The sequence below is a fragment of the Esox lucius genome, chromosome 8 (assembly GCF_011004845.1).
Source record: "Esox lucius isolate fEsoLuc1 chromosome 8, fEsoLuc1.pri, whole genome shotgun sequence".
In the NCBI taxonomy this organism is placed as follows: Eukaryota; Metazoa; Chordata; class Actinopteri; order Esociformes; family Esocidae; genus Esox; species Esox lucius.
The window spans coordinates 7,995,858-8,067,946 of record NC_047576.1 but is presented as its reverse complement, the minus strand read 5'-3'; the positions used below and the strand labels follow the sequence as shown (position 1 = coordinate 8,067,946).

At 44.3% G+C, this 72,089-nt stretch overlaps 2 protein-coding genes across 8 annotated transcripts in view; both read left to right on the top strand.

The window, feature by feature from the left end:
- The window catches only part of diras1a (DIRAS family, GTP-binding RAS-like 1a), a 13,257-nt gene extending 7,078 nt beyond the window's left edge, over positions 1 to 6,179 (top strand). For 4 of the 5 annotated variants that reach the window (XM_029121415.2, XM_029121413.2, XM_010871334.5 and 1 more), the window contains exons 2-3: positions 4,052 to 4,666; positions 5,218 to 6,179. In XM_029121415.2, the coding sequence (XP_028977248.1) occupies positions 4,090 to 4,666; positions 5,218 to 5,282 (642 nt within the window). In that variant the 5' untranslated portion in view covers positions 4,052 to 4,089 and the 3' untranslated portion in view covers positions 5,283 to 6,179. Of the gene's footprint in view, positions 1 to 4,051; positions 4,688 to 5,217 lie in introns of those variants that run through there. The other variant, XM_029121416.2, reaches the window with a different exon arrangement.
- Positions 6,180 to 12,738: 6,559 nt separating this feature from the next.
- On the top strand, positions 12,739 to 68,432 carry LOC105011359 (guanine nucleotide-binding protein G(I)/G(S)/G(O) subunit gamma-7). Of its 3 annotated transcripts, none has more exons than XM_034293625.1 (4): positions 12,739 to 12,769; positions 46,367 to 46,394; positions 63,723 to 63,827; positions 63,967 to 68,432. In XM_034293625.1, the coding sequence occupies exons 3-4, from the start codon at positions 63,750 to 63,752 to the stop codon at positions 64,090 to 64,092; spliced, it is 204 nt and encodes a 67-aa protein (XP_034149516.1). In that variant the 5' UTR covers positions 12,739 to 12,769; positions 46,367 to 46,394; positions 63,723 to 63,749; the 3' UTR covers positions 64,093 to 68,432. The 3 variants fall into 3 exon arrangements, with proteins under 3 accessions (XP_034149516.1, XP_010869633.1, XP_010869634.1); XM_010871331.4 differs by lacking the exon at positions 12,739 to 12,769 and adding an exon at positions 45,462 to 45,822; XM_010871332.5 differs by lacking the exons at positions 12,739 to 12,769; positions 46,367 to 46,394 and adding an exon at positions 63,353 to 63,432.
- The last annotated feature ends 3,657 nt before the right edge of the window (positions 68,433 to 72,089 follow it).

Genomic DNA, 72,089 nt, shown 5'->3' with positions numbered 1-72,089 from the left:
TTACATATTGCTCATATCCTTAAATTTTTTTTTTGCACAAACAATAATTGGGGCAAAGAACATCGCTCGATACTGACTGGTTCAACCCAGCCTTTATTATACTTGTTTTAGTAAGTCAACAGAATTTAACAGAATTTACCAGAGAGACTTAGTTTAGCGAAAAGACATCAGTGAATAACCAAATAACAACATTTCTACCATGTAGTTTCATGATTTGTGGTAGACAGGCTAGGACCCAGTTGGGGTTAATTCAACAAGGTTAAGCTTCCAGCTTTGAAGACGTACTAAAGGTGCCTACACACCACCGCGATGGCGGTGAAGGTCTCATATAGACTTTCAAGTGCTTGCGGTTTGCCGCCCATCGCCCTATTCCAATTGAAAGTCTACGAGACCCCTGTGCAGGCACCTTAACGTTCCCAACCTGGAACACAATGATTCAAAACCATACCGCCTTACAAACAGCAAAACGAAACTGAACTAAATAGTGGGTCTGGTTGTGCAATGAATAACAGGTGTGTTAGACAAGACCGAGGTGTGTTCAAGACAGTGTTACCAAATTGGTGCGTTACCAAATTGGTGCGTTCAGAGGAGGGGGAAACCGGAATTCCCAGCCAGGAAGGAAGCCAGGTAGGAAGGAGAGTTGGAAAGCAGAGGGGGGAGCAATGCCACTGAGGGAGTCATTACACACAGTGCGAAACTAATAAATAGCTTAAAATAATTGTATTATATACTACAGCTCACAAGACTACAGTTTAGCAGCGCTAGGCGGCTATTGTCAGAATGTTTGGTCTGGGGGCTATTATCATGACAATTATTTTTTTTCTACATTATAACTATTTTAAAATAACATACATTTTACACCTGGATTTACATTTAGCCATGATCACGAAGTGCCTCTTATTCTTTTTGTTGGGATACTTGGAAACAGTTTTCCTAAATGATTACGTTTTTGTTGCTGATTTGCAGGTGATTTGTCAGTATGGGGGAGTTGGCCCATCCATACTATGAAACTGTACACGTGACTGGAAAGATCTGCGTGTTTATGTATTCATGCATCTTTCATTATAGCCCAGTAGGTTTGGCCCAGAAAGGCATTGGAGAGATGAGTAACTACAGTGTGGCATCTGTCTCCGTACCAGGGACGTCAAAACACTCAGGCTTCACGACCCGGACCAATTGAAAACAAGCATGTGACGTGATGGCGAGGAACTCGTTGGCTCTGGCGTGCATTTCGAATCACCCCATCCCATCGGCATTGGTGTCAGCTCGCGAAAGACGCTCCGGGGCTTACCAAAAAAAAAACATCCAGTGCCGGAGTCTGGTGATGCCCATGCTCTCTCTACTCACACGTGAATGAATGACAGATGGTGTGTGATACAGAACTGTTTGCTGGACAGGACCAGGACATACTGGCATGCATTGGTGGCCCGTCATAAAGCCCACCCCGGGAGGATACAGCAGGCGTCACAGAGCTCTGTGCTGTACACATCAAAGCACAACTTCCATCAGAGAGGAAGACAGAGCGAGCGAGCGAGAGAGATCAACACCTCTTCTATTGAGCACTGAGGGGTGACTGCCTTGCACCACAGACACACCCACTGGGCCTGCACGTTCTTCAAACGGCTCCCTGCGTGGATCCCCGCGGGGGCGTGGGGGAGGGGGAAGGGGGCGCTCCCTCCAGGGATGCCAGAAGGCCAGGGCTCCATCTGTCTGATCCGTGGAAGATGTTAGGCTGTCACACAAGGCTCGGATACCACCCTGCCGAGGTTAATATGTGCTTGATGATCTGGATTGCAGGGGCGGGCTGACCTGCCCCGAGGCACCAGGGCTACCTGTCTCGGATGGTCCGACGGACATTGGGAAACGTCCCCACTTCTGGTGCTTTATGGAAACACTCTGTTGATCTGAGCTGTCCCCTTTGCTTATAGCAGCCGTTGCATACACAATTACTTACTATAATTCAGAATATGGACAACTGTCCATCAGCCACTGGCTAATCACCAAATGTTTTATTTAAAAAAACAACTGGATCAAAGTTAAGGCCAGTGGGCAACATCCCAGGTTAGTCTGCGTTTGAAAAACACCCCTGCCTGGAAGCGCTAAATAGCTCAGAACAACTTTGCAGGGTCAGAGACTCAAGTAACGATAAGTGTAATTTGCATGAAAGAATACCTGTTTCTTCTGATTTTCTCGGACCGAATGTCATCCATTAGTCTGCAGCCCAAACATCTGGCGAAAGGGCTGTCTCTTAAAGAGAAATGGGCGTTGTGATATTACTTAAACCAGCCCAGTCTATAAATCCTCACAAGACGAGCTCAGCAAAGAGGTACAGTAGGACACCTGTTAGGTAACCTCCTACTCTCCATTCACAAAGACGGCCCTGCGGATGTTGATTTGTGGCTCATTGACCCTGACCCGCTCCCCAGAGGACTCCTCCATTATCCAAATCCCAATCCTGTAACTGTCTCTATATTCAATCACTCTCCTGCAGTTGCCCCCGTTCAAGGAACTCCAATCGATTAGCCATTACTGTAGTCATTAACGGTCCGAGAGGAAATCTTGGAATTAATAAAAAAAAAAAAAAAAATTGTCTAGTAGTCTCTTGTGTTTCTGGATGTCAATTACAGGCGGGTGGAGATATATGCTGTTAGCAAGCCCAGGATGACCCTGGTCCCTTTGGGTTTAAGGGCGTGCCAATCACTTTTAAAAATGCCCCAGCAACCATCCAGAGGCCCACGGATCAAGTCCTGTCTAACTGTCCAGAAGATAGAGACTTTCGTCTGATCCTCTTGTACTCCTTTTTTAATGTAGATGGTATTTAGAAGGCTTTTGACAATAGACTAGAATGACTATCATACAGCACATTTACGATTTTAAGGGATAACTTTTGGTTTATCTGAAAGTGGTGCTTTGAGAGTTTTCAGTGATATATCCAGTGAGCAAGATTATTTGCGCTACTCATTTTCATGTCCTTTTAACTACCAAAAAATACAGATTTTCAACAATGTTGCATTTCCTGATGTCCCTATGTTTGAGCAAATCCCACAACCAAATCCTTCAAATGGTCATTCTGACACTGGATCCAGGCTGTTCCTTCTATAAGTCTTTCAATCATCTGTCACCCCCCCCCCCCCCATCCTTCATCCCCAATTCTATTCCATCCTGTTTCTCCACCACTTCCACAAAAGAATGATGGCCCATGCTCAACCACAGCAAGATGGATGACTCACTCATAGAGTCTGGCTGTAGTGCTAGTGGCAGACACAAAATCTCTCTCTCTTTTACACAAACTGTATCACTATCACACAAACACACGTACATACACACACATCTACAGTACTTAATACCCACACATCTATTATCCTAATGGGCGTGAAACTCGTGTCCACATACTTATATGCATGCAAGGATATCAGTGGTCAGAGAAGCTACAAAGAAGAGTTTTTTGGGGATCTTTACAAACTAATTTCTAAATTTCAAGTCCCTACAACACCAAATAATCTCAATTGGAGTTAGTAATAGAGAACAAAGAGATGGGGGACTAGGCTACACTAACAATGGGGAAACAGGCCACACAAACCACCATGTGCTTTGCCTTTGCTGTCCTCTGTGCTGTGCTTTCATAGATCTGTGAGCACAGGGATTGAGAACCTCTCCTGTGTCTGGTTCAGAATAATGATAACCTATGATGGCAAACCAGGCTTCAATAGAACCAGCACTGTTTGTCTCAGCTGAGGGTCACTCAAGTATTGTCCTTGCACACAAGATCTACTTCAACAAGGATGATATTTAGATACAATGACATTTTAAAGAAAAAGCTCTCTGTACGTTATGAAACCGCGTTTAATTGCTTGTACCTTGTTCGAGCAGGCAAAAGTGGTTGAAAGCACAGCATCTCAACAAGCCATGCCCACCAGGGTTAGCTTAGACAAAAAGGCCAGTCCCATTCAACGCAGCCGAGTAGCAGTCAGCATCTGTACTCATACCACTTCCGATCCAGTCATTTTAGGACCGTTCCTGACATTCTCTTCCTTCTTCTCCCCGAGCTTAGGAAACAGAAGGACCGATTGACACGGTTGGCTCCCCGACATGCCTGAGCAGAGCAACGACTACCGCGTGGTGGTGTTCGGAGCCGGCGGCGTGGGCAAGAGCTCCCTCGTCCTCCGCTTCGTCAAGGGCACCTTCCGGGACACCTACATCCCCACCGTGGAGGACACCTACCGCCAGGTGATCAGCTGCGACAAGAGCGTGTGCACCCTGCAGATCACCGACACCACGGGCAGCCACCAGTTCCCCGCCATGCAGCGCCTGTCCATCTCCAAGGGCCACGCCTTCGTCCTGGTCTACTCCATCACCAGCCGCCAGTCCCTGGAGGAGCTCAAGCCCATCTATCAACAGGTGCTGGCCATCAAGGGCAGCGTGGACAGCATCCCCGTCATGCTGGTGGGCAACAAGAGTGACGAGACCCAGCGCGAGGTGGAGACCAGGGAGGGCGAGGCTCAGGCCACCGTGTGGAAGTGTGCCTTCATGGAAACCTCGGCAAAGATGAACTACAACGTCAAGGAGCTCTTCCAGGAGCTGCTCACCCTGGAGAAGAAGAGGAACATGAGCCTGAGCATCGACGGCAAGCGCTCTGGGAAGCAGAAGCGCGCCGACAAGCTGAAAGGCAAGTGCAGCATCATGTAGGCGTGCGGGGGGGGGGGGGGTTGTCGAGGAAACACCCGGCCGGGGAGGACGAAGGACTTGAAGTCGGGGAGGGAGGGGCTGGACCCGGTTTTGTATTCTTGAAAGAGACTCACTTTTAAGAATGGAGGGAATGTGGGATGGGGGGAGGGATTTTGCCATCCCAAAAGGGGCCGATCCCCTTCCCTCACTTCACCCCAATGCCCCCCCCCCATCTCCACCTTCCCCACATCCATGCCTGCAACCAGGGATCACCCGCGGGGCTCCGTCGACCGATCCGTCTCATTGGTCTCAGTTTGGATGTTGAAGGACTGAGTGGAAAAGCCTGGAACACGGGAGGCTGTTCGCGTTCTGAGGGGAAATCAGGCCTTGGTGTAGCTCCACCGCCACAGTGTAAAAGAAAAACGACGGACAATATGGAGCTGTTACAATTCCTCTTGTCTTAAGTCCATGGCGTTACGACTGACGGCGACCTCCATACTCAGTGACCAATTCTATATTATTCACGCCATGTTTGCCCTCCTTCCTATATAGTGTATACAGTGGCTGCCTCCCTTCCGCTGACAGGAGGAGTGAGTCCTCCTGCCCATTACAACTAGAAGAGCAGCACGGCGGGTTTGAGAGGCGAGAGGGCATCACGTTTGAGGTGAAAGTAATGGAAACGGCTTCATCGGTGAAGGTAGATTTTCTATAAGCACAAGTTGGGACGTTTGCCTTCAGTCACACTGCGTCCAGCTGGTGAGTGGATGGGAGTTGAGGGGTACATATTGTTAGCAAAAAAGTTGCTGATTGAAAGCGGTGCATTATGTTTTACAGTACAGTTTAGGCCTGTCAAAGGCCAGCAATTAACAGTAGCATGTTACTGGGTAGCAAAAATATGGGAAAGATGGCTGCAAATGGACTCTGCATTTTGCTGTATATTTCAAAGGTCTTTCCTATTGGTTGACTTGTCACTGGTATAATTTCAACATCTAAGCGAGCATTTGCTGAACAAAGAGCAAAAGTAACATAAAGCAAAAGTAACAAGCACACAAAGCACGTTTAAAATGTTAATGTTTTTAATAAATTTATTTAACCTCTATAGCACAAATGTTTCAACTCTCATATCATTCTTTTAGGTGTCTATATCAAAGTTTATGACATTTTGTGCATACCTTTATTTTTTAACCGTCCACTGTCCATCCACTGTATAGTACATTTAAGATCTGTAAATGATATAATTTATGCTCCGAATACTTACTTAATGTCAAATAAATACTTACTGTCTTGCTGTGCCCCCGCTCATCAAAACAGTTCCAACCCCCAAATCACATGGTCTAGCTTTAGCAATATGACATTACAGCACTTTGAGGATTTGGGAGCATCGTGACATTTAATCTTTTGGTAAAACTCTACGATGTGCTCTGGTTGCATAGTCCCTATGAACAAATTCACTTGAGAGTATTTTGCAATTTTAATCTTGTGAAGGAACTGCAAAATAAAGAATACATAACATATCACTGGTCACATTGGTCATTTTATATACACACTGTTCCATGCAGGGCCTAAGTCGTGAGACATGGACTCAGGTGGATGAATGCTGTATCGCTATGAATAGGATCTTTGTATTTAGATTCATTATATATGTATTGAAAAAGGACTTGTTTTTGAGTCCTTCTGTATAGATGGTGATATTATTCTGTGAATACAATGACAGAAAATGTATCCAATTTGGACATACCAACCCCTAATTTAGGCCCATGTTTTTTCACATACTAATGCCTCACATGGATTGTATACTGTAGCTCTAGTCTTTTCCACAGCTGTGTATTCAGTCAGCTCCTGAGAGAAGAAAGCAATTCTCCGGGCCTGTATGTCCACTGTTCAATTCCAAACAGTGTTGGTAGGAGAGAGCTATGACCACATTGTAGATGCTGATCCACCCTGTCTGATCCATCCTGAGCCATCATGTCATGCATTATTGAAGCAGGGAGGAGGTCCTGTGCAGTTGTTGCATGGATGGATGGTGGCTATACTGTACAAACTGTATTTTCCATTGACTGGTTCCTGGTTGGAAGTGAGTGAGGTAGTATTGCTCGGACAGGTCATAGGCTAACAGCGTTGAATCACCGCAAAGAACAAACATGATCTTAATAAGAAGCACTCGTCTAAAAAAAAATCTCTTCCAGAAAAGGAATACACAGAGACCATGTACCCTAGCCAGGGGTGATATACTATAGGATAAAAGGGCTAGAGTGTCATTGTTTGACTGACAGATAGAGATGCAGTAATATCACGTCATCAGCAACACAACTGTCCCCATTGTCTTCTGACTGACAGGCGCAAGGGGCAAGAATTGTTCTGTTCCAATGTTTGATTTGCATTTCTTAAAGAGATTTGGGGAAGTAGACATATTTCAAAGGAAAAAAAAACATCTTGTTAAAGAAAGAGATATACAGTATTGCAAGGAAAGTGTAATCATGTAGTTTTTTTGGCAGATGCTATATACAGTGGGGAGAACTGTATATAGTATTTGATACACTGCCGATATAAAGCATGTAGAGGTCTGTGAGCTGTGCAAGGACATCAGGGATACAATTATAGACCTGCACAAGCCTGGGATGGGCTACAGGACAATAGGCAAGCAGCTTGGTGAGAAGGCAACAACTGTTGGTGCAATTATTAAAAAATGGAAGAAGTTCAAGATGACGGTCAATCTCCCTCGGTCTGGGGCTCCATGCAAGATCTCACCTCGAGGGACATCAATGATCATGAGGAAGGTAAGGGATCAGCCCAGAACTACACGTCAGGACCTGGTCAATGACCTGAAAAGAGCTGGGACTGCAGTCTCAAAGAAAACCATTAGTAACACACTACGCCGTCATGGATTAAAATCCTGCAACGCACGCAAGGTCCCTCTGCTCAAGCCAGTGCATGTCCAGGCCCGTCTGAAGTTTGCCAATGACCATCTAGATGATCCAGACGAGGAATGGGAGATGGTCATGTGGTCTGATGAGACAAAAATAGAGCTTTTTGGTCTTAACTCCAATCGCCGTGTTTGGAGGAAGAAGAAGGATGAGTACAACCCCAAGAACACCATCCCAACCGTGAAGCATGGAGGTGGAAACATCATTCTTTGGGGATACTTTTCTGCAAAGAGGACAGGGCGACTGCACCGTATTGAGGGGAGGATAGATGGGGCCATGTATCGCGAGATCTTGGCCAACAACCTCCTTCCCTCAGTAAGAGCATTGAAGATGGGTCGTGGCTGGGTCTTCCAGCATGACAACGACCTGAAACACACAGCCAGGGCAACTAAGGAGTGGCTCCGTAAGAAGCATCTCAAGGTCCTGGAGTGGCCAAGCCAGTCTCCAGACCTGAACCCAATAGAAAATCTTTCGAGGGAGCTGAAAGTCCGTATTGCCCAGCGACAGCCCCGAAACCTGAAGGATCTGGAGAAGATCTGTATGGAGGAGTGGGCCAAAATCCCTGCAGCAGTGTGTGTAAACCTGGTCAAGAACTACAGGAAACGTATGATCTCTGTAATTGCAAACAAAGGTTTCGGTACCAAATATTAAGTTCTGCTTTTCTGATGTATCAAATACTTATGTCATGCGATAAAATACAAATGAATTCCTTAAAAATCATACAATGTGATTTTCTGGGGTTTTGTTTTGGATTCCGTCACTCACAGTTGAAGAGTACCTATGATAAAAATGACAGACCTCTACATGCTTTGTAAGCGAGAGACACAGGTTATCAAATACTTGTTCTCCCCACTGTAGACACTCCACAATCAAACACAACTGGGTTGCAAAAGGAACGGAGGACCACGAAGGGTTCAGACCCAGTTATGAGAAGCTGACTCTGCTGTCAGCATACACGTGTAATATGTTTTGTTCTGTCCATGATCCCTGGAGAAGTTAAAGGGTGGTTCTACAAGATAATGCATGGACATGGTGTATTTAAAAAAAACTTCACCACATAGTTGCCATTAACCAGTTGAATATTCAGTTCCAAACTATTTAGATATTTACGCAATATTTTGAGCAAGTTTTGAGCCAGAGCAACAAGCTGTTTTGTGCAGCTGTTTTTATTAATTTGGCTAAAACCTTTTGACTCCATCCACTAATGCACCCTAATCTCAGAAGAGTTTATCTGAAGGTCTACAACGTGTGAAATCTCAGGGCCAGCTGTCAACACCTCTGGGCGGGTCAGTGGATGTTCTGTAAGGTTCTGTTCTTTTGCCGACCTTACTCCCTGTGTGTCTTAATAGGTTGTGCCTGTTTCTGTAGATGACCCCCCGGAACACTCTAGTATTCAGCTGAATACCTTGATATCCACCCCACAACACACATGCCTTATTTGACATCCTGCTTCATACCAAAACAACTACTCTCTTCGTTTGGAGTCAACCACATCCTTCTTGCCCCCCAAAAACATTAACGCCATGAATGTGTCAGAGTTAATGTTGGCGGTAACACTTTATTTTCAGTCCCAAAAGTGTGCCTGTAGATGCTCTACAGATTCTTAAAATAAAGTGTAACCATGTTGACACTTAATGTTGAGACGGGTGAAAAATTAAAGAAGAATTCTGAATAAATGAGTGGAAGAACATAAGGAATGCAGATGCTTCTATACAGGTGAAATGTATTGGGTCTCATTATTTGGTCTCTTTCAGGAGGACATTGTGAACGAGGAGTCACTGAATGGTTTGTTTGGTATGAAAACGATGTGAATCATATGCTATGGACTTCGCAGTCCCCATATATCAAACCGATTGAACATCTAGGATTTCAGACCAACAACGGGGGTTCATGCCTCCAGTAGAGACCCGAAGAATCTGTGCCAAAGCGCGATAAAGTTGTCCCGGTGGCTCAGGGTGACCCAAAACCTGACTGGGACACCTCATGTTGGTTTTTCCTTGAATTGGTCACCTGTCTGGAAATTGACCTCTGACTCTGAATTAATTCACATTCACTCTAAAGTTTTAATCAAGAAATTGTTCTGTAGACTCGGCTGTGAGGCATCCTTTACCCGGGGTGCCAGTCATACCCTTGTGAAAATGACCTTCCTGCCAATCCTGAACTATGGCGACATATTTTACAGGCTTGCCTCAATAACAGTGAGCTCTTCAATAAATGTAATTTAATTTGCCACACTGCCATCAGCTCTGTCACAGTTTATACATCGATTATCTGGATACTGTAACAGAGGGAGAGAGAAAGAGAGAGAGACGTTTTGTCCTCTCAAATGGGGCAGGCTGAATTGCCTCTAAAATAGTCTTTTCTTCTGTTTTGGAAACCTCTATAACATTTATATTGTTTTGGAGAGAACAATGTTAACTGGTCCTAGTAACAGTTTTCAGTTTCACTTTTTTTAACATCGTCCAGAAATACAGTGCGTACATCAATGTCAGGTTATAATGGACAAAGGAAATCCTACTGTAAATGTGGTTATCTCCGTTTTTGTCTTGATCTGATCAGACGGTTTTCAGGGCATGCTACAAAAATAGCGTTCTCACTCTGCAAGAGAGGCAATGAAAGAGGGAGAAGGCTAAAAAGGTATCTGAAAAACCATGCTGCCAAATGTCCTCATATCCCACTGGTACATTCGGGAGGTAAGGTCACCTTAGAAGAGAGGACTGACAATATTGAGCTACCTATATTCACAAAGCGTCCACCTAATCGCTAATGCTGCGTTCACAAACAATTCACTGCATGTTCAGGTTCCCTGTCATTCTGCCACTTCAGCACGACATATCAGGTAGATGCTATCCAACTACCACGTACAAAATCTAAAAATGAAATCTCGCCCCTCAAGGTCATTAATGGAATATTTCACTGTTTATGTAGCTGAGGGGTCGGCATAGGACTGTAATATGTAGGTCCATTAATATGGTATAAACACATGATGTGAACAAACTGTCTTGAAGCCTTCCCAAGTGCTGTGCACATTTCCTGCTAATAAATGACGTTCTGGAACCTTTGAGCTGTTTCTGTCTTATGAAATGTGACTAATTAATATAGTATCAACATTGTAAGTTAACATTCTGACATTGTCTGTCAGCCTCGTTCATTTATAAGGCATTTAGATCCACGACATTAATTAACAGGAACAGTGGTGATTAAGAAGCACACGCAAATGCCTACTGAGAACAACCACTGGTACCGCTTAAGATTACCACCCATGTCAGATGGCATGAATGCATTCGTCACAATGTTTGTACAAACAGCATCTCGATAAAAGTTATAGAATTTGCCATAGAACCCATGCCACAGATCTCGTGTCACGTGGCACGTCTTTGCGGCTATATCCACGCAGACAATTATGGAAATTGAAAATACCTAATCTAAATTTTAGAACAGTGTTGTACATCAACATATTATCTATTTATAAAGCAAATGATTTTGTGAAATGATAGCAGCTGGTCAGGTCATTATGGGAAAAGGAGCAGGAAAGTTCAAATGCCAGGGCCGATTTCTGGTCAATGTCCGCCCCTGGTGCACTTTGGCACTGGAATTAGCATAGCAGATGTATTATGTTCAAGACAGGGCTGCTGTTGCTGGCCTAGTCCAGCTCAAACCACTGTGTATCTTTGCATTGCAGTTTCTTTCATGTGGGAAGACATCTGGGAATTTCTGTATTTTGATCTCTCCAGCTTCCAAGAATCCATCGGGTATATTTCTCTGCTCAGCTTTATTTTTCCATTAGTCTGGTTGATGAGGCCCCATTTCCCCCCTAAGAACTATCAGGGCCCTTCATGGTAATTACAGCTAGACTTGCTCTGAGCACTAATTGTTGGTATAAATCACATCACTTAAGACAGAAGAGCTGTAATTACATCCAAAGCTTTTATGGCTACTTCAGCCATATAAAATGGATCAATTTCTTAGGGCCCTTAGTTTGTATTTGGTACCCCAAGCAGAACATTTTTATAATTCAATTTAAAGTATCTTAAAGTATCTAAATTTAAAAAGCTTTAATGTATATATTGTCAACTTGATTAGTATATAATTAGCATTTCACTATGTATGTATGTTGATTATACATGACGTTAAATATTTAATCCAGTTTAGATAATTTTTTGTATATTAAAAATAATTTTGCTTGGGACGACTGATTTCTAATCTAATTTCCTATGTTACCAGGTTTGTCATGTGAGAACACATTCTCATTTACAAAAATAACCTTGGGAATAGCTGCGTGGGAGGGGATGGGATGAAAGAGCTAATTGGAAGTTGAGGATGATTATGTAGCCAGGTAGGAATGGAAAATTGGCCATGAAACCTGGGTAAACACCCCTACTCTTATGATCAGTGCCATGTGATCTTTAGTGACCACGGAGACAGGACACCCATTGACGACGATTCCAAATGACAGCTTTCTATGCAGGTTAACGCCCCATTCGCTGCCCTAGGACGTCTTTAGACTAACAGGAAAACTAGCTCCTTCCAACACCACTTACTGCTGTATCTGGTCTGCCATCCAGGAACAGACCAGGACCAACCCTGCTTAATTCCAGAGGCAAGAAATTAGGTTGAGTCTATACCTGATGAAACAGTTGCCAGGTTTAGCCTATATCTAAAGCGTCTTGTTACAAAATACATTGGTGAAACACAAACAAAAATTTCTCTACGGTATTTTAAAATAATGTATTTTAAGTACTGTCAATTTATAATAAGATATGATGATATCATGGTGTGCCTTGAATTTTTTTTTAAATGACCGGATGCTGTCTTGTGATAATTAAGCACCACCTGGTGGACATGTTTTGCACGACTCAGGTAAGAATGCACTCTATCGGGTTGTTATAGTTACCTAGCCTACAGAGCATTGGACCCATACCCATTCAAGCGAACAAAAAATATTATATGCCACTGCAAAACTACCCATAAGGCATACAATAAGCAGATATCTACCGATGGGTTTGAAGTATCATTCACTTTTTTAAATAATTTGTGACTGAAAATATGGTGAACATGAAGTGTAAACATGATGTCTTATATACGCCACACGATGGTGCTGTTGTCATTGTGATTCTATTCTCTGGACACTCGTGCCACAGAACATCACTGTTCTGGCTGTTTGAACACGCCTGAGTCAGGTATGCCTCGATGATGTGGTGTTTGTCTGTCACTGAGCATGATTGTCTTGTTCGGTGTATCGTGAATTGCCTACTTATTATGTTGAATTGAATAAAAGATTTGAATAACTGACCCTAGGGTAGGACTGTAAATATTGGAATTCGTTGAATTGCATGGGGGTATCGAGGAGACTCTTGGGTAGTCTTTGACAGGGAGGCAGTGCATGGTGTATGTGACATGAGGAGGACATTATCTGGCCCACGTTCAGAGGAAATTCGATTATTTCTGTCCTGTTCCTGCACAGCACTGTATAAATGTCCTTTGTCTATGATTGGTAACACAGTTAGCCTGTGCACACAGCCTGAAGCCTCTTCATTTCATAACCTCTCCTGGTCCACGGCATTAGTCACATCTCTGTCTCCCTCTGCTGGACTTCCTCTCTGTCTTTCTCGCTCCCTGTGACTCCATCAGTATCGTATTGGCTTATTGATCTCTGTCAGGTGACTATCAACTTGAAGGATGCGTGTATGTCTTTTCAGTCAAGCCCAGAAGTATTCATACCTACAACAAATTCTGACCCATAGTGAATTTCTATTTGACCAGTAGGTTTCTCCTGGCTGGAAATTACATAAACAAGTGACAGAACACGGTAAGACATTGTGCTGGAGATACAAATGAATAACGGCATTATTTGCATCTGCCAGTATTTGTGTGTGCCAGTTAGCGCCTTGCATCACACCACACTAACAGGCTAGCGGGCCCCTCTCTGTCCCCACCCCGGGGCTGTTGAATAAAGGCTTCCAGCCGGGCCGGATGCAGACCACGGCATGTGGTGTCAGAGGCAGACCCAGTGGGCTCCGGAGGAGGTTCTCGAGCCCACCTGGGCTTAAGCACGCTGACTCAGACACAAACGTGCGTGCGCGCGCGCACGGATGTGTCAGCATAGCCTCTTCATTGTGCAGAAGGAGAATGCGATCTCATTGTGGATGTGGTAATGGTTGTTGATGAAGAGCTCCTGGGTGTGTGGTGATAGGTAGCTTCAGGGGGGTACAGTGACTAAGGATTATTCATAGGGGAACGTACGTGTGTGTGTGTGTGTGTGAGTTTTGTGTGTGAGTGTATGTGTATGTGTACTACACATGTGACTGACAGACATGTTCATGAAATAGTAACTCACTGCAAATCCGACAAAGTGAGGAGGTCTGGTTAGGGTCTGATTCGTTCGGGTTCGGGTCTGGTTCGGGTCTGGTTAGGGTCTGGTTCGGATCTGTTTCGGGTCTGGTTAGGGTCTGGTTCGGATCTGGTTCGGGTCTGGTTAGGGTCTGGTTCGGGTCTGGTTCGGGTCTGGTTCGGGTCTGGTTCGGGTATGGTTTGGGTCTGGTTAGGGTATGGTTTGGGTCTGGTTAGCGTTAGGGTCCGGGTTTTGTGGTGCCATTTATGTCTGTGTGTGAGGAAGGATTTCTGGGGTGGTACCGAACGCTTGCAAATACAGCCAATGGGTCGTGGTTCAGCAGGCAGCTAGTCGGGGCCTGGCCTTGCAAACAAAACAACCAACATGGTGGACATGCTGTTATATGTTTTTATCTCGGAGGCTACGCGCTGTTCCTGTCGGTTGCGTGAGGGCTCAAGGTTTGGACTGCAAATTGTTTTGTTTTTGTGAAAAAGCAGTACAGTAGGCAGTGAATTCAGGCCAGAGACAAGACGTCCCTCCCCTGAGACGTTCCTGGTTAGGCTTAGGGATGTTTACTGTAAAAGTTAAAGTAATCTGTTGGGCTTTAGTGGCCCGTTCATGGTGTGTCACAAGTACATTGAGACAATGATTGAAAATGCATTAAGAGAGAGGCTCAGAAAGTTTCAGGCCACTGGCAGATGTCTCCGTGGTCGTTTCTTTTGTTTTACTTGTACTTGTATGACATTAACTGACATCAATGTTATTCCAGTGTTGTATTGTTATGTGTTGAATGCTGTGCATTGCAGTATACTTTAATTATTGCAAAAAACCTTAGCATGGCCAAATTCATCACTCATAACCATTGCCATTCCACTTCGTCAACTGTACTGAAGTAATCAGTATGTGCATGCTTAAGATGTAAGATAAACAAGGAGTGAAAGACTCCAGGCTTAAGTGTCCTGTACCATCTACTCTCTCTACGTGCCTCCCGCCACTCAGACACTTCACAGAAGCAGATGAATGTTCTTTTACCTCCTTGTCATATTCACTAAATAAAACAGAAGAACAGAGATCCAGTCTGCACTGGGCGCCTTAGGGAAAGGCCAATTTGAGTGAATATGTTTTTTATATTTATATATTTTCTCTCAGAGGTTTTAGCTCATGAACTATGACTGTTGTTTCAGCACAGATGGGCACAGTGACATGGTGATTCAAGAAATCTTCACAGAGACCAGGCATAGACCTGACAGTCCTATCACAGGACAGAACAACAAGTGCCTGATCTTGCCTCTACAGAGATGCTCACTACCTACACAGAGAATAAAATACTCAATAAACTCAATCTGTCTGTCTCTGTCTGTCTGCCTGTCTGTCTGTCTGTCTGTCTGTCTATCTATGTCTTTTTATGTCTCAGTCTGTGTCTGCCTGCGTCTGTCTGTCTATGTCCCGGGACCGAAATCCCTGCAGTGCAAGAGCTTTGCATTGTGGAAGTGCAGGAGACATGTGGGCATCATAGCAGTGCAACACAGATTAAATGAACTCCCCATGACTGTCTCAGCTGTGTGTCAGCAGGCATCAGCCAGATGATAAAAGCCCCCTCCCCCGGATCATCTATACAGGCTTGCTTTGTGCGCCTGTGTGTCCTGTAGGAGGTGGTGATTACCCGCGTCTCTGAGCCCAGGAACACGGCTTGGTGGGCCGCCCGGCGGCTGAATGGAAAATGGCGGTGTCATCACACACCCTGGGTGTGTTGGTGTGCATGTGGATGACCTCACAAGCCTCGCTCGTCATTACCGTGTGTTGGGCGCCAGTGGGAGTAGCTATCAGAGACCATTACGGCCTGATTGGTTCCAGACCCGTGGAGGACCGGCTCAGGCTGTGCTCCAAACTCTCCGGAGCAGGCCTCTTCTTGGCTCATCTACAGCCTTTTGTTTCAGATGTGTTCTCACTGAACGCACGTCTGAGCAGCAACACAATGACTTTTACACAGAACAGAGAGTCTGATCTTCCTCTAGTACACATTTTTTTTTTAAACAGGCACGTATTAGTTCAGGGAATCTGATTCCACTAACCTACTCATTGGCATCTTGATTACCACTGGAACAAAACCCTCTAGCTCTCTGTACCATGTCTGAGTATGTCGTGAGAGAGGCCTGTCAGCTGGGTTGTTGTTGACCTCAGACTGGTTGTCACTCACTGTGAGGGAACAAGACAGTTTATGGAACATGTCGGCCTCATTCTCTCGCTGTCTCTTTACTGTCACCCCCCACTTCTGCTGGCAGTTTTTCTTTGAGACACTTACTTGAGTTTTTTTTAAGGTGTTGTCAAGGGTCCTGAAGAGGCCCAATTTTGTGAAGTTGTATGTACAGTTCATACGTCTGCATACCCCGACAGAAACTGTGAAATGCTGGCATTGATTTAGAAAATAGGACTGATCATGCAAAAAACTGTCTTTTATGTAAGGATAGTGATCATATGAAGCCATTTATTATCACATACAGTTGTGCTCAAGTTTGCATAACCTTGGAGAATTGGTAATACATGTACCATTTTTAAAGAAAACATGAGTGAGCAGGCAAACCCATGTCTTTTATTTCTTATGGGATTCACATTCAACTGTAGGTTATAACAGAATGGCACAATCATAAAACGAACGCAAATGAACTGACCCCTGTTCAAATGTCTGCATACCCTTAGTTCTTAATACTGTGTATTGCCTCCTTTAGCATCAATGACAGCATACATTCTTTTGTAATAGTTGTCTATGAGGCCCCAAATTCCTGCAGGTGGTATAGCTGCCCATTCGTGTTGGCAACAAGCCTCCAGGTCATGCAAAGTCTTTGGTCGTCTTGCATGAATCGCACGTTTGAGATCTCCGCAGAGTGGCTCGATGATATTAAGGTCATGAGACTGTGATGGCCACTCCAGAACCTTCACCCTTTTCTGCTGTAATCACTGGAGGGTCAACTTGGCCTCGTGCTTAGGGTCATTGTCGTGCTGGAAAGTCCAAGAGCGTCCCATGCGCAGCTTTCAGAAGAATGCACATTGTCTGCCAGTATTTTCGGATAACATGCTGCATTCATCTTGCCATCACTTTTCACAGGATTCCCCATGCCTTTAGAACTCACCCCTCAAAAAAACATCAGTGAGCCACCACCATGCTTCACAGTGGGGATGGTATTCTGTTCACTATAGGCCTTGTTGACCCCTCTCCAAACAATGTTTATGGATATGACCATAAAGCTTTATTTTGGTCTCGTTACTCCAAATTACAGAGTGCCAGAAGCTGTGAGGCGTGTCCAGGTGTTGTCAGGCATATAGTAACCAGGCTTTTTTGTGGCATTGGCGCAGCGCAGTAAAGGCTTCTTTCTGGCAACTCGACCATGCAGCTAATTTTGTTCAAGTATTGTCATTTTGTGCTTCTTGAAGCAACCACACCATTTTCCAGAGAAGCCTGTATTTCTCACGAGGTTACCTGTGTGTTATTCTTTGTATCCAAAACAATTCTTCTGGCAGTTTTGGCTGAAATCTTTCTTGGTCTACCTGACCTTGGCTTGGTATCAAGAGGCACCTGAATTTTCTATTTCTTAGTAAGTGATTGAACACTACTGACTGACATTTGCAAGGCTTTGGATATCATTTTATGTCTTTGCCTATTTATACACAGACACTAATTGCAATTTAAAAAGCCACAGATGTGGGAAATTCACTTTTAATTGCCCTTTTCATATTTCATTTATATATATATATATATACAGCTCTGAAAAAAATCTAGACCACTGCAAATTATCAGTTTCTCTGGTTTTACTATTCATAGGTATGTATTTGAGTAAAATTTACTTTTTTGTTTTATTCTATTGCCAACATTACTCCCTAAACTACTGACAACATTACTCCCAAATACCAAATAAAAATATTGTTATTTATTTGTAGAAAACAACAACAAAACAACAACAACAAAAAAAGATGCATTGTTTTCAGACCTCAAATAATGCAAAGAAAACAATTTCATATTCATTTTTCAAGAACAAAATACTTATGTTTTAACTTAGGAAGAGTTCAGAATTTTCTTTGGGTGGAATAACCCTGATTTTTAATCAAAGAATTCAGTGTCTTGGCATGCTCTCCACCAGTCTGTCACATTGCTGTTGGGTGACTTTATGCCACTCCTGGTACAAAAATGTAAGTAGCTCGGCTTTGTTTGATGGCTTGTGACCATCCATCTTCCTCTTGATCAAATTCCAGAGGTATTCAATGGGGATTAGTTTTGGAGATTGGGTTGGCTATGACAGTCTTGATCTGGTGGTCCTCCATCCACACCTTGGCTGTGTGGCATGGAACATTGTCCTGCTGGAAGAAAACTACTCACAGGTTTGGGGAACAGAGCAGAAGCAGGTGTTCTTCCAGGATAACCTTGTACTTGGCTTGATTAATGCATCCTTCACAAAAACAAATCTGCCCAATTCCAGCCTTGCTGAAGCATCCCCAGATCATCACTGATCCTCCACCAAATGTCACAGTGGGTGCGAGACAATGTGGCTTGTAGGCCCCTCCAGGTCTCCATCTAACCATTAGACGATCAGATGTTGGGCAAAGCTGAAAATGTTACCTGTCAGAGATTACCTTACTCCATTCCTCTACAGTCCACTCCTTATGGTCTTTTGTAAACTTCAGCCTGGCTCTTCTTTGCTTCTCATTGATGAAGGGCTTTTTTCTAGCTTTGCACAACTTCAGCCCTGCCCCTAGTTAGCCTGTTTCGAACCGTCCATTCACTTCACCTCAGCTGCTGTTTGCCATTCTTTTTGTAGGTCACTTGATGTCATCCTACGGTTGTTGAGTGACATTCGAATGAGTTGACGGTCATCTCGGTCAGTCGTTTTGGCCCTCTGCCTGTCTGTAGCTTTGTTGTCCTCAATGTCTGTTGCTTGACCTTGTTCTTATGAAGGATGGATGCAGCCTGATGCTCACTGTATCCCTCTGCCAGTAAAGCCAGAATTGAACCCTTCTTTTCCTCACTCAAAGCTTTTCTTTTCAACTATTTTGTCATGCTGAATAGTTATTTTTTATTCAAATTAACTTTGAGGTACTACTTGCACTGTTTTTGCCATCCAACTGGTCCTATTGCAAGAGGATATTGATGACCACAGCAGTGGTTTTTATTATTTTCCTCGTTAAATTAGGCTTGGTTCAGGAAATCACTTGATCAGTACCTCATTAAGTATAATGAGGTGTGCCTGTGTTGGAATAGTTTAACAGACACTGGAATGGAATGGCTGCCATACATGTAGAGATGCTGAGTGGTCGCTTAATTTTTGCAGATATATAATATGAAATAGCTGTTATCCAAATAAAGAAAGACATACAGGCAGACTGAATGACATAGGAGGCATGTAGAATGAGAGATGAATCTTGCTTTATTTGTTTGTGATAATCAGCTTAGTGGAATTCATCAGAAATTCTCTTCTGGAATTGTCCATATGTAGTGTGTGTGTGTGATTAGCTGATATTCTAGAGTTTTCTGACTGTGAATAGCCTGGGCCAGAATAGACCGGTAATCCTATCGTACATCTTGTATCCCTCTCTAAGCCTGTGACTGGTTATGTGACCGGGAAACTCCAACCCTCTCCATGCCTCCTCTCCTCCCACTCCACATAGGGACACTCCCCTTACTGACCTGTACACACAATCACAAACACACACAGCCGCATGCACACGCACGCCCTGGAATAATCCAGAGGTCACCCACACCGAAGCTAATCAAGACGAACGATGAAAACACATTGACAGAATACAGAAAGCATTTCCAGGCTCTCAACAACAACAACAACAACAACATCAACAACAACTGTCAAATAGATGTATCACGCGTGTAAAACGACAGCAGCCAAGAGGGTATTTGTCTGTCATCAGTGGAATTGATTATTACATGGATGATCTGTGTTTCTGTGTCCTCCTTGACCTGGGCTGACTTCCACAGCTGGCACCCCGCCAGACACTGTGAACATAAAACACACACGCACACTCATCCGGCACGCGTGCATGGAAGTGTCAGGGTCACAGCACACACATACACACACCCGCACACACACACACACACACACACACACACACACTCTCCTCTTACAGAAGTGTCATTAGAGAAGTCACTTGCAGCACAAAGTGCCAAGAGATGAAACACGTGCCAAAGAGGGAGACAGGCCGATTATTGGGACACACCCGTCCATCCTGTTTTAATGTTCCCCGGCCTACCCCTCTGCTCGCCCCCATGCCTGCCCCCCAGTGCTCAGGACAAAACAGTCATCCCAATTCTGGGCTGCTGTGCTGGGTGTTCCACTACAACCAGGGCCTGTCATAGCAGTCTGGGAGTTCTCCAAACAAACAGGAAAATGTGCAGTATTTCTGGTAGGAATATATGGCTTTCCCCTGACTGCGCAGGTCAATTACACTGTGCTTGAAATGAGTCATCCCCCAACCCACAGGGCTTATCTCTGGCGGAGAGTTGATTGTGAGGGAAAGTCTTAAAAGGCTTTTGTGTAACTCAGCAAGACCACGTCAACTTTTACTCAAGCGTCTGTTTTTGCATTCCCCATGGAAACCTTAAATGTGTGGTGAGGATTTCTGTCAGAGAAATGGGTTATTGTGGGATTTTTTCCCATAATGCCTCGGGAGGCGCCGGGGGCCAACCATTAAAGCTGCTGTGTGTAGGTGCCCCTTTGTCATTATAGCTGTCATTGTGTTGGTGTGTCTGTGGTGTCGTGGCAAACTAGTTCAGTTCCAGCGGCAGACACGGCACCAGTTCCTGGTTGCATAACGGGTGTTTACCAAACATTGAACTGCAGTAGCATACTGTTCAAAAACCCCCATGTGCTGTGACACTGTCAGAGGCCAGTCCAGAAAATAAGTTACAAACTCAAATGAATCCTCAGATATCCTGTGCGACCTCTGACACACTGCATTCCACTGCATTCCACTGCAATACACCCACCTGACGGCTGATTGACGCAAACGGAAATCTTTAAGGGTGCCCATACCTTCTCCCCAACCCGAGTTGTTGGGAACAATTCGTAGTAGGATCTCTGTTCCACCGCAGAAGGCTAAAATTACCCAAATAGGCTGTGGTGGGCCTCAAAAAAAGGACTGGAGACGGAAAGAAACGCCCTTTACCCAGCCCATCCCTAATCCGCCGCCCGCTATATTCTGACCTTTTTCTTGTCAGCCCCTCTGTCACAAAGGAAGTGCACTCCTGCCCTGTTGTTAGCCAGCCCGCTGCCCTCTCAGTGTTCTGCGGAGGGTTGCCGTGGTGAGGGGTGGAGAGGCTAATTGCCAGGCTCTCCGTTCGGGAGCCACACCTGGAAAAAGCCGTCCCACGGGCTCTGTGTAACCGCTCTGAGAGAGGTGACCTGAATACGGCCGAACCGGCTCAGGCCGGTTATGCTTTGTGTCGGTGTATCCGGTCAGTCATTGCGCAATTCAAAATGTAGGGATGATAAGGGCTCGGGTTATGTTTGCTTGTTTTCAAATCTCGGTTCGGGTCCGTGATGTTCAAATTCAACAATTTAAACAAGTGAGTTTATTTAACCATGTGTCATTTTCAGATTTGACGCCCACGCAGAAGTGTGTTGGACATTTATTTGCAAAACCCCCGGATTTGCAATTTGGTGCTTTCCCCCCATTGGCTTGTTTGGGGGTGGTTGACTGTCATTTACAGTAATAGCCCAGCCTGTCATGTGTTTTGATCCTGTTTCCTGTGGACTTGACCCATAGAAAGAGGTGATGTTCCTACTAGTGCTGTACTAATGGGACGCTAAATACAAACATGTCTTATCACTGATAATGGTGCCCTCCCACACACACAGCTACACAAACATACCTACGGGACACACACACACACACAGCTACACAAACATACCTACGGGCCACACACACACACACACACACACACACACCGCCTCTGCAGAACACAGAGGCTTCTCTTCAGTAACTGGCATCAATAACCGGAAAACTGCTCACATCTCAGCACCGTCTCTTCTTCCGATCCAACTGGCTGCATTTTGATTCAGTGTGAATTGCAAACCTCTGCTCAGTGATTGGTCAGCCACAACATGGGCCAATCCTATTAGCTCACTCCGCTGTGTGGCACTGTGTCTCGTGTGATGCTGCCCTTGCATTGCCGGGAAGATGTCAAGGAAATACTGGCGTCCTATCCCTCCCTTTCCCCGCTCCCAGCAGCTGCTAGTTTCCGGGAAGTGTTTGTGTGCTGAATTTGTGGGTGTTTGTTATTGGTCTTCCAGTTTGGGAGGATGAGAGTTAGCTGGAAGGTGTTATTTACAGTGTTACCTAGAGATACTCTCTCTCTCTGCAGTAAAAGCTCTGTTCCTGTCAGAGGATGCATCAGGATAATGGTCAGTATGACTCACTAGAATCCACGGAAGTGAGAATCAATTGACCGCTATGAAGGCACCGGAGTGCAAACTTTAAAGGTTTTTAGAGACACTCAAGAAGCAATGAAGGATGGCAAATTATGTTAGGTTAGTTTGAATCCTGTTAACAATGCATAACTGAAATTATGATATTGTCTATAGTCTGTCATGTGACTGTTATGTGGTCACTTATGACTAATCCACCTGTTCAGGAAGTCATTCGGTCATCCAAATAAAAACATCTAGCAGCCACAAGGGGGCAGTGTGAGACCACAAAACGGCCGCCCCAGCCGGGCTTGTTTTCCAGACTATTGTTTTCCACTCCAGGCTGAGGGAACAGGGGCCGAGCTCACAGGCTGTCTAGACCAGTGGTGGCCGGGCCGGATTCCTCCCCTGTTACATCAGTTCAACCATAGACTGTGACTCAGCGGGGGCAACTTACAGACAGTTTGGGTCCCGTCTAGGATCCCACCACAGGAAACCGTCCCCCCCAGAGAGAGAGAGAGAGATAGAGAGAGAGAGAGAGAGATTGAAAGGCAGAGAGAAAGGAGACGGAGACACCTGGTCAGCATCGAGGATTTAGCCACCGTCTAGATTCCTCATGTTGATGTGTGTTGTTTTCCCTTCACTTGAACCACACAACCTGGACCGGCTGGCAGTCGGAGTGTTTAGAAATCCAGGGGTTATTTTTATCTGAGCCAGACAATCAGTCTGTGCAGATTCCTGAGCAGTTGTTTTGTCAGTCAGCCCGTCTGATGGTTCTCCCGGCCGGTTGAGACTGAACTTGTTGTGGGCCTGCAGTGGGTTGCATGCAACGGGTTCACTGGTAACAGGCAAGGGGTTCGGGGACTTTGGACTTTCTGCCGTCAAACTGGACATGCAGGCTGAGACTAGGATTTCATAGCTGTGATATTGTGTAGCTATGTAGGCTCAGGGCCCACCCAGAATGTTAGAAATATGATTTAGCATTGTTTGTTCTCAGTTGCCTTTGAAAATATATTCTGGCTTTGGTTCTTGCCAGACACGTTGTTTTTCTTTTCTCCTAACATTTATATATCCTCTGGAATATTCTGCCTTAACACTGTGTTCGACTCATCGGCCAGAACAATCCGGTGTCAGCCCACGTGTGCACATTGGCAGATTGGCTCAAATCAATTCCATCCATTTCACCAGCTGCAAGTCGGATTTGCCGAATCACTAAAACACTGAACCAATCATGTTGTTGACTTCCTCCATGACTCAGCAGCTTGCTGCTCTCTTCCCTCCATGGTGCCTACTGTAGCGCTCTCTTAGAGGAAACTGTGTGTCGCAACACAACGTTGCTGTTTGCTCTAATCCATGTTCGAAGCTGCTCAACCTTTTGTTTAGTGTCCTCCTTCCCTGAGGTCATCTCTGAATTAGGTCATGTAGTGATGAACAGTGTGGAATGGTGTTGTGGAGCGGCAGTGTAGCCCAGTGTAGCCCAGCGCTGTCGTGTAGCTCTGTCGTGTAGCGCTGTCTTGTAGCGCTGTTGTGTAGCGCTGTCGTGTAGCGCTGTCATGTAGCGCTGTCGTGGACCGGTGTTGTGTAGCGTTGTCGTGGAGTGGTGTTGTGTAGCGTTGTCGTGGAGTGGTGTTGTGTAGCGGTGTTGTGTAGCGGTGTTATGTAGCGGCGTTGTGTAGCGGCGTTGCAGAGCGGCGCTGTGCAGCGGTGTCGCAGATTAGTAGCGGCTAGATTTTCTTCTGGGCCCGTGTCCTGCACAATCTGAAATCCCATGTCCCTGTTACAACACAGTTACTATGCTGTTACATCACCAGAGACAGCGAGAGAGCAAGAGAGAACTTTCTCCCGCTTTCTCTCTCTCTCTCTCTCTCTCGCTCTCTCTCTCTCTCTGTCTCTCACTCAAAGGGAAAACCCATTGCTCTCTCCGGTGTGGTTCAGTGAGAAACCCCTTCCCTCCATTCGCTCGCTGTTGCTGAGGGCAGATTGTGGTGCATTGCTCTCCAGTTGCCTCATATATTCTAGGTAGAAGTGGTATCAGGGTTGTTGATCTCAGTGGGCTGTGACCTATATCACTGTTTTCCCCATCTGGTTAGTAGATGACTCAGCTACTTTAAGGGGAACATTTTGCTCCGCTCGATTATGTTGGGGCCACATTTATTCTCACATCATCGAAAACAATGTAATTCACTCTGTGTTTTCGTTTTAATTCCACCTGCTGGCGTGTCCAACGCCAGACCCTCTACACAGATACTGAACATCACCTCCTCTTTCTGTGGGGAAGATGATTGCCCACTCCCCACCTCCTCCCTCCTCCTCTCCTCCTCTCCTCCTCTCCTCCTCTCCTCCTATCATTCTCTACTCCCACTACACTCGGCATTCTTCTCTCTGTTCTATGCCTGTGCTCCTACTCTAGCCCACGTGTGTGTGTGTCAGTCAGGGTGTTTTTTTCTAAAAGAGACAGCGCGTGTAGTCTAACCTTTTGTGTTTGAGTTATGTACTAACACGATCACACACACACACACATGCACACACACCCACCCATGCACTCCCTCACACACGCCTACACGTGTGCTCGCTCACAATCACACTACCACGCACAGACGCAAACATACGCACACTCACACACAGCCACACACCCTCTACTGTTCAGAAGTTGGTAGTAATTGCTGCTTGATTATTCATGTGACCTTTGCACATCGAGTCATAACTATTAGATACTGCTGAGCCCAGAGATGATGCATACCTTTACTACACAAACACAAACACAAACATTCACCCACTCACACACACACACACACACACACACGCATTCACACTCACTCATCCACCCACAAACACACCGCACTCACCAACACCCCCCCCCCCCCCCCCCCCCCCCGCCTCCAGCCTTTCATTTTCTCTGTGGTTTAACACAGAAAGAAACAAAAGATTTGGACGTATACAATTAATCCAAACACTTTTGTCTCATCAACTAATTAGTTGGGAGAAGGTCTCCCCACACCCAAGGTCGGGGAGGGTTCACATTTGGTGTCACAGAAACTCCAAATCACGTGAAAGTAGGACATGCCCGTGATTAGAAAAACTTTTCAGGTAGGGGTTTGTAGATTATTATGTTTTCACCGTTATTGAACCAGGTAGAGCAATTGAGAAGGAAGCTCTTCAATGTTAGTGGATGACTTGGCTAAAGGCTAATCGTTTAAAAATGCTACCAGTGCTGAGGACACAGATATCAGTCCAGCCTAGGAACATAGCTACACGGCTTCATTGCTGCAGGATGGTTTCAACTCTGCTTGGTTTCAATACCAAAACAAATATCAAGACATTGTTTATGTCCTTCATTTCATACGTATTATATACTATATTTATCTACACCTTTTAGCAGATTTAGCAGATGCTCCTCATCAGAGAGATGCGAGGGCATCTTCAAGCAGGCCCCTTGTGTGAATGTAACCCCTTAAACCTGGCACTGCAGGTGCCATGCATACATTCGAAGTAAACTCCACCAATAGCTATAATAACCTTGTTTTAAATTAGTAGCAGGTGGATTATATATGTTCTATCTTATGTGACAGCGTGCACTGTCCAGCATGCCTCAATATTTACAAGGGGTACTTCACAGTGGATTCTCTGGTAAAAAAAGAAATGGCACAGAGTTTATCACATGGACAATTGCAGAAGACCGAACCAGGTTGGCAAAATTTCAAGTGTTTCACAGGAACACTCCAACTGGAAGCGCCTCATGCCTTCTGCTTCACGGTAACAAGGGAGTGTGTCCCGGAACATAAAGAAATTTTTCCTGAGAATTTCATTGGTATCCTGCTGCACCACTGAGCCATCAGGCCTGACTGTTAGTAGCTAATGTTTAGGACAGATGTGCAAGAGCATCCACTATGAGCTTACTCAGTGCTCAGTAATGGAATGCAGTTCATCTAGAAATGTAGTTCAATCCTAGTGAATTCAAATACATTTGTTCCTTTTGCTTAGATATCTATAACCATCTGTTCTGATGCTGCAGTGGTATGCAATAAAATAAGCATCTGTTGTAGCCTTTATGTTTGTTTCTGGTATTTTGATAGTTGTCAGATCAATGGAATGCAATATTCTGTGCGTAGGTCGAGTCAGAAAGTCAGTTGATCAAATCATATAGCCATCATTGGAATGTTTTGAAAAATTCATATTAAACTATCATATTCTATGAGTGTTAGTGTCTCTAATCTAATCTCTAGTCACCCGTTGTTTAGGGGCATAGCAGTTAACTAGCATAATCTGCACCTTAGCTAGCCACTGCTTGATATGGCAATAAAATAGCTAACGCTAAGAGTTTTTACATGAATCACCTTGACTGAGCTGAGCCAGTGTTTTAGTCTAATTTGAACCCAACAGTCTAGGGTCCGGTTTAGTTGACTTGTGGCTACGCTAGCCTGCATAGCCAGCATAGCCGAGCTAGCCTGCATAGCCAGCATAGCCGAGCTCTATCGTGGGAATAGATGGAGACTGGAGCTCACTTAGGCAGACCACCTGGCAAACACAGAGAGCCTTCACATTCCCTCCCTGGCAACTGGACATTAGTAGGATTACCTCCCATGTTCGCTAGCCGCGTCGGCTAACGGCCTGACTGTGATAATAGATGTCTCTCTTCCCACGCTACGGGTGGAGGGGGACACAAGGGTCCAACGGAAGTTTAACATCCGCTCTTAACCCAACACTTTCAAATTGGAGAGGTGTGGAGGGCTGCCAGACATTCAGTCCCTGGGGAACAATTAGGGATAACTGTCTTTCTCTTGGACAGATTTTCCAACTCTGATCTAGCAACCTTTCAGTTATTGGTTATATGCACAACCCCCCCCCCCCCCACACACAACCCCCCCCCCCCCCACACACACACACCACCCCACCACCCCACCCACCTCTCTAATGGGGGGCAGCAGGTATCCGAGCAGTTAGAAAGGCAAGCTAGCGACCTGGGTGTCGCCAGTTAGAATCCCTGATCTGACAGGAAAAATCCCTCAGTGAGTGGCACGCAGACAAACGAAGAAGCTGCTGGTTTCTAATCCTAAAAGCCATCGCCCTGCCATTGTGCCCTTGAGCGCGACACTAAAAGCACAGCAACTGGTTGCCCAGACGACCGGTGTTGTGGCAGCCGTGTGACTCCAGCTCCTCCAGCGTGTCATTTACACTTTGTCTTTGGGAGGGGTTAGGAATTCGGTGGAATGAAGTGATCTGAATCTCGATGCCAGCCATTAAGGCAAAGTTCGTCGGGCACAGCACAGTGTGTCCCTGCCTCAGGCAGGGGTCGGCGTTGCCAGGCCCGGTAGTTTCTAATGCAGCCAGAATGCATTCCTACTATTCCACTGGGTGTGAATGCAAGGGCGTTGTGGTCCAGAGGACACCGGTTGGCTGCGTGTACATTCTGTCCCCAGCCCCTTCCGGCTCAACTTGTTCCACTCTCTCTCCCTCTGATTTTTCACGGTCGCCCTTTCCTCCCATGCCATGTGTGGATACAGCCGAGTTCATGTCAAGCTTTGTCTGGGCATGCCCGTTCTACTGTGTGCACTCTGCCCCCCTGTGATGTTCTGCGAGAAGTACAGCCTGAATGTGACAATGTGTCTTCGCAGGGTTAGTCTGTTCATTTTGGGTTTAATCCGTAACCTCACCACAAAGCATATCATGTCTTTCTTTGCTGACCATATAAGGATTTTTACTGTGGGAATTTCACAGTGTACAGGCTCCGAGAGTGGGAAGCAGTTATGCTATATTGCGTGGTTGACAAAATAGAGAGTAGAGTATCTCCAGAACTAAAATGTCAGTGAATCTGCAGGAGGACCTGAATGCATTTTTGTTTTAGTTTTTCAGTCAGATTATGAGTCAACAGATTATTTACTAGTGATATTCAGATAGGGATAATATTGAAACAGTTAGATATAAATATATTGTTTAATGATATTTTGTATTGTTTTGTTGTACCTGCACCACAACCCCTGTATCTTTCCTTTGTGTTCTTCGTCTACTTTTCTTTAAAAGATAGTGAAATGGCTTTCAGGTCTTGTATCCAAACTTTTTTCCCTCTTGAGTCCCTTTTCAGGAGCTACGTGGTGAGCAATATGTTTGAAAGATCAAATCATAAAACGAAGTGATGTGGGAAATGATTGACCTATTTTACTGCCCTGCTAGTCTTCACTTCTTTTTGCTATCTTATTAAGGTTATGCTTAGTGTGGTTTCAATACTATGGCAGAAGGAGGTCATACCCAGTTAAGGAAAACTCCCTGGAACCAAAGGACACAACACCAGCATTCCCTGTTTATCTCACCTTGCATACCAATTAGTGGCATGTGACATGATGATGCTGACACAGAGTAATGTTATTTGAAGGATGTTTCAAAGCGGCATCTTAAAAAAAAAAAATGCATTGTCTTCTTGTCTTCTTCGGCTGCATGCCAACTTGTTTCAGTCTAATGGGAAAAGAATTCAATGGCCTCGTGCCTAAATAATGGCTTCCGCATGGGACTAAGATAGTTGTTGGTCAATTAGTTTAGAACATAATGGACAGTAGCTAAGAAATGCTCTGTTAATGACTTTTTCAGTACTGAGTACTGCTGTCATAGTACTGTGTACATTACTTTGCAGTACTTTAGTACTGCTGTTGAGGTGCTGTATTAATGAGTTTGCAGTACTGCTGTAGTAGCACTGAATTAATGCTCCTTTGATCTGGCATTGAGAACAGGAAAGCTTGGCCGTCCGTAAATGATTAGTAACACAGTTCTAGCTTGATTAAATCTAGAAAATGTGTGTCAGTAACTGAAAGTTGAAATCACTTTCTGATAAGTAGAAGACAAAGGTCAAGTAGTATCTACTTCTGTATTGGATCTGCAAACTTCTGCAAGGCAGGTTAACCCTGTTTTGTTCTTTCTCAGGTGTGGCCTTTAACCTTCTCAGGTGTGGCTGTCCTGACACATATATTAACAGTGGTAACAAACAGTAAATAAACATTGAGTGAATCAAGTGTGCTCAAAAATGATTTATTTTCATTCATTCTCATTCTTGTCTCTTTCTCTCTGTCTCTCTCGCTAACTCAGGCTTCACACACACATCACACATACACATTGATACACACACATTGACACACACACATTGACACACACCTTTTCCCTGTGTGTCAAATGCATTCCTCCAGTCCTGACTATTACAGTTTAACAGGAAAAGCTTGTACAATCATTGAACACTGAGCCACTCCCCTTTTGGCTCCCCCCCCCACCCCCGTTATTCATTCCTGTCCGATTCCAAACGGCCAATCAGCTGACTGGCTTTGCCAACAACATGACTGGTTAGAGGCAGGCAGTTAAACGGCCTCCGGAGTGGCTGTAGCGGGAACGGCGAAGAGCGGGAAGTCCAGAGTGCCGTTACACTGCCAGAAAGGACAAGGTCTGCTGGGACTGGGCGGGCGGAGGGGCTGGGGGGGATGTGGGGGGGGGTGGAGGCGGGAGGAAAAGCCATCTTAGAACAAGGGAGGGAGGGAGAGTTGTAAAGGGGAGCGGTTGGAGGAGCGGGAGAGGCTGAGTGGGAGGTAAGAGGGATACTGAGTCTTATAGTGGTGTAAACAGAAGGAGGTATCGACGGGTAAATCTGCTCCCTGACACACAGGGAATCAGCTACGCAGGTCATCATTCTCTCTTTCTTTCTCTTGTATTTCTGTCCATTTGCTGCTGTCCCTTAGTTCTGACACTCTATCCCCGTTCAATGAAAGTGCTTTTCTGTGTTTTCAGGAAAATCTTATCTTAGTTACATACACGGTCTGCATTTGTCTTCCTAAATGCTCTCTGACAAACTCTTTAAATTGACATATTTTGTTGCACACATGCAGGCATACACTTACACACACAAGATACATACACACATGCCCGCACACACACACACACACACACACACACACACAGACATACACCCACACACATAATCACACTCATTCTCTACTCTGTGTGTGTGTGTGTGTGTGTATGTATTTGTATCTAAGCGAATAACATTTTGCTCAAATTTGATCCTAAGAAAATATTTTCTATGTGAAAAGAAACACTATACTTTGACTGTTAGGGACAGAAACACAAAATTATCTGTCAGAAAATTTTTGGGGGGATTTTTGCAACAGAAATGTCCCTGTAACAAACAGCTTCTAGTGTTTAGGTGGGTTTCTCCCTCTCATCAATATTCTAGAAGTTAACACTTGCACACACCCACACCTGTAGCTCCGTCATCATGAAAAACATTTGAGCGCCTAGTCCGGTCCCATCCCAGAACTATGCCGATCCCACTGACTTAACCCACTACGAGCGACAGGTCCGCGGGCCTTCAGTACATCCTCGGAAAAGCTAGACAGCCCAAAGGCACATAGAGTATTCTGTTTGTGGAATTCCACATGTACATAAACAAAGATCTGTCGTGTAATCACACATACAAATGGCTTAAGACATGCATGAGGACATGTTTTTTGCACCCCCCCCACTCCCAGAGGCAGCGCTGATTGGGGGAACAGCAATGTTTCATGGCAAACCTGGAGCAACTAGGTTTAACTGTCTTGGTCCAAGATAGAACAACAGATTTCTCATCTTGTCGTCTCAGGGATTAGGTGTGGGTGGAACCTAGAAAATTATGGGCGTATTGATTCCCATTCTCGGAAAGTCACCCTCTGAGTTTGTCAGCAGCAGTTTTATAGGGTTCCGCGGCGCTCGATTGCAATGCCCTCTGGGGAAACGGAATAAAAAGGATGTCAGGATTAGAGTGTCTATTAAATTATGTAAAACACAACATGTGACAATCGAAGGCCCTTGTTCTGACACTGACGGATAAATGTACACGGCCGGGGCGCATTCCCCCCCCTACACGGTCAGTGGAACCTGCTCTTAAATGCACTGGGTTCCATTTGGCGAAAGAGACGCACACGCAATTAATCCCATCAAAAACAAAATAAGGTGTGGCGTTAACGCGTTTTTTTTTTTAAAGCGTTAGTGTTCAGAATCTGTCCTCCAGAGCCACCCTGATCATCTCCAATCTGTGACAGTTAATTTGGAAAACCCTGGTAGTCTTGAACTCCTGTGTTTCCCACGGAACTCCTGCTTGTCTGAGAGTGATGAGATGACCAGGATTCCCTCCCAGCCAAGACCAGCCAAGCCTGTCCAACCCTGGCCACCCATAAATCCAGCCACCACTGATACACTCAGTAGGCTCTATCAGCTAGATCAACAAGGAGCTGTGTCTCTTCTCAGGCCTCCGTGTCAAGCTCCAGCCTCCTCGAAGAGAGGAGGGGCGCTGGTTCCCACACTTCAATTTAGTCAAGCCCGGCTGGCCCCTTCTTCCCCTCCTGGGGTTCACTGACCACCTTCTCGCGTCATTAGCGAAAGACCAGACTAAGCGTTCGTCATCGCACTCTGGCGACTCCAACAGGCCAGCGTTGGGCCTGCAAGTAAATTTTCCGGAGGAGTGTTCTTCTCCACGTGCCTTGGTCCTGGTTAATTTCCTGGTTGAGTGAGCTGTGTTGAACGAGGCAGAACAGCTGGGCAGGACCGTCTCGGAATGTCCATGCCTGCAATGCCTGATTCAAGACTGGTTCAAACATAACGTTTCTTCTCAGGACGTCCTTGGTTAATGAGTCCGGCGGTCTGGGGTGTTTCCCTGGCACTTCCATGACCCAAAGCTGGAATTGTGAAACCCGGAGTTAGCTTGCAGGGGGCCTGTGGCTGGTTGTGGGGCTATTTGTTTTGACACCCCGGGTGCCAGCACTTCTCTCAGGGCTGACCTCAGGGACCCTATGGTAAACTCTGGGCAGGCTGACCTCAGGGACCCTATGGTAAACTCTGGGCAGGCTGACCTCAGGGACCCTATGGTAAACTCTGGGCAGGCTGACCTCAGGGACCCTATGGTAAACTCTGGGCAGGCTGACCTAAAGTGTTTGAAAATGTTCCTGCAGAACAGGTGGCATGAACTGTGTGCGTGTGTGTGTGTGTGTGTGTGTGTGTGTGTGTGTGTGTATCTGTGTGTGTCTGTGGGTGTAAGCTCTCAAATGTTTTCAATAACAACAAAACACAGTGTCCTAAGTTTCAGTTCATTCACCTATTTTTGTTTTACCAACATCATTGTAAGAATGATCTCCCTCACACAGTAATCAGGAAGAGGAGCAGCCAGGCCTGACCTGTACCCAGACAGCATGTACCCAGACAGCATGTATCCAGACAACAAGCACATAGACAACGTACCCAGACAACATGTACATTGAAAAGAGGGAGAGAAAGAGGAAAGAGAGAAAGAGGAGAGACAGAGAGAGAGAGAGAGAGAGAGAGTGTATGTGCATGTGACTGCTGCATGCCCCAATTAAACAGGAGTTAAAAGAGGGGAGGGTCAAACTCACACAGAAACATTTAGACTACATAAAAGTCCAGCTACCAGTACAAATCCAGAGGTCGAACCATGCCCTGGAACATTTAAACCTGTCATTCAAAGCTCTCTGTCACTTGGGCATGTCACCTGTCAGTAGGCCTTATCCAGTAGGCCGGGGAGAGTGTGTGTGTAAATACAGGGCAGCGCTCGATGACAGCCTGTGGCCTGACATGTCGTCTTTTGGGCAAGCAAATAATACTTTTGTTTGTGCACCACTATCCTGTGGGCTCCAGAGGTTCCAGACAGACTGGTCTTGGTACAGTGGAGTCTCAGGAGTTCTGCTCTGCTATTTAAATCCACTGGCCTTTCATTGCCTTACATTAGTGGTGATGGTGGGTGTATAGAGTCATATATATATATATATTTTTTAACTTCTGTAAATGGCACTTTTTACATTATCCGAAGACATCTTCAAAGTTAGTATCCAAATTATATCTCAATCTACAGGGATTCTTATTTTATCATCACAGACTATAAAAGTTCTTTATTTTTATCCTGCTTTTTCCTGTTGAATCCTTTTCTTATTTTATTTTTACAATTGTGAATAAACATGGTGTGTCGAGGACTACAACTTAGGTGGTGTCTGTGAATGTTCAAGGGTTTTCAAGTTCCCCAATGTGCAAGATGTTCTTAAAAAACTACTACAAAATGAAAGAAAGAAAAAAAAAGACTTGGTAATTGGACCAAAGAGCTCAGATGTGTTCATATTCTCAGAAAGATATATTATCAAGATGTCTGAAAATAGCATGAACCTCAACTACCCAAAATTAAATAACTCCATAATATATAAATTACCTTGCTATAATTTTTGGCCTGTTTTCAGGAAAGTTTTCAGTAAACTTAGTGAATAAATATTTCCCCATTCCTGTATGATTTGTCTCCAGTGTTTTTTTTTACATGCTGGAACAAAGTGAACAACGCCTGCATCATCACTCAGGTATTCAACCCAAATGGCCAAGAATTAAACACGCTTTCAGCAGTCTATGGGACATAATTTTATTGTTATTAATTTATTTACACTGTATTGTAGTCCTATCTGGCGGTTGACATGTTAGCTGCTCACCCACTAACCTCTGGAGGGAAAGGTGTCTTGTTCCTCTTTGATATAATTAGTTGGCTCCTCCCTGTGTGTCCTCCCCAGTCTATCTAATGAGAAAAGGATCTTTACAAAAGTTCACTTTGTTAACCAATGCAATACACAGGCAGTGAAGACACTAATAGCCACTTTATACATTATAATGTGATTGGAATAGTGTCATTTGGTGTTGTCTTTGTCAGGTCTGGCACGGACGAATGGAGGATGAATGCATAGCAATGTTTGTTACGTGTGTCTATTGGAATTGGTATGTTAGACCTTGATGCAGTTTCTTGTGCTGTATTGCGTTGTCAGTGGATGTCTGTGGCGACCCAATCCTTACTGAAGAGGTGTTAAGACTAATGACAATGCTTTAGGATTTTTACACAGGAAGACGTCTTATTAGACAAAACAATCCCCCGGGACTGATTGTGGTCTAGCTGCTTTCATCACTTTCTTCTCATAGTTTTTCAGGTGAAGGTGTGCATGTTAACATGTTAGCTAACACCTGGGCTTTGTAATGTAGTGCATTGTAGTGATATTTCCTTTGAATTAAATAGTGTCAGTACTTACTGAAAATGCCAATTCTAATTAATTGTTTCCTCAAACTAATCCACATGTACAATCCAGCCCACCCAGACCAACCTGGATAACTAATGTTACATTTATCTTCCACTTTTAACATAGCAGTTTGTACTAACAGCTGTTTTCACATGCCTTGAATGGTCACTGCTTTAGTGCTACCGTTGAATGACTAGGAAAAACTGTAAGTATGCTCAATGATTATTTCAGAAATCTAGTTTCTGTCATCTTGTTTAGAATTTGTTTTGTTGAAGTTTAATATTTTGCTTTGCTTGTGTAAGTGCAGTTAACTGGAATTGGGTTTTCCCAGGCACAGTAAAGTCCTGTCTCGCCTGGTTTGAGGGCCAGTAAATTCTTTAGCAAGGGTTGAGGTGCCAAACATTCACACCTGGGCATCTGAAGCCTGTGTGGGGGGTGCCAGGGAGGTCAAAGAGGTCAGAGTAGGGGGTCAGGGAGAGGCAGATAAGAAGAGAAAGCAGAAAGAGGTTTGGATGGGGTGTGTGAACCTATGTAGTTCTACAGTTCCAGGGTAGAGGTGTGAAATCCCCTCAGACTATGTTATGGTGAATAAACTTCTGCAGGTGTGAGAAATGCTGGTCTGTCTTGATGAGGGTTGCAGACTCGTCTGTTAAAAAAAAAAAAACATGTTGTGTTTTGAGAGACCTGTATTTGTGATGCTTAATGGTAATTGTGCTCATTTTCTGTAAGTTAATTCCCTTTTATAAATCTCCAAGTTAATTTGTACATATATTAATTGCATAACAATGAGTCTGTGATAGGCTTACAGATAATAAACACCAGGATGTAGAGTTATTGCCACCATCATGTGACCCTCATCATTATCCGAAGACGGTAAGTGTCAAACAGTTACACCCCTCACCCTTTATTTCTCCTTAACCTCATCAAACGTTGGCCTGCCTACATTAATGCAACGCAGCAGGAAACAGGAGAGGTCTGGAACATTCTAAATTGTGTGCCGTTGTAGTGATCATGGATAACGGACACAGTTCTCTGAAATGCACTTGAACAAATGACGTCTGTTAGCTGTAGGTTTTGGTGTGAGAAATCTCCACATGATTGATTATCTATTTGCCAGAGTTCAAAGGACACAGATCATCTATCATTTCCTCATCTCGGACGTATAATTAGTGCCGAAGCTTCAGAGAGTTGTTGAAACATTACTCAATCCACATGTTTTTAGAAATGAGTGTGAAAGGTTCAAGATTGCCCTAACCTTTCCGTCACAAATTATCTGATTTAAGTACAGTAATGTGTGTGTTGATTTGCTGTGACACAGTAGTTTGCCATCCTATGCTCTAGGTCAAAATAATTATTCTAATTAAAAACCCTTCCATATACAACAAATAGGATTATCATAATCATCTCTCAAATGTATACGGTTTTCCTTGAAAGGTAAAATGGTTTACCTGAGGATTTGTATGTATTTTTTTACATTTAAGTTATTTATCAGAAACTCTTTTACAGAGGAACTTCCTGAAGTAAATGCATACATTTTCATATTTTATCAAACTTTTTTATTCATATTTAAAAAAAAAAAATAGATACTGTTTATATCTACATTTTCTTGTTGTTTTAAATCTTTGGTAATGTAAATATAATGTTTGAATCCTTTCTGGGTGAACCACCATCCTGCTGTAGAACAGTCTAAGATCTGATCATTGTTGTCAATCACAACTGATGTTGGTGTTTAGGAGATTAAATTACACAGCAAACCATAATCCTGAAGCCAATGGAGTCTCACTGGACTGCACAACTGGCATTCAAAGGGCAAGAAAATAACAACAACAAGAAAGCAAGGAAGCAGACAATGTGGGTCAATGGGTAAGAAGGAGAATGAGAACAGTGTGGAACAAATGGAAAAGACTGTGATGGGGGCTGGTGGGAGGCAGTGAAAGGGGATTGCCAGGGGGCAAGGTGTGTGTGTGTGTAAAAGAGATCACATCTCTGGGGCAGGAGTTATGACTAATGTTGCCTTTGCAGAGAGACAGGCTGACAGAGTGTGTACAGCACAGGGAAGACAGGCTGACAGAGGGTGTACAGCACAGGGAAAACAGGCTGACAGAGGGCGTACAGCACAGGGAAGACAGGGACTGTGTGTCCAGCACAAGGAAGACAGGGACTATGTGTCCAGCACAAGGAAGAGGGGGACTGTATGTCCAGCACAGGGAAGACAGGGACTGTGTGTCCAGCACAAGGAAGACAGGGACTATGTGTCCAGCACAAGGAAGAGGGGGACTGTATGTCCAGCACAGGGAAGACAGGGACTGTGTGTCCAGCACAGGGAAGACAAGGACTGTGTCCAGCACAAGGAAGACAGGGACAGTGTGTCCAACACAGGGAAGACAGGGACTGTGTGTCCAGCACAGGGAAGACAGGGACTGTGTGTCCAGCACAGGGAAGACAGGGACTGTATGTCCAGTACAGGAAAGACAGGGACTGTGTGCTGGACTCCTACAGTAGTTAACAACACAGGCCAGTAATGACGTCACAACCGGTTTAAAGGTCTCCTACTGGAACAGCGAGTCAACTGCAAGACCTGACCACAATTGCCAACAAGCGAGGAAAAGATGTGACCATCCCGGTTTCTAAATGTTTTCCATCTGTCTTTGATGTCTTGTCTAAGACCACACTTCCCTCTACCCCCACCAGTTAGATATTGAACTCATCTGCACGGTACTCAACGGTATACTATCACGTCCTGCCCCTGATGGAGAGCTACATGTTAGAACATTGCTGGTATTAACTCTGCTGTATGGATATCAGAACAGAGTCTTACCATTTTAATGCAGCATTTTAATAATACCCAAGGCTTGAACCAATTAACTATATGTTTCAGGCTATTGGTCCATTTACCTTTGACCTATAAGCTCTAACCTATAATTCACTCATCCTTCTCTCACCAATTGGCACTCGGTTGATACCATCTCAACAAGATTTTCCGAACACAATAGAAGTCCCTTGGTCTGACCTTTCAATAGAAGTCCCATCATGACCTTTCAGCCTTCATGTTGTGGTGATTCCCTTAGACCTGACGTTTGGCAGTGAGCCTGGAGATACTTTAGTTGCTAGCGGAGCAAGAGACTTAAGCCTTTCTCATGAAGTACTTCACCTATAGTGACAGGTTTGGGCTGATGCAATCTTCTGGTCTAAAGTCCTTGAAGAGGCTTAAATGGAGCTTAGATCAAACGGATCCTTCAGTTTGTTGAAGTTGTCATCCTGCTCACTGTAGGCTATTTGGTTTTGTGGAGTTCTTTAAGGTCTTTTGTGATTGGATATCTAAATCAATGCAACCTCTGTAAGCCAAAGGCGTGATCATCATTATGATAGTCGTAATGTTGAATTTAAGCTGTCTGACGTTCAATGGCATAAATTGAATGGAGTCTAAACTCGATGTGTTCAATCGTTTGGTGTTTGAAAAGCAAATCTAAATCTTTTGTGCAAACTTCTATTGTGCAAAACAGGGTCATTTTAATCATTTCGAATAATGAATGTGAATAGTTATTTGCACAGCTTTCCTCTAGGTGAAACTGTAGGACTGCAGGATGAAAGACTTTTAGAAATACAGAGTGTGTTGAAACATAACCACCTGGGGCAAATTTTGTGTAGCATACATTTGCAGTGTCTTTTTGAGAGTTGTTCAGAGGGATGGTGGGGATTCCCTGTTTGACTCAAACCACTGACATAAACAACTGTCCAGGTGTAGTTTCACTCCTCAAAAACCACCTTGCATCTTAAGCTAGAGTCTATCTGCAAGATATTACCCTTTTAAAGCCACAGTAATCAAGACTTCAGGCGTTAGATTATTTCGTTGTGTAAACATTTATCGCTCGAAACACCACCTTCCAACCTCGCGCACACCACATTATCGATGTTCAAGTTTCTGTGCAGTGCGCATGCATTTCGCTCGATTTTCAGTCGACATCTACTACCCGGCGTGGTACGTCTCGAACTTTATGGGAATGATTATGCAAACCAAGATAAGTCAATCTAGCGTTTTATTCTCTCTCACGTTAAACAAGCCCTTTGTGGCGCCATAATATAGGCCATGTAATTCAAGACTAAATATTCTGTAAGGCTTGGCACTTATATGCAAAATATTTTGCATGTTTCTCAGTGTAGATTTAGCTAACTGCTCCTACATTAATACCACCTCCTCAGAGCCTCCTCCCAACCCTGAAGACACAATCTGCCCGTATCTGTTGAATCACCCCGTGCGCACAACGTTCCCCTACAATGCATTGGTATGATCGGTGATTCACAGTCGTAATGTAGCCGGTAGGAATTTACTCACTTTACTGATGTCGGTTCAGTCTCTAGCGCTTAGTGACTCAGCACAGAGAAAGTTCCCAGCTGACCAGGACTGGGCCACGTTATCAACACCATGCTGTAGCACACTGTAACTTCAACGTCGTAACTAATATCTGGTCTCTGATGGAGCTTTTCCAAGTGAGCCTAATTATTTGCGCACAAAAATCAATGGGAAATATACGGCATGATAATGACGTGTGTCACGGTTAATCAGTACACAGTATTAATACGATTTGCTTTCTAAAAACGCAAATTTAAACAAAAACATGCTGTCAAAAGCATCACAGCATCACATCACATTCATACATATTTCAAAGCAAGCTTTGTTAGAGCCGCATCCAGCGGGTCCTGGTGATGTTGTTTGTTTCCAGTGTGAGCTGCATCAGGGACCCTGGCGGCAGCAAGGCCTTATAGTGTTTGTAGTAATAGGGCCAGCTCCGTACTCCTCATGGTAATACAACACTGACAGACACACGTGTGTTTCGATGGTGTACATATTAAATAGTTTTTAGTGTGCGCATGTGCCTGTTTGTGCGTGTACATGTTTGTGTGTGTACGTTTGTGCGTGTGTACATGTTTGTGTGTGTGCGGCAGCTGTATTAACAATCGCCCCTGACAGAGCAGAGGCTGCAGATAACGCATCTGTCCAATACTGATGACATCAGGGGGGGCAACTTGGGTCACAGCTGCTGACATCATCACCCTCTAACCATCACACACACACACACACACTGAGAATAGGATGTGGGCGGTGTGTGAGTGTGTTTGTGGCGAAAGGGGGGAGAATCACACCTGGGGGATGGAGAGAGAAACATAGAGAAGGGTAGAGAGACTGATAGAAAGAGAATGAGAGCGAGTGCTCAGCATCTCCTGCTTCAGGTTGACTCTGATTCGCCCCAGCTGGGTTAGACTGGTCGGTGGTCCGTCTGGATGAACGGTCAGCGTTTACCCGTACGTCTACCGGTTCTTATAAACCGGATATGAATGGCAGACAGGAAAACAATCTCAGTCCAGCGACGGGGCTTCAACTCCCCCGCTACCATGACAGAGACACAATGTTCTCGGCAGCTTGGAGTCGTTACCGTAGCAACAAAACCTTGCTGCTTATTCAATGCGTGTTAATATGTCGAGTGTGCCTTTGTTGAAATGAAACCTGCTGTCATCGTATCGCGCCATGAAATACCACACACACACACACACACACCCTATCTTTGTCTCTCTCTCATGAGATCCGATGTGTTTTACTTCTCATTCAATAACATTTTTTAACCCCTGGCTGGTCTGGGAACGGACACGCCACTCGTTTTAGTGTCTTGTGAAGGGTTTGAACCGTCGTATGTTCACGCTACACACAGCGTAGATTCCCCCACCCGGGCTCAGTCAGGGCCCGTATCTGAGCGCCACAGGAAATTGGCTTTTTACCTGTGACCTTCTGGCTTAGAAGGGAAGGTGACACGGTTTTTGCGAGGTTGAGCCAGGAGTAGGGAAGGTCAGCAGGCATGACGATGAGGGCCAAGGAGATTGAGTCAGCCATGGAGGAGAATCATTTTCATTTGCTCATGTATTTGCATGTTTTGACTGTGCACAACATGCTGGACAGCATATAGTTGTCAAGCTTATTGGTGATTGACGTCCTTGGGTTGGAATTCAATTAGAACTCATCTGTGAGGACATACGTCGGTTTAAAGAATTTGCAGGATGGGTCTTTGGTGTAGGGAAGCAAGTACATGCAAGGACAAAACATACACTCAATGAAAATCAATTCAACTAATTTCATGAATCTTTGCCTCCGTTAATAAAACAGATATTTCAAAACTCAAAATACTAGAAACAGTTTTAATGCAGAAGTAAACTGTTTTTTTTTTTTGCTTATATTGTATTAAATGCTGTGGCAGGACAATACTAGCGGAATAACTGTTAGGGTGTCAACATTGACAAAACATTGTTAATATGCATAGCCTGTGGTGTGTGTCTGAGTGTGTGTGCGTCGTTCTTGCACCCCGGTATGTTTTCGTAACAAGGGGACCCACAGTACATTAGAGAACATTGCTGTGTGGGAGTGTGTGAGTGTATAACTTAACAGTGATGGTGCCAGCTGTGTGGCAGAGGGGGATTGCCTTGAGCGTGGGCATTCGAGAGAGAGAGAAAAAAACGCCTGTGTGTGTGTTTGTGTGTGTGGTTGTGTGTGCGTTTGTGCCGTAGCGGAAGATTCTAGCGCGGTCTGTGAGTGACGCAGTGAGTGGGCTGTGCCTGCCGGCTCAACTTTGTGAATATGACCTCAAATGTGATGATATTTCACACAGAAAGAAAGGGATTCCATGAGGTTATTTGGTTTCCTGCCGTGACTTGGCTTTAGGTCAACCACGATACATTACTTACAGTTGGAAAGGGTCAATTCCTTGTTTTTTCCATCTGGTTTAGATTAAATGAATCTGTCAGTGCCGACCCCCCCACAAAACAAAACATCGAACCAAGCAGGTGGGGCTAGGGGGGGTTTTGCACATGCATGCTCGTGCAACCATCAGCACATCAGACTGCGTGAGTAACCTGACCAAAAAAAAATTCACAGGTAGAACATCTGATACTGTGGTAGGAGCGATCCCAACGCCAGCCAATTTACCGCTCAGGTTTCCTGGCTGAACTGACGATGCCAATGATGTGTTCATTTGTGTTTATGACATTAAAAGTGTAGGCCTAGATTCTCTCACATCATGTTAAGTACTCCTTGTCTTCCTAATAAATGAAAACCTTAAGCCAGCCACCCGTCAGTTGAATGGGACATTATATCTTATCATACTGTTGTCTGAAAATACAAGACGCCCTTCCTAGGAACTAACTGTGGCATACACACTCCGGTTCCTCTCCTCAGAAAGGACACTATCTATATTCCTTAGGAACCTATCGCTTCATAAGGGCGCACAAACACATGCTAGTCTCTCCCCCTCGCTCACACTTTCTATGGAGTGGAGATATGCTGTGGCTAGAGCCAAATCCTTACTAGAAATAAAGACATGGTGTACATGCATTCTCTTCTCTCTCTCTCTTTCTCTCTCTCTCTGTTAGTCAGTCCCTAGTGCTAGCATATTGCTGCAGATGAAGATAAGATACACTTCATTAACGTCATTCAGGGAATCAAATAGATTTATTTTGCTCCAACTGAAAAAAATAAATAATGGTCAACAGTTCTGCTAAATACCGGTAATGACGGCCTGGGGGTTAAAATGTAGGAGCGGTGATCTAAAGGTCATTGGCTCAAATCCTCAATGCGACAAGGTGGAAAACCTGTTTTTGTGCCCTTGAGCAAGGTGCTTAACATGAATTGCTCATGTAAGCCACCCTGGTTAACAGTGTCTGCTATATGACCAACATTTAAAAAATGGCCCGAGTCTGATCACATGACAATATGTTGCATAGGCGTAGCAACAGGAAGTCAATGAAGAGATTCTGGCCTCTCAGTGTGTCATGGAATTCACTTCTTGAGCCATTTACTGCTGCACTGCCTGCCTCAAGGTCTCCTGTCTGGATCAGGGGCCAGGGCGGTGACGGGCTGCCCAACCGCGGTGTGTTGTCTATGGGCTCAGAAGACGTCAGTGGCTGCCTTGACTGTTGGCGACTCAGTGTGCGCGCAAGAGGTCTACAGAGCCCAGCTACACCAGACCAGCCCCCTGCTACAGCGCCTCCCGGCCTCACCAAGGACACATCGAGCCCGGAAACACCGAACCTGTCTGGTGCTACGCTCCTGCAGTCAATCACACACAAATGAACTTGTACACACATGCTCACACACAAACACACAGATATGTGCTAACCCCTGAGCTACTGGAGGGCGCGTGGCCAAATGCTGCCAGTCAGTCATGCAGAATGTACGTCACTTCAGACATACTCAACGTCATTTCTGGAAATGCATGTGTAAGCCTAGCAGATGTCCGAAGGCGAGGCTGGGCAACGCCACACCTAGCCTGTCTAATCTTCTCCAGATAGTGTTTATTTTTCCATTTATAGGCAGTCATTAAATAAACATTAAAAATACATTTTGGTGGGATACGTTGTAGAAAACATTTGTTGCATTTTGAGAGAGCATTTTTATGGGTGAAATACATTTCAAATTGCACACATTTTTCTTCTAAAATAAGGCCACTGGAAAGGGAGAGCCAGAGAAACATGATGAAAAATAACGAATAAAATGTCACACGACAATGAAAATGTTGATTGATCCGTACAGTAGATTATAAAATCGCTGTTTTTTTAATCCTTCCTCAGTTTATTCATATCAAACTGGAACTTCTTCAAGGACCCTTGCATCAAGCCATTCTGCTTGTTTCAAACAAGGAAGTAATGTCGGTCAACGTGTTCGAGGTCGGGCTCACTCACTCGACAATCTCAGCTTTGCAGTGAACCTCCCTCTCTGTTGCCTCCCCCACACACCCCCGAGGTGGTGCTGTCAAATTTGCATTGTCCGTGGGGGCTTCCCAGCCTCTCTCCAGCTAGCGGCGCCGTCTGTGTTTTTGCACAAAATTATTGTCACCAATAACATTGTCAATATACTGCATGACACATGTCAACATCACCTCACTGTTGTGCAGATTATGCTGCAAAGAAACAGAATTATTAGACCTTTTATTCTGGTATGGTCCTCAGGTAGCATGGTTCCTGTGACAGGCTTAGGATTGGGGGCCTGAGGTGCTTTTGGACAGCTTCACTACAAATGTAAAATGTATGATTAGATAGACAGACAGGCGGACAGACACACCCACATATGTGGTATGTAGAGGTTATTTTTAACTGGACCATTAATGGGCCTGAGAGGAAGTGACCAAGAAAACTGAAGAGAGAGCGCACTCGTGAGAGAGAGATAGTGAGATCGAAAGTGATATTAAGGGTGGTGAGGGGTGGGGGGGGGGGCAGTAGCATTGTCACTTAAAGGGTGCGACCATATAAGGGCAGAGGAGGAAACTAGACCAGGAAGTGAAGTCCTGCCTGTACCACATGATTTCCAGTATTCAGATGCTGTCAATGACACACATGGACACACAGCAGATTACTGTATCTGAACACCCCAAGTACATTCAGACAGCCAAGGAAAACATTGCACAAAAGCACCCAAGCTGAAAAAGTTATGTATGTATGTAAAAGAATTTCTGAAATCTTTAGCTGGGTAGCCATCATTTTGTACATTTTGAAGAGACCGTATATATATATATATACACTGCTCAAAAAAAAAAAATGACTGGAACATGTAATCATCACAGTATTACACCAAGTCAGTTGAACTTCAGGGATATCCATCTGTCCAGTTAGGAAGCGTAAGCGAATCAGTGTCACCTGTTTTGGTGCAAATTAAAGCAACAACAGGTGCACTGGAGAGGCAACAGCAAACAAACCCCCAAAAAGGGAATAGCTTTGCAGGTGGTGGCCACAGACAATTATTCTCTCCTCATCCTTCCTGACTGATTATTTTGTAGTTTTGCATTTTGGTTGTGTCCTTGTCACTACTGGTAGCATGAGGCGGTACCTGCAGCCCATTCAGGCTACACAGGCAGTGAGAGATTTTGTGCTTTTACATTCAAATAAAAATTCTTCATTATACATGCATTTCCTCATCTTGTCTGTCTTTGTATTTTAATTCTAAATATTCATGCGCAGTTGCTGGATGTTTTCGCGGATTTCCTAATAAAAGAATGCCCCCGGGCGTTCCACTGTCTTGGTGAGCTACGGGCAATATAAAAGTTAATGTGCTACATTTATCATAAATGGGTTCTCGTCCAGAGAGGCCAGACAATGTCTTAATCAAATCCTTGAGATATTGCAGTTATCGTAGCTTGCAGACTTGACGCAGAAAGAACACCAATTGAACAGAGGTTATACGTGCGCCTCTGTTGAGGGTGAACGTGTTCGAGCCACTTGTCATATTAGACGATACCTGTGTAAGCAGTAGGTACGGTCAGGTTCTTTTCGGCTCTACTGTGTCTTGCACGCTGACACACACACACACACACACACACACACTCTGTTAAGCTGCTGCCGGTCACTTGGTGGAACACTCATCGTCAGTCGCGCATTCGACAAACACACGTTTTCATAGAAGCAGACAATACTGAAATCCATGCCGCATCGGGTCCTCACTGAACTGTTAAGGAAATACATTTCCTGTGTTTTGAAAACCCCGTCCTCCCCCCTCCCCGCTGGCGCCAGTTTAAACTGGCCTGTGTTCCATCGGAGGTATGCAGGTGTGTGTGAATGATCTCCTCTCCGAACCTCCCCCTTCGCAGCACCTCCCTTCATCCGTTGGTTTTCCTAGAACGAGTGCTGACCTCCGTTCGGCCTCCACACACACTCACACACACACACACACACAGAGTTATCAAAGCCTCTCTGCACCTGTTGCCAATGCTCGTCAGAAGAAGCTCTCGCTGCATAGCACCCCTGCTCCCCTCATCAACACCCTAATACACCTACAATAGGGTGGTGACCTCGTAATGGGCATGCAAATCGTTCGTCTGGCACCAACAGAACACGTGTGTTGGGCCAGCGCCTCTCTCTGGTCCTGGTACGGCTCAGCCTGCCTAAACAGGCCAGTGGTTATGGCGGTCATTCACCCTCATTCACCCTCCCGCGTGGCAAAATCACCAACCCCGCTTCACATCCAGCATGGTGCTTACTAATCCTCCCCCTATTTGTGGGCGAGCACAGCGTTATTGTTAACCGGCGCGAGAGTGTGCTGCCGGCGGGTCCTGTGCCTGGTGTGGATCGGAGAGAATGGACCCGATGTGCCTACACACTCTCCAGTCCCCTCCTTGACATTTCACGGTCATTATGTTGCTTGTCCTACGTTGCCTGTGTCTGTGGTTAACGGAGCCTGTTGCTAATGAGTTTCTTTGTGGTTTTAATGTAACCCAAGTGATGTTCATTGATCACTGGTAAGTCATAGCGGAAGAACACAGTCGGGCAATAGAACGAATAACTAACGAGCACGCGTCCGACATCAGACGGGAACAATGTGTGGTATTGAACTCTCCACTGGTAAAGGCAGGGATTGGCGTATTTCATGCAACTCGTTGATGTGTAATTAGGAATTGAATGGTGTTTCTCAGGTAAGGAGAACTACGTTATGTCTCTTCGTGGGTGTTTAATGTTTTTTCTACTTTGAAATGTGAACTGTTTGACAGATTCAGTACTTTGAGGATCCTAAGGGACTTGAAAGGTTCTTATAGGTTCTTAAAGGTTCGCCAATAGTGAAGAGAACTTCATGTCTTAGCTTTTCGTTCATTTATTTTATTATTCTTGGTCTCAATTTCTTCTCAGAATCCCACGTCAACTGATGACTTTGGAAAACACCACATTGTCATATCTTCCATGTTTGAGCACTACCAATTCAAATAAAAGAAAATAAATAGATAATAGATAGAAAGAAAGAAGTCTCTTCAAAGAGCTGCTAGGTCAACAGAACCATGTGTCTGAGAAACGTACTAATGCAGATTTCGGGATGCAGGACAGAGGCCAAATGGTCTCTGTTTCCTACATTGTCTGTGCAACCCAAAGCAGTGGGAACTCCGTATACATATACACGTCGCACCGAAATGTTGAAAAAAGATTTCCCGAGCTAAATGGATTACATTTTCCTTTTTGTTTTTTCAGAAGCTGTTCGAGACACTTATACAGAAAGGTAAGACAGAAGCCTTCTGACTTTTGTTGCTATCCCTCAATATGTCAGCATGCCAAGCTTTGTGAAAATCCATGCACTTTCTTTTCCCATATGTGAGTGTGTGTGAGTGTGCGTGAGAGTGCATGATTGTGCGTGAGTGACTGTGCGTGAGTGTGTGTGTGTGTTTGTGTGTGCTAAACAGTGTTACTTTTCATGCCCATTGTGGTTGAAGTGGGAAACATGGCTAAAGCCTTGTAGGTACATAGCAGTGATGTTTGAAAACAATGAGCTGAACAGCAGGCATTACCAAGGCCTCCACGGAGAGGACAGAGGCAAGGGAAGGGTCCTGTGTATGTTTCCTCAGTGAGGCCCTGTATCTACTTCGCCCAGTGTCAGATTTACTCATGGGTACCCGTTGTAAATATCTGTGCACAGTTTCAAGGAAGTTGCTATCTGGTGTTTGCGCAATTGCTGTTCAGCGTTACGGAATTGCCTGGAAGTCTTTTGGACCCGCCAACAGGCTTCCAGTCAGTGACCTGACGTTAGCTGGCATTGGCTTGTGAAACCACCACCACCTTCCATTATACTAAACGGAAATACACAAACCTAGCCAGTTGATATTGGGCCTCATTGCCCAAAATCCTGATTCATCCCTTTAAACTGACCTCTTATGCAAAGCCAAAAGCAGGTGTGGCCTATGCACATAGATCCTGGGGTTAAAAACATACCAGGCACCTGTGTCTGTATGCAAATATTCTGGCTGGAATTTTTTTCCTCAATAGTGCTTACACACCGACTTTGAAGTCAACGGACGGAACTTGACATTTCAAAGAGATACAGGTCAAGGTAAGGGTTAGGGTTCATGGCAGAGCTAAACCAGCTCAGATGTTTTCTAAGAGCGTGCAGCATGAAATGTAAACTCCCTCCTCAACATGTTGGTTACTAATCTGATAATGTGTGCCTTCAGGGCAGAGCTTTCTTCAAAACAAGAGTCATGATGAAAAACACTAACCTGACACACACCTACCTTTTGCAGATCATTGCACTTACAATTATTTCTCCAAGGCCAGTTCTACACAAACCACCACACATTTGCATTTTTAGTAGCATGCAATATGTGTACAAGTGTGCACAGTTCCCACATATTCCCATGTTTATTTTGGTCAGGTCACTGGCCTTCATTCACGAAACCTTCTCAGAAAATATCTCAGATTTGAACATGGGGAGAGACTTTCAATCATCTTCGAGTGTAATATATAGAACTGTCGCACCTCTTTGAAACGAGTGTAGATGTCATCGCAGATGATAAATCAGTCAATCTATCAAATGTATTTATAAAGCCCTTTATACATCAGCAGCTGTCACAAAGCACTTTTTTAAAACACCCAGCCTGAGACCTCAAGGAGCAAGCAACAACTTTGTTGAATCACAGTGGCTAGGAAAAACTCCTTAAAAGAGAGGAATCAGGCTCAAGAGGGGTGACCAGTCCTTTTCTGGCTGTACCGGGTGAACGTTTTAAGAGTCCAAGCTGTAATGATTAATAAATGCATGGGGGCTGTGTCCTGAGTCTATAAATCCTAATCCAGATCAGAAGCATGACCAGATAGACAGACAGGAACAACCTGGGGGGGAACAGTCAGCAGAGTGGCAGCTGGAATCATCAGGTATCGTCTTGATCTGCAACACCGACAGGAGGACTTAGGACAGGGACAGCAACGAGTCTTTCGAGCCTGGGACTCCGCAGGTGTGAAGACCTCATGTCCTCATAAGTTTAAATGGAGCAGGAGACAGGGAACATTTAGATAGTGAATTCCTTAGATTTACAAGGATTTACAGTGGAGAAGGAGAACTGACCCTACTCCCCCGGCACAACAATATAATAGCGCAAAACCTTGGGGCTGAGACAGGGGATCCAGTGACTCTGTAGCCCTATCCGGGGGTGCGGATATGGCCGTGGACGCGATAACGCGCTACACCTGTACTTATTTACATATGACAGGTGTACCAATCATCAACCTATGAATTGACAACTTTCAGAGTCGAAGTCCTTTAGAAGAGCAAGCTCTGCCATCATTAGTGTAACTGCTCGACCCAGAACCACTGGTTTATTGATCCTCTCACTAGTCAATTTAAGACCTGTTATCTAATCAAGATGCTAGTCACCGAAATTATAATGACAGTTTATGATCTCGATATGTCGATAATATAGGCCTGATTGACTTAGGAAAAGCAAGGCAAAGCAAGTTTATTGAGAATTCTGAACCAACCGTAATACAAAGTATGCTAGAATGGCAAGCTAGCTAGCAGTTATTTAGCTAGCAAATATGGCTGATCCTTGGAAGCTTTTCCTGTCCTGCACCACTGACCTAAGACGCCTATTGAAAAATAATTTTGCTCAGTTCGTTGTTCCCCAGGCAGGATCGGATACGACTATGGAAATTCCAGACCACACCAGGGCTGCCATGATTCAACTAGTAATTTGAACAATTTGTTAGCATAGAATATTCAATTCAAATGTAGTTCCTAGAGGCATCTGTTCATTATGGCAGTGAAGCCAGAAACATGGTGGATGGCCCTAATGCTCCTGAACATTTTAAAAGTGTCCGGTCTAGGAGCAGGTTAACAACACATTCCTGGATGTCTGCATCCTATGGCCAAACAGCGCTTGCATTTCACCACTGAACATCATCAAAGCTGCAACATTAAAATAATAAGTATCGTGCCACAAAGGCATCAGACTCATGCATGGTGAAGTGACATTTCCATTGACGTTAGCCCTGTGAGTTCACTGCCTTAGATTTCTGTTACGTAGGCCATGTGAGATTGGCATACTTGATAATTCCGTCTCCCATCAGAATGGACAGGGGATATATGATTACCTTGTGAAGCTGACTAGAAGTACTGAACTTTTATTTTTTATTGTTTGGTGAGTAACGTGTCCCGTCTTTTATTTGGAAACAATGACTACCTGATTTATATGAAAAAGCATTTTACAACAACTTGGCTCTTATCACCTTGATACAGACACCTTCTCAGCAGTGAGAGTGCTAAGAACTAAGGACTCATATTCTTATCTAAGTACGGGGTAAATTCAGTTTTGAGAAAATATACTGAAACATAAAACAATATGTAACTTAATGCATTTTAAATAGCATAGGATTGTTTATATAGCATAAGATAATTTTAAATAGCATTGGATTGTTTTCCACAGCATAAGATAGTTTTAAATAGCATAAAAAAGTTTCATATTGCATTAGAAAGTTTAATATAGGCTAAGATGATGAAGGGTTTTATATTGACTAAAAGAAAGAAATGTTCTGATGATAAACACTGGAGTGCTGAACTTAGCAATTTGTCCTTCAAGCAAATGTCAGTGCTTTGCATAATACGTTATAACCTTTACCTACTGTGGTATAAAGGAAGGAGTTCAGAAGACGATACTTTGGTTCCACATTGTCTTTTGTAAGTTATTGGAAGGTAACAATGGCCCTGAATAGAGCTTGCCCCGGCCTCGATACTGAGCCATGGGGTACACCCACCACACAATCCATCCTGTCTCATACTGTTTTGTCTATAGAATCAGTTGTGGGGCAAAGCTTTCCACAGCTTTCTCGTATGTCCTTTTTGGGAGAAGTCCCACAGTTACAGCCCAAGGCTGAGGCTTCTCCCTTAGCGTTTGCTTGCTTTTTTACCGCCCCCCCCCTCCTTATTAACTCTTTCTCACCCTCCTCCTCTCTTGCTGTCTACTTTCCTTCTCTCGGTTTGTCTTGCTATACCTGTCTCTCTCACTCCTCACCTGGTTGAACAGGTTTCTGCTCCCAAACATTCTTCCACTGGGAAGGGAAGGAGTATTTTACTGAAGTCCTCCCTCCCTAACTTACACCTTTCCCCCTTCTCCCGTGACATGGTCCAGGTCTCTACAAGTAGAATATGTATAAAAATATACTATCCATACTTCTCTCTCCTGTCATATCCCTGATAGTATCATTCGAAAAGCTTTTGGTGACCTTGCAAACATTCAGATATTAAGTGCCACATACAGTATTTTCAACCTTCTAAGCACTTTTTTTATAGGTACTGTGCATTTTGTAGGTTCCTGGTTCTGAGTGAGACTATAATCTGTTCAGTCTGTTCAACATTTGGAGGCCTCCACTAACCCCTTCTTACAGCAATGTTTCCTCAGATCTCTGCATTTCTGGATACAACATACTGGTGTCCTTTACTTGATGCTTATCCATCACGTTTTGCCAGATCAGGTTTAGTTCTAGTTCTTGCTTGTTCATGGCTACGCATTATTAAGATCTCTGCCTCCCTCCCTGTCCTTTAATCTTCAGGGTCTGTGGCTGCACGGCTCTGGTGTGGTCTCCTTCTCACTGGGGGCATGTAGACTACCAGGCTACTGTAACACTTATTGAGCTTTGATGGAACAAAGAGGGTATCAAAGAGAACGCCACACAGAGCTAATTGTGGTGACGGGGAGTAACACACCCATGCACAGATGCACAAGCATGCACACGCGCACACACACAGACAGACAGAGACAAACACACTCACTTTCGATAAGAACTCGGGTGCGCTGATAATTCCGATAGGGAGGATGTGGTTTCTGCACAGGCGGCAGTACATAAAAACCTGACCGACTTAAACGGAACTGTAGCAAATAGGAAGAGGTGGGGGCAGCGGAGCTGCATGGCCTGGGGGTAGGTTGGAGGACGGTGAGGAGAAAAGAGGGAAGGAAGCTATCGCAAGTGTCCATCGCCCACCTCTTTCCCTGTGCATAATGTGAGCCAGATTGCCTTGGTGTGCGTTTGAATGTGTGTGCATGAGACCGGCGCGTTCACCGCTGTTTAGACATGTTTAGCGCTTCCTGCCGCACACATACACAAACACACGCACTCAAATCCCTGTTTCCTCCTGCCGATGTGTGTGTCCGGACTCCTCTCTGTTCTCGCTCCGCTTCCCAGAAAAGCCACAGTCTGGGATCAGGAAACATATCACACGGTCGCAGCCGTAACGTGTGAAACTCCGTAGCTGACGGGTTTTCACATGCTTGTCATTGTGAAGGAACATTATACTCTTGCTTTGTCAATGCGCGGGAACAAATTGTTTAATGTTTTGATTGAGGGCCTCTGCTAAGCCTAATCATGATTGACTCGTCATTTTATGAGATTGGAGAGGACTAGTGCCAGAGAAGGCTTGAGTACCACCTTGACACTGTTGAATGAACGGCGTGAAAGTTTCTGACTCAAAACACCTGTAGGTTGGAGGGTTGATTGTAATGTTGTTTCTAATAGTGGGGATTCCACACACACACATACACACACTGTCGAGTATCACTGGTATCTCTTGTTAACACCGGGAACATCTAGCACCGGCTGCGATGAAAAAACAAATAGTCATACCTTTCCAGAGAAACATTCCTTTTTTCTGACTTTCAACACGGAAAAAAACACCTCTCCTTTCAGTCTTCTGAGATTCCATTCCCAAGACTCCCAAAGAAAGCCTTAAGGTGTGTGTGTGTTTGTGTGTGTATTTGACTGTGTGTTTGGGAGCAGGCAGGGTGCCCAGTATCACAGGAGAGTTGTGAGAATGGGCTGAGGAGGGAGTCAGGGAGGGATGGAGGAAGACCGTCAGGGAGAGGCCTGGGAAAGTGGCGGACCAATATCAGCCCTGTTTACACTGGAGTCGCCCCCGTGTTAAATAACAGAGGTATTATCTCAGGCATCTGATGGTACGCCTAAGAGCCGCTGAGCTTTTGCACAGCTCGACACTTCTGGGTGCAACTCTATCTGTTCGTCGTTGGTGGCGGAAAAAGTAAATCATTTTCATTGACGATCTCGCTGTTTTGCCGTTCAGCGGTTCACGTCACTTGGCAAGTGCATGAATCCCGACTTAGTTGAATTTCGTGTTATTCACATTCTGTTTTCGTCCCTCATATCAAGTTGTTCTTGTCGTTGATTTCTGTGCCAGGACAACTTGACCCTGGCAGCTTAGTTTTTCAACGGGGAAGAAACTGCTTCTTTCTGTGAAGAACAAAGGATGCGTCCGAAAATGGCCATTGACATGAAAGTCTAAGAGGGAAAAGTGTTTACTCCCTTGTTTAATCATTCAGGTTTATCCCCCTTACACTTTTCATGTTCTGTCTGTGGCAAATATTTAAAATGACAGCTAAATGTATATTATATATATACAGCTCTAAAAAGAATTAAGAGACCACTGCACCTTTTTCATTCCTTTCCAAAAAGGTTGAAAAGGAAGGTTTTGAGTGAGGAACAGAAGGGTTAAAATTAAGAGACCACTGCAAATTGAACGCTTCTGTTCCTCACTCAAAAAAGAAAAAGGTGCAGTAGTCTCATACGTTTTTCCGGAGCTGTATATATATATATTTCTTTATATTCAAATGTATATGAGTCTTTCACTGGGTATTAATACACCAAAGTCCCTTAATCATCTATCAAGCTAATAAGGAACATAGAACACAAAAATACAGTATTTAAAATGTTACACATAAATGTCCAGCCACTGCATTTCAACTTAGTGTCCAAATCTGCTATGTTCATATGTATACTATATGGGTTCCAGGAAGCCTGAGTACTAAACCTAGATTCATAAAAACTGCTAGACGGAGCCAATGGATCAGGACCACACCGTCTCCTTTTTAACCTCAAGACTTTAAATACTATATTTGACTACGGAACAGAACAATGAGAAGTTGAACAAGACAATTACTCTGATCTCTGTAGGCTGCAGGATGTTGACTGTCTGCCACATGAGATCTTTTCTTTTTTTGCTTGCGGAGCGGAAGTCAAACCATCCGTTTGGGTCTGAAAAGTCTGAAAGGTGCCTATTATAGTGGTGGTAGTAGGGGATGGAGTTCCCTCAGGCCCTGTGAGGAGTCTTCACCTGGTTTAACAGGTTTCTGCTCCCAAACGTACTTCCACTGGGAAGGGAAGGAATATTTTACTGAAGTCCTCTCTCCCTCCCTCCCTCCCTCCCTCCCTACACCTTTCCCCCTTCCCCCTGAGCCTTGTGCAGTGACGGATACAGTGGGACACTGGTCTTTGTTGCACTGCATCTTCGCTGTAGTTTACCTCAGCGGTGGCCTGTCTCTAGTTATGAGGAGACGCTAAAGTCTAAATCTTCAGGCTGACGCGTATGTCACATATGTAAATTCCCTCTATTCTTCCTCCTCGACCCCACGTCAGATAATGGAAGACACGTGATGTTGTTGATGTCGTGTCTTTATACTCGTAGGATTATAAGGGATTCCGTCCATGTCCGTCCCAGTGGCGTAATGTCCAGCCAGCAACTGGGAATTGGCCATTCGTTTTAAAATCATCTGAGCAGACTGTGGTGATCTTCCAATGCTCGTGCACGGATTGTTCAGTCCCCTGGCTCAACCTAACCTGCCTCAGTGTGTCGGCCAGAAATGCAAAGCTCCTTACCGCAGGCCAACCCAACAGTCGGGCTATTAATAAAGCTTTCATAAGTCTCCCTCTCTCTCTCCAACTCACTGAATATAGAACATCCAGCCTCCAAACAAGTCTTACTAACCGTCACAAAGAAAGCATTGCAGTCATCTACTGGAATGACAACTTTCCATGGGTGCATGTGCCTAAAATACCAAACTCAAAATAATACATATAATAATATTGCTTCCATAAAATGCCTTACTACAAATTGTTCATTTTGACCTAAGGCTTTCAATACAATTACAAGAATAAATACACTCATGAAACAGTAGAAACGCTCCCGAATCACTAAGCATCTGCATGGTCCGTTTGAAATCTGGGCATAGAATCTAGATCACTTCAGTTTAGGAAAGCACACAGTTTGGTTTCCTTCAAAAATAAAAGACAGTCGCTTCAGTTATTTGTCACAATGCCCGTGACATTGGGGAATGTCTTCTAGTCATCCCCAGTCAGGGGATCATGTAGTCATGGTCAGATCAGATGGGACCAGACGATGTCATCGGAGTTCAGTAAGTGGCCATCCATATGGTTGTGTCATCACAACCGCGTGTCACGCAATCTAACGCAACATTTATTGATGGCCGATGCATTAAACCGCTCAACCTTGTTCTTGCTGATAAGAGCGTGCGGAGGTGTGTTTCTACCGTCCGACTCCGAGCTGCCCACGGTGCACCCCGAAGAACACCGCATGACACCATACCCCGGAGTCATAAGACTCCACGGCTTTCCCAGATACACACTGAGTCAGCAAACCAGAAGGTGTCATATTACAACTAATGTAATGTAGACAGCCGTTTCCCAGTGCAGGGTTTCAGTAGCCTTTCCCCTGGATTATATTGTCTTCTGCCACAGCGGCTGACTTGACAATGACACAGCGTTTATTTGCTTGTTGAGGCCATAATGCGACTATGCTGCTGTGCCAACAGAGGCGGAGCTTGGCCTCGATTGACAGCTCATATGGGAGGTGGTAGAGCGGCTGTCTTCCCGGACTGATGTTGTGCTAATCTTCCTGCAGGGGGTTTTGAGACACTTGAGGAGTGACCACTGCGTCTCTGTTATGCAGAGATGATCCGGTCACCAGATTTTCTCTTCCTCAGTCTCACTTCATCATCGTCCTCGTCTTCCCATTGGCCCGTTCAGCCCACCACACTCCCCACTTAATCCAATGGCATTGCTCGACCGGGCACTTGGGTGACCTCATGCGCACGGTCACCGATCACATGAGATCATGTATTTAACAAGACCCCCCCCCCCCCCATTCCCTCTCTCTTCTCCCTCCCTCGCTTTCATTCGCTCCTTCTCCGTTTACAACTTGAGCTGCTCCAGCCCCAGTTTCCCAGAAAGAATTCAGCTGACAAAGAGAGAGAGCAGGATGAGTGTGTAAGGTGTTTTTTACCGCGCAGGCACACAAAAGTATGAGCGCATTTTCTGAACTTCCAAGCTGATGTCAGACTATATTTCCCAGGGCTGAGCTCAGCGAGGAACAGTGTGTGTGTGTGTTTGTGTGTGTGAGAGAGAGAGAGAGATTTTGATTGCTGATGAGGAGACAGGGGTGGGACTGGCCCAGTTCTGCGAGAGAGTTCTTCTTTAGTCCTTCACTTTTCCAAGCAACACTAACAGCTTCACATGACATACTGTTCTTCCTTATATGGTGAAAGCATAGAGTGGGAAAAACAATCTCAGCAAGCGAGAGAGAGAGAGAGAAGAAAAGCAGAGTTTCAGTGATGGAAGTCAGAGAGTGGGGAGAGGGTGAGGGACTTTCCCCCATAACAATGGGGTCTTTGGTGCTCGCAGTGTCTGAGCCGGCTATTAACGGGATACATGAGTCAGAAAAACACATGAAGCAACTATTAGAAAAACAAGTGTGACCTTGGTGAGTCTGAAGAGGGAGGTTACTGATGTTGTGTGCAACAGGTGGAAGAGTTCCAGTCATGGGGTCTTGAATCTGCTCGGTGACCAAAGGCCCAGCCTGCTGGTCTTTCTGTTACTCACAAACACACACACAATCACAGGCACGCACAGAAAGAGTCAGAAAAAGGCTGTTTTTGTCCTTTGACAGATGTTGTTGACGCTCTGGGTTGCTGTCAGCCCCCCATCCAGGCCAGTCGCAGAGCTGCAAACGTCACTGGCTAGAAAGACTAGAGCATAAAAACTGCTGTGACTAAGGGAGGTTAACTGGCATGGGAATGGTCGTTCTTCACCAGAAATAGCTGGGTCCTGGACAAGGCCCGTCAGTGTGACAGAGCCGTCCATATGGGATTGACTGAATGGGGGAGTAGAGCCTTCTCAGCATTCGTGTTCCTCTGGTTCTTGGAACTCACAGTGGTGTGCTAATGTGGAATTGACACATGGCACGGTGTGGTGGTATTTTGCAGGATGTGCTCGGGTCTCCCCCGTCTCACCCCACCGAGTGTCTCTTGTCCCTTGCCCCGTTTCTCTGATTCACAGATGTTCTCCTGAAATTAGTAAAACATTGCGTTCTCGGTTGTCTTGTGTTTCTTGTTTGCACTCTTTTGCTCGTTGCACCATGTAACTGCAGAGGTTCTTCTGGCAGTGTGAGAACTGGGCTTCACCTCCTTGCTTCATGTTTGAACCAGGCATTTATCTAGATAAGCAACGGCTTCGTCCATAAAAATACTTTTCCTGTCAACACAGAGAGGAACTTGTACTTTCGTTTTCTGCCAAAGCCTTTTCTTTTTTTTTCCTAGAGGCGTGTTGTCCTCTCTTTCACTTCCTGTTACTACAAACAGGGAGCTGCATCCATGTGTACTCACAAACACACTCACATGCGCACACATACACTCAATACCCCTTATGTCACAGGCATGACATTGTCACATACTCACTGGTCAGGATGACTTTGCCGCTTCCACATCAGCTCTGTTGTCGCTGGCTCTTTGGCGTCTCAGGCTGGGTGTCTATAAAAGCACCTTGTGACAACTGTTGATGTAGAAAGGGCTTAATAACATAGATGTGATTGATTGAGGTTCCATACAGCATTAGAGAAGAAACGTTTAGAATTGAAGATTGAAGCAATGATGCCATAATCTGATTAAACTGATAGATCATAAACTGATCTTTTCTAGAGCTGCTGTTGTTTGCCAACAGTGGTGAGAATATCACTCCAGCCAATTGGCAAAGATACGTTCACAATTGTGTTTGTATTAGTCTTACAAGTCTTCACTTTTGCATTTCTTGGCTCTTATAAGCCAGTAAGGTTGAATAAGATTTGAATGAGTTTTAAAAGACTGGCTAGCAAACATTTTCAAAAAGTTTTCAGTTCTTCAACTTACAAGCTCTGGACAATACTGACTGACTGAAATGCGAAAGTAGGACATGATTCAGTGTTAACCAGCAGGAGGAGAGGAGCCCCATCAGGGCACTCCTCCATGTTAACCAGCAGAAAGAGAGGAGCCCCATCAGGGCAGACCTTGCAGACGGTCAGCCACATGCATACAGACAACGATGGGGAATGTAGGGCAGCAGAACACTAAAGCCCTCTAGTTTGATGATGTTAGGATGATGGCTGATAAGCTACAGCTACGAGGGGAGGGAGGGGAGGGAGGGGAGGGAGGGAGGGGAGTACATATGTGAAGTGGGGTGGACCAGGGTGCGTGTGTGTGTTTATGTGTGCATGTGTGTGTGTGTGTGTGTGTGTGTTTGTGTTTGACTATCACTAAGGGGTAATTGCAGGAAACCCATATCTTTTGGAAAGGGCCATAATTCCCCCCTCCGCTAAAGGGGATATCTGTTCCAGCCTAAGTCCACGGCCACATCACATAATGGAGGGCCACAAAGTGTGTCTTTGTGTGTGTGTGTGTGTGTGTGTGTGTTCGTAGGTGTGGTGCCATTACACACAGATTTGCCAGCCTAAACAGGGTGGGGGGTGTCAACGTTCACAGGGCGGCTGGTTGAGGTTGTGGGGTAAGTACTTAAAACATTGTAACCCTCCTCTTCCATCCAAACACACACACACACACACACACACAACACCCTGTTCTACTGGGAATGGTAAGGAATTGTGTTTGTGTGTCAGTTAACTATCTAAATAACCGTAGAGGAAAAAGCTGTATCGTGGTATTTCCAGGAGAAGGGCTGGGTGGCGCCACATGGCTCTGTTTTCCATCCTTTCTCTTTCCCTCTGTTCTTCTCTCTCCCTCCCTCTTCTCTCTCTCCCTCCCTCTGTTCTTCTCTCTCTCTCCCTCTGTTCTTCTCTCTCCCTCCCTCTTCTCTCTGTTTCTTTGACTCTCACTCTCCTCTTTCTCCATCTCCCCCTTTCTCTCCTTCTCCCTCTCTTTCTCTTCCTCTCTCCTTCCCTCTCTTCCTCCTTTTCTGGCCCTCCCTCCACCTCTCTCTGCTTCTCCTACAAACTGTGACACACAATGAGTGGAGTGTCTCGTGCCCATGAACCAACCAGGCCCTTAACAGCACACTGTCCTTTGTGCTCCAGCAGAAGACTGAATGCTGTCTTCTTAGGAGAAATGACAGGAGTCTGGACACTCAACTGTTTATCTTACAGTCCACTCACTCACTTACTCACACACGTGCACACACACACACGCACGCAAACACACACACACACGTACTGTTTGCAAAAAGGAATACATTTATAACTGCCATGCATGCTTGCACAGAAACACATGCATAAACCCATCTTAAAGCTATTGATAACTGTGGCTATTGGAATTTTCAACATTACAAGATGGTACTTGATTCTATATTTGGATTCCTCTCAATGCAAGTAGCTGATGCAAAGGTTTTACCTAGTGTCAGCCCTGTATAGTAGACCGGCAATTTCCCAATATGCTTGTCTCTCATAGCAATACTCAGTTTGATTGGAACGTTTCCGAGACAAATGTGGAAACATTCTGACACGGAATCATCTTATCTTATCACTTCTACCTTCATAACAACAGTTGTTTTCCATTTTACGTTTTTTTCCCCTGGGACTTATCTTACCTCCTATTGATTAGCGAGATATTTTGGGTATTGGCCCCCGTCACCTCACCCCTAGCCCCTAATAGGCCTATCAAAGGTCAGGCTCACAGGGCTGTGGGGTGTGGACCTCCTCACTGGGGCCCCTAGTTTCCTCCCCTGAACAACTCATGTGTACTCTCCTTATATGTCCTGTGGATTTGACACCTTCCAGGTATCGTCCCCAGAATAGCAACGTTTTCTCTCTTATCTTATCTAGGAGCGCCTGCCCCTGCGGAATGCAATCATCCCTCCCTTCTTTCTAGCCTTGACACAGGTGGGAAGTTTCACTTTTTTTGTCTCTTTCTGTACGGCAGAATAGGAGGGGGGAGGTAGACATTTGGGGGGGGGGGGTAGACATTGAGGGGGAGGGGGGTAGACATTGAGGGGGAGGGGGGAGGTAGACTTTGGGGGGGAGGGGGCAGGTAGACATGGAAGGGGATATTCAGGCCCCACCTCGCTACTGAAGAGGCTTTGGGAAAAACATGCCAATCCCCTTTGACAAACAGGCGGGTTTGACGCAGACCTGTGAAGTGAAGGGGGAGCTGGGGTTTGGTGACTCCCAAACCAATCGGCCAGGTAGGGGGGGACACGCTGTGTAACTGCCCTGCTCAGCTGCTACTTTGCGCTAGAACAGAGACAATGGTTTGCACAGTCTTTGGCAAACAAAAACAACAGCACACAGACACACACACACACAAACACACACACACATAATGTATTCTGTACCATAATCTAATGCAAACCCATGGGCTTGGTCATGTGAATCAAAACATTTGGGACTTGACAGTGGCAGTCAGCTTCCACGGTTGGATATCAATATATACTTAAATGTATCCTAAAGGGTTGTTATACATTCCAATGCATTGTAGAGAGATTGTAATGCAGTAAATACTTTTTTATATACACTTTTTGAACTGACAAGGTTATTCCAAACATAATGCTGAGCCAACAAGACCTTCACAATCTGTGTGTATTTGTGTGCGTGCGTGTACCAAAGTCCCTGTACACTCATTATCAACCACAGAGGAAGCAATAAACCGTGACCCAACGACATATCAATACTGTACCGTGTTTGGGAACAGCAAGGCTCCTTACACAACAATTACCTTGAAAGCCCCACCCACGCCTTCCATCTGCCCAGCTCTCCTCTACTCCTGTCCTGTTTCCAAGAAGATTATTGATCCTCACAGATTAGAATAGCTAACCCAAGGAGGTGGCCTGTTAAGTACAACCTGGTGTTGAGGTGTGTGTGTGTGTGTGTGTGTGTGTGTGTGTGTGTGTGCGCGCACAGTGCACTTGTGTGCCAACTAACATGCGTTGGGTGGGGGGGTGGGGGGGGCATTGCATTTCAATGCAGCTCACTTGAACTATGACCCCCAGAACAGGCCATGTCTCATTCCGGGAAACATGCAGGTCTCTCCATGGGAGGGTCTGTCCATGGGAGGGTCTATTCATGGGAGGGTCTGTGTTAGACAAAGACCAGGCATTGACAGGAACCCCATTGGCAGGGATTTCTAGGAAAAGCCTTGGAAATTGGTAAGGGGTTTAGGGAGGGAGGTAGAGGAGAAGGAAAAAGTGGGGAGTGACATATTTATGGGAAAGTTTTGACAGTTGGGCCCTTGTTACCACTAGTGGCTGTACGTGTGTGTGTGTGTGTGTGTGTGTGTGTGTGCATGTGAAAACATGCACCCTTAGCATTGCATTCCAGCTTTACCCTTGTTTTCAAACCATGTGTTACCATGTGCCACTCTTTTGATAAAACCAAAGGCTATATATTGGTTAGAAACAGAGATCTGCTCTCTGCTCGATCCATTTTCCAGGCCTATATAAAAATCATAGTAGTCCCTAACACAATGCTCCCTCACTGTAAAGATGATCTATTGAGTGTCAGTTTTATACTGATGAAACAGACTGAAGGGGGTTGCATTGCATACAGTAGAGTGTTTGTAGGTAGATGTATTAAAGATACTGTATATATATATTTTCATTTGATTTTGCTTTATACACCAACCACTCTCACTTTTCATTGTCACAGTTATTGGGACAGTACAAGTAGCTCCTGGCAGTTGTTGACAGAGGATGTGTGTTTTAGTGGTTTGGAGAGTGTGTTCAGGAGACCATCTCTTTATAGATGAGGTTTGTTGTAACAATCTGGAGAGTGTGTTCAGGAGACCAGCCAAACAGCCAGCCAACAACCATCCATGAAGCCAGACAAACAGCCAGCCAAATAGAACCAAGGTACTCAGAGTACCTTGGTTCCTTTTAAAACAGTTATTTAATTGTAGAATTGGTGTATTTTTCGTTGTGAGTATTGTGACAACCCTTTTCAGGGTTTCAGTACATGTTAAATGTACTGAAACCCTGGGTCCTCTCTAGGTCCTCTCTGAGCCTGGGTCCCCGCTAGGTTTCTTCCTAAAATATGTCCTTCTTATTGAGTTTTCCCTAGCCACTGAAATTCAACACTACTGTTGTTTGCTCCTTGGGGTTTAAGGCCGGGTGTCTCTGTAAAGCACTTTGGGACAACTACTGTTGTAAAAAGGGCTTTATAAATACATTTGATTAATACATTTGATTGATTAAAGGCAGCATCAAAACACCTGACCAGGCCTCTTGTTCAATAACACAGTAAAATGCTTTTCTCTAACAATGGCGGGAGGGTTGAGGCTGTGCTCATCAAAACACTGCAGAAGAGATTTAAACAGATCGATGTCCATTGTTAAACATTTAAATATTCCAGACAAAGTTATCTAATTCGACCCCTTTAATTTTATTCAACCCCCTAACACAAACACACAAACACTAGCACACACACACACAATTCTGTTTCATGATGCTCTCACACACTCACAGACATGATCTCACACAGAACATCACACATTCTTTGCTCACCCATCACATTCTCAACGCTGCTCCAGGTGTAGACAATGATGTCACTCCAGTAGGGCTTTCTGCTGCTTTACCAGAGAGACTGTGTGACTCATCACACACACACACACACACACACACACCTACAGTAGATGCACCATGCCAAAGGTAGATAATGAGTTTATGATAGTGGAGAAAATAAACTCCCCTTTATTTTAAAATATTATTTTTTATAAATAATATAAAGAAATAGATTTATTTTTAAGCCCAAAATTAATTTTGCTATTCTGACACACGAAAATTGATATAAAAAACAACCAACATTAGTCAATCTTAGGATAAGCCACTTGGATGAGTTCACTCTAAGTAGGACTAGGGCTGTTTTTAGCCACAAACTGACTCAATCAACCAGAGCGATCCATAGATGGCAGTTCCCATTTATGGACCGGCGGCTATAGTTATAGTTTGTTTCCCTGTTCACTGTCTGTCTGGCAGTCCTATCTGGGGTTCTCTAATCGCAGGCTTATTACCTCTAGATATCTCCTAAACACCATGGATGTAATCAGTTTGGAACACTTCCAATATTAAATATTATTCAGATTGCAAATGCGATCATATGAATAATAATAAATTAGAATATCAACTGTTTGATGAACTGATCCTGTACTACATATTTTCCTTTCCATATTCTTGATCTTCCGTAATTGAATCTTAATTGTGGCCTGTTAAATATCCATTAGGTGTTATCCATTTAACATCCCGCTAGGACCTAATTTGTCGGGGCAACTGACAGAACACCTCATCCCTGGTGCTGTCATCCCTCACGATCCTCTGGCTGTTATTTTTCTGTTTCTGCTAGTTGACGGGACCCTGGGATGCTGTCCGTAACCAGGCAGTGGGCTCCCTTTGCGTGATGACAGCTCCTTTTGCGTCACGTGTTGTTAATTCTCCCATAACACGCTGACTTCTGGTCAGTCTCGTGTTCCCCGACACATGGTCGAGGTTACGACTTGGTAAGGGGAAGGTGATCCCGAAGACAGATTTTCAGCATGGGTAACAGTGCTGGCCTTTATAAAGCGTTCATTGTAAGCACACGCTACTGGGCTAGCTAAGCGCTAACAGTGGTTTGTTTGGTTTGTGGAGTTGCCTAAAGGCTCATGTTACGACCTCGGTCCAGAGAACGGCTCATTCATGGGGATAACAGTCACTGGCCTGTTGATGACAATAACAACGCCAGCACACTTCAAGCCAGTCATGTAAAATGACTATTGTTTTCACATGAAACCGGCGGCTATTTCGACTTAATGGGAATGAGATGTGGGATTGAAGTTAATTTAAGTGGCGTTGGGGAACGTGCAGCTGTGTGAGTCAGAATAGGGCTTTGTGATGATTATTTTTTATCTGATAAGTTTTTTTAGATTGCCGTGCTATGGGAGATATGATTGAGTTGTAGGCCCACACTATTCAGTGTTCCCGACTAGTGAACCTGTAGTTAAAATGTGATTGAATTATTTTTACATCTTCAGTAGTTAACAACTGAAACTAAACAATGCTTTAAAATAAATAGGGGTAATATAGGCAATACTATACTTTTTATAACGTGTCATTATACTAAATCACATATTTTAGTTTTTATTTATTTGTTATATTTGTTATATTTCATAGGTCTTCAAACCTCTCCTGGGGACAGCCCAGCCATCTCACAGTTTAGTATTTGCCCTGAACTATCTCACCTGATTGAACAGGTAAGGGCTTGTCAATTAGTTCAAATGTTTCTCATGTGATACATCTAATAGATGGAATGGCTATGGGGGTCCCCAGGAGAGGGTTGAAGAGCTATGTTTTATTTAATAGCATTTTAAAATAACAGAAACCATTTGACTTAGCTTAGGATGGTCCAGCAGTAATCAGCTGACTTCTATGTACATGTACCACTGTAGCATGGGTTGGAATCCAGCCCACTGCTATTATCAGCACACACTCTCTTCTGTCTGGCTCTTCTCTGTCAATAAAGCACTCAAATTTCTCTTCTCAGCAGTGAGAGAATTGATGACAGGGAATCATGTCGACCAATGAAATCACTCGTGCCAGGAGGCTGGTGGAGCAGCTCCGCATCGAGGCAGGCACGGACCGCATCAAGGTGGGTTTGGTCGCATATTCAGGGCCCAGAATGGTCTCCAGAGCCTCAAGGTCTTCCGTCTGGTCACATGCCTAACCCCCCCCCCCCCCGCCATCACTCACACGCGTTCTCCCTGTTTCCCTCTCTTCTTTCCCCTCAGGTGTCCAAGGCTGCTGCAGAGCTGATGAACTACTGTGAGAAGAATGCACACAGTGACCCTCTGCTAGTCGGCATGCCCGCCTCCAAAAACCCCTTCAAGGACAAGAAGCCCTGCGTCCTACTGTAATCCCACCCAAGCCCATGCCCATGCCCAACCTAACCTGTCAATCACTGCCTTTGACCTCTGACCTCCAAACACAAAGGGATGTCGCCGGGAAACCAACAGAGCAAGTCACACTTTTCCGTATCCAGTACATTGAGGGGATAGTGATGAGAGCAAGAAGGTGAATTCATTTGTTATTGGTGCAGCTAATTAAATGGAAAGAACATTGTTGGGATGCAGTGGCACACAACTGTGCGATAATGTGCAAGGAGACGTGTACAACTTGAATTGAAGGATCTATTTCTTTGGCTTCATCCAAATGCTGGGTCTAGTATTGTCTGGCTGTAGGGAATGTTTGTATTCTTGTAATGCTGTGTTTTATTACATCAACTTACCCTCCAAATGCCAGTTATGTTTTTAATAGTGTTAAAACATAAAAATTAATTTGTACAGTTTCCCTTTCTTCTTAAGGAAACCTATTTACAAGTGGCAGATATAAATGTATGTATTTTCCTCAAAAATCTTTCTTGTCCAGTGTTTCCAATAGGTGATGCATCGGTTTCCTTAAAAGCCGCGTTTGACCATTTATCAGGGAATGAATGTACCTTTGTGCCATGTTAATGATGAAATTATTCTGCAAGTTTGCCAACCATCATGTCTTTTAAGTAATGGGGACAACCTGTAACAGGATGCTACAGTAGAGTTGGGTTTCAGAAGGTTTGATTGCAGCTAATGTACCGTGTATTACTGCACAAAGAGAGCTAGTAAACCCTAACTTACTGTACCATTCATTACACAGTGTCACGATACCCCATGAATAGTGCCAATCAGCTGCAGGAGAAAGGAGTCCATTTTGGGCTGTGAACTGTGAGGTTAATTTGGAGATCTTCTTTTAGCCCAGAAACCATACAACTGGTACATTTTGAAGTGTCAACAGACGGGATGGCCGTGTTATGCAACCAGCATGTGATTTAGTCACTTGAGTGTCACATGGTGGTTGACTGGTAAGAGCCTACGCAGTTGGCACAGTATGAATGAATGAACGAACGAATGAGTGCGTGTTTGTGTGTGTGTGTGTGTGTGTGGTGATTAGTACACAAAGGAATTTCAGGGATAATAAAGAACCCGAGAAAGCCTGGGGCGGTTTTGAGAGGGATGGGGGTTTGTGTAAGCGTTTGGCTAAAAAAAGTAACACATTACAGCTATTTTTCTTGGGTTAAAAATGGAGCAGAGGACAGACAGACAGAAGAGTGCAGGACAATAGAAGGACTTAGATGGGCATCCTAGCGAGACAAAGGTCTGTTTGACTAAGGCCCAGTGCTCATCACACTATAATAGCCACTTATTGGTGACTACGTCTTAGGAGAAGTCACAAGAGTGACACTCAAGGTTGGGTCACCCATCATGTCACAATACCGCAAACGCTGTTTGGACAACATTCAAATTCACAGTGAAATGAACAGGCTTCTCTTTGTAGACCCTCTCTCTAAGTCACCCTGTCTGCATTCCAAATGCCGCCCCATTCCCTCTGGTGCCCTACTTTTGCCTTGGGTCGATAGGGGCCTTGTTAAGTGTGCTACATTGAAAACCGGGTGTCATTTGGAACACAGCCTATGTCACGTGCTGGTGCCAAATGCTCCTGTTGTGGCATCCCTGCCTTATTTCTGACCCGTGTAGGCAGACCTAACACCAGCTTCAGAAGACAATCAATATGGGGTCAGGTCAGACAGAGACACAATCACACGCGCTCAGTTTTGTCACACTATGGGAAATTTGCAGAAGAGGTCATATTTTTGGTGCGTTTTACTTCTTAAATTAAGTGCATCATTTTCTATGGGCACTTTTTTTTTTTTTTTTAACTTAACTACACTAAACTAGAGGTTTGAAGAAAATAGCTTTGATTAGACATTTCACTCTAATGTAAACTTGTGAACTTGCTAGTGCTGACTGTTACCTCCAGAGGTTCTGCACAACACTCATAATCTTGTAATCAGACTTGTTGCCTGTAACCAAATGCTCTTACAGTAAACGTATTGTTAAAAGAGCAATGATTTTGTAACAGCTAAAATGTGTAGACATTTTATTCATATTATTTTTAGGGTAAACCTTCAAATTCAATATTAGCACTGAGTTTCTCAACGATGTTAACCCATTGCATGTTCTTTGGCTTTAAGAAAACCTATCTGGCAGATGAACAGGAATGAGACAGCCTTGCTGTTTTCAGTACTCAACACTGCAGAATTTGGAGGAAAAACTTATTGTGGACAAATAAGATAGAAATTACCCAGAGTGATTGCAGGAGGAAAGACTGGAGACAAAAATCTTCCCAGCATACCACATCATCTGTGAAATATGATGAAAGTTGCTTATGCAATGGCTGTAAGTGGAACTGGCTCACTTACAGCAACAAAAAAAAGACAAAGATATAATTGCTTTGTCTGCAGAATGAATTAAAGTGTACAGAAATGTCTTGTCTACTAAATAAGAAGAATATGCCTCCAAACTCAGTGGAAAGAACTTAATCATTCAATAAGACAATTACCTCAAACGTGCTGCCATATAATTTTTTGCGCCAAAAATATTTAATCCCAATTGACATGTAGGTCATTTCTTGAATATGAGATTTAAGGCAAAAAGACCTAAAAAACATGAACATAACAACTGAAGATGTCTGCAGAACAGACCTGGCAGTGCATTGCCAAAGATAGTTTATTCAAAGTTGCTTATGAGATTGTGTAATGTAATTGTTATATCTAAAGATTTGAATTAGCCACAAGCTTTAAAAAACAGAGACACATGGTAAGATAAGAAGTGCAGAAAGCGACAAGGAATCAAAATACCCTCAGTATAAAATACCCCTAAAAGAGAATATAAATCTAGATTTAGTTAAAATAGATCTTTCTTAATTACATGTAATGGTGTTTTTTTCTACATTTAATTCACCCACGAAAAATGTGTGTGTGTAAATGTTCTATAAACTTCCAATGAAATGTTACTGCCCTTGAAGTCCAGGGTTCAATTCCTGCTTTGCAAAGCTTCCGTGTAATACGGATTACGCTAGAAGTTGTTTTGTTGTTAAGTCACCGCTGTCAGCACATATATTGATTAAATGTACAAGCTGTAAAAAAAAAATCAACATATAGACAACTACAAATATAGAAAAGCAGTGCTTCCTGCTAACGCCCAGTGTTAGTTTGTTTTTATCTTTTGCAGATCGCTAGCTAGCTAACTTTAAGAAACACAATGGATTCTCATAAAGACTGAAGTAGGATGAATAATTTTCACAAATGATCTAACAAGGTGATATTGGACTGTGCATGTTTGTACCAAAGTAGGCTAACATATTGTACAGTATTTGAGAGACAAAAGGAGCAGGATATTCTGTATCAGCTATTTTTTGCAGATTGCGTTTGTTTTTGCTTGTGACTTTTACTTGGGCTCTTGAGGTCAGATGTCCCAGGACACATTCATCTTTTCCCTGAATACGTTGTCTTGCAAAACTGACTTTCAGGCCCAAACAGATTGGGGAACCTACTATTAACTACCTCAGTTACACTCAGTGGGTGTGAAGTTGTTCTCTGTGATGCACACAAGCTTCTGAAAAGCCATTTGAAGGTCGGGCCTGTGGCATTTTAATGAATAGAAGAGCAGGGTGCAATCACTGTTAAAAGCATGAAAATGGTAACATGGTGAAATAGGGGTCTAGAGAAGAAAAAAATCCAGATTTGTATTAAAACTCTTAGTTATATCGAAAGATAATTCAGAAAGTTTATAATTATTCAAATCCCTGTTTGCCATGTATGAATGCTTCATTTTATAGAGCATAGTAATAAAGAAGAATATCATATTCTTTAAAACAATCATGAAATAGCTAAAAGGGTCGAATTGCTAAATAATAAATTGCATGATGTTTGGAAGAAATCCCATTTTGCTTTGAATAAATTGAAAAGATATAAAAGAAGCAAAAATAAACCTAAGAGTTGCTCTGAAGAAATTTTTAATTACCCCTTTATATCTTAAGTGGGCTGTCTGATTCAATAGGGATTAAACTTCTCAGACAGCATAACCAAACAATCATAGCTTTTAAAGGGGGGTGCTGGGTAAATCAGACTTAAGACATCTGTTGCCTTTTGTACAATAATCACTCAATTGACAGTTATGATTTTTGACATGCATTTACTTATTGAAACTTCAGTGGGGAGTGTTCGATCCTGCAGGCCTGAAGTTCTGACAATGGGATGTGGGTACTTTGTTTCAATCATGCAGACTCCTGTTTTCCTTGTTCATTCCTCCGCTGTCTTTTGATATTCTTAGTAATGCTGTCACCAAGATATGAACAAGATAAATAAAATCTAAAACAAACTTTCTGTTTTGTCTGCCCAGGGGCTTGTCTTACTTGCACAAAATGTTTTGTACAGTAAGTAATTGATGGTCACACAAAATCTTCTTGTTGGCTGACTTTGTCTTTAGAACCAATACAGAACAACCCATAGCCACATCCAGTCGAAAACCTCCCTGTCATGTATTACAAGGACAACATTCTGATGCACATATTCCGACGCACATACCTGGTTACTAGCCTGTGAGTCCCCCTGGTGTGACAGGCCGTCACGCGACACCCCGTGAGTTGCCATGTCGACCCTTCAAGCCACAACAGTTAGCGACAGTGTGCCGCCCTGAAATTACCAAAATAGTGGAAAACCTGTTTAAATGTAAGGGGAGCCCTGTCTCTGACTCAGACGGACCGTATAAACTGCATTTTAGGGTCTCCTCTGGGGCAAGAATACCTACTACTACTGAGACCCAGTCACCCGTAACCAGCGCAACGGTCATACAGTAACTGTCTTCTGGCTGACTTTTAAGCTACAGGCATTCCAAGCTAGTGGAAGAAGTGCGTGGAATGTCCCTCCCTCTCCCCTTAGGAAAAGACAACATACGTCGTTGTTTCAAGGAATTACCTCCCCATGAACCAACGTCTGATGACTTTACCGCGAGCAACGGGAATCCCAAACGAGCTGCGTCGCTATGGGAAGCATCATTGGCTATCGCCCTAACAACGCAAACACACCGTCCACTGGTCTCGTTTTCACAAGCTGCCAGAGGAGAGTCACGTAATAGCTCCTGAAAACAGAAGGTGGTGCGCGCTGGAGGAGGGAAACTCTGAAGCGTTATGGACTTTGAATGTATTAGAGTTTATCCGCCCGCACGATCACTAAGGAAGTGTCTATTTCTTGCGTTGTGGCCAATCATAAGCTGCACAGGAGAAAGTTATAATTATTTAACTTTTTGTATGAAATGCCATTCAATGAGAAGGGAGAGGTAGGGACGATAAGAATAACCAGTGATGGATTGGCATTAATTAAATAAACCGGACAGACATATTATGGGTTGTGCTCTTAAAGGTGTTTGTCTTGCTATTCAGTTGCGTTTGGCATTATTAACTGTTCTCTACTAAGCTTGTTTGTTCTCTAAAAAGCCTACTAGAATTGCTAGCTTTTCTACATAGTCTCTGTTGTCACACCCTGTTAAATTGTTTGCCAAGTCTGTTTTTTTTAACAGCTGTACTGGTGATGTTAGTCAGTGTTGTCTCTCTGTTTCTCCGTCTCTGTCTGTCTCGCTGTCTCTGTCTGTCTGTCTGTCTGCCTGTGTGTCTATGCAGACACAAAGCCCACCTTCCATATAAGGTAACATGCTGTTATTTCCATGGAACACGTCCTGTCCCTCCTGCTGTCACCAAGACAAAAAGTTTCACCCCCCACCCCCCACCAGTTTCTCATTCTTTCTCTCTCTCCCTTTCCTCTCTTTCTGTTGTGCATGTCTTTGTGTGTGTGTTGCTTCTGGAAAGCGCAAAACCTACATTTGTGAGAGCTTTACTGGAAACAGAGCGCGAGACAGGGGCGATTTGGAAGGAAACTCAAGGCCTTGCCAAACTCTGAAGGAATGTGAAAAATCCCAGGAATCTCTTCTGTGGAATGGCTTCCTTGCAGGACATTCAGGAAACTACTCTTGAGTCACAGACAGGAATTTGACTCCTTATTTTTCTTTCAAATCCTTTCCCTACCTAGCTCTTTCTGTTTGTGTGTGATAGTAGTTCATGTCACGCTGTCTTCCTGCAAACCTATTTTCGTATTCATGTGGTCACCTATGTGCAGTGAACAAATTAGAGCAAGAATCACATGGATGGTGTGGTGCACACAGAATACACACAGGCAATGACACATGCAATGTGACACACGCGATGTCACACACATCCCTTGCTTGCCTTGCAGGCCCACCCAACTAGTGGCTGACGTTCTATCTCTCCCCAATCGCTCTTTTCCTATTATTCATGCGCACACCAATTTCTCAGACTGCTTCGTAGACACTGTGAGACATTTCGTCGTACGTCATGCTGTTATTTTTTCCCTCAGTGAGAAGTCCCACAGACAATTGACTTTGAGGAAGTGTGATATTTCAGCTTTCCCTGTAAACATAATACTCACAGACTACTGTCTGGGTCCTTTATGTTGTGCCTTGGCCTATTGGTCTGTCAGAAATGCTGCCTGAAAAATCTATAGGATATTTGATTGGCAACACTCAATTCAAGGGCATCTCAGTTTGACATATTTATTATGCATATTTTAGTCAGTGAGCGAGTGTGTGACGTTTGTACGTCCTCCTGGTTGTGTCTGTGTGAAAGTTTATTGTACATGGACTCGGCCAGGGTCACCGGCCAAGAGTCCTTGATGTAGTCCAGTACAGTATGTCACTTTGTTAAAGCCAGGAAAGTCTTCTAATAATAGCGAAGAGCGAGTCGGGAGTTTTCCTCTGCTGGGGATGGGACTTCACAGTCGAGGGTTACTGTGTTAAAGGCTAGTTTACTTGCAGGCCATTGATTTAACACATGTAAAAGGACCTGACTGACATGGGGCATCCCGAAAACAACTAAATGAGCTCAAGTTCATTAAATCTCTAACACAAAACAAACGGCGCAACGGTGGGAGAGAGTAGCAATAATGAGATGTCAGAATGTGTCAATGAGTGGTCATAGAGAGATATATATATATAAGGTTTGTAGAAATTGTAATGCCTGCAATGAATAGTTCTGGAATCTTGAAGTAGACCACTGATTCAGAATTCATGTTGTTTTTTTCTGTCCCTGCGCGCCATTGATCACTACCATTTGGGAATAGGCAGAACAAGTAAAGAATTGTTAGATTTTTTTTTTTACAAAAATAATAAAAATGTTTCTATGGCTTGAGGTGTCTGCAAATCTGCATTCATTGCACATGTAATGAAAGATCATGTGGAGAAAGATGTTGACTGCTAAAGTTCAAATTTGAAATACCTGAAACACTAAAACTGGAACTGGAAATAATCCTAAAGGAGAGCTGTTGCAATGCAAGTACATTACATAGGTTTACTGGCACTTAAAATATGCTTTGGATGCTGTCCTGGAATTAAATAGGTCACATCAACAAATTCAAGTATATACATGCTTTTTTCAGTCGTTCTATCATACTGCTTCTTACAAGTCATTTAGCATATGTTCTTATCCGGAGTGACTTACAGTACTGACTGCAGATATTTTGATCATTTTGCTACTGGCCCCTTGTGGAAATCCAACCCACATCTTAAATAAAAACATATTTCTTCAGCTTGTTGTGTTAAAGGTGCCTGGGACATGCCATTACACATCCAGCTTGTTGTATTAAAGGCGCCTGGGACATGCCATTACACATCCGGCTTGTTGTATTAAAGGCGCCTGGGACATGCCATTACACATCCAGCTTGTTGAATTAAAGGTAACTGGGACATGCCATTACACATCCAGCTTGTTGTATTAAAAGAGCCTGGGACATGCTATTACACATCCAGCTTGTTGTGTTAAAGGTGCCTGGGACATGCCATTACACATCCAGCTTGTTGTATTAAAGGTGCCTGGGACATGCCATTACACATCCAGCTTGTTGTATTAAAGGTGCCTGGGACATCCCATTACACATCCAGCTTGTTGTATTAAAGGTGTCTGGGACATGCCA

Coding starts and splice junctions, on each gene's coding strand:
- LOC105011359 (XM_034293625.1), top strand. CDS start 63,750: ATGTCGACCAATGAAATCACTCGTGCCAGGAGGCTGGTGGAGCAGCTC. Junction 63,828..63,966: donor CAGGCACGGACCGCATCAAG/GTGGGTTTGGTC, acceptor CTTTCCCCTCAG/GTGTCCAAGGCTGCTGCAGA.